Raw genomic sequence first — 72,089 nt, 5'->3', positions numbered from 1 at the left:
ATCAAGGCCCGGTCCAAGCCCACATGTTAGGAGCCTAATATAATATTATATTAAGTTAAAATAATAATTATTCAGCCATTATCCAGCTGCAAAACCCGAAACCAGCCAAGAACCTTAAAACCCTAAAGGGTTGCGATCGGACTTAGCCGCCGGCGGAAAAAGAAGAAAAAAAAGAGAGAAAGCAAGGCGGCCAGGGTCTTGGACGGCTGGAGGAAGAAGAAGGAACCTTTGGGCAGCTGCTAGGGGCTTCAATACATCACAAATCTCAGCCATATTACTTAGTAACACATCTTTAAACTTTAATTATTGTCAAGAACCTTAACTTTGTTGATTTGGTCTTTTGTTTTACATTGTTTTGCAATTGTTTGATAGATTGACTTGTTATTGATTGAGTTTGGATCTTGAATGAGTTTTATCATGTTTATATTGATGTTTATGATGTTTACTTTGATTGTTTGTGGCTGTCCAAAAGTGATGTGTAGCTAATCTTGTTTTTTCTACCTAGGATAGATGATTGTTGCATAGTTTTAACTTGTTTAATGGATTGTTAATGTTCAAGACTTAAACTGTTGATGTAAAGTTTAACCAAACCATAAATTATATTGTGTGTGATGGCTGTGTTTTATTTGTTATTACTTATAATCCTCTTGCATTAGTTAATTGAATCGGTTTTGATTAATTGATTGCTTGTTAATCTCGTTACTTGGTGTTTTGGGTTTATTTGCGGGAAGTACAACCGTAGGGATAAGTGGGTAATATATCATCTAAAATCAGTTAAAATACACCTTCTTTGAGACCGAGAGGTGATAAGAAGTAATATTGTCTCATTGCTTTTACTTGTTAGAATTAAGACCGCGCGAGAGCGGGTTTTTGTCTTGTCAAGTTTGAGTGTTTATGTGCAATTAGTTGGTTTAATTTGGGTTAAGTTAAATTGTTCCTCTATCCTTGGTTGCGTAGTATTCGTTTCCATTAGGCTAGTGTGTCGGTGAGACCGAGAGGAGAGTCGATATTTGAACACGTTAATAATTGTTTTTCCGGTTTGTTCTTTAAAAATCAACTAAAATAAGTTAAAGTTTGTTAGAGAGACTGAGAGGTAATTTGACTTTCTTAAACAAGTTTTGGTTGTGTCATCTTTTATAACCGGTGTCTTGAATATTTTCAATCCGTTGTCTTGTTATTTCTGTCAACATGATTCATTCCTAGGTAGACGTTTTTACATATTGAATTTAAATCAAAGTTTTCTAAAAGTGTTTTGTCAAACGTTTTCGTTTAGTTAAATTAATTTAAGTAGTTAAATAAAATCTTAAAAATTAAATAAATATTATTTTGGTAAGTCTTGGTTAGAGTTTTCTTAATCATAAACGTTTTCACGTGTCTTTGAGTTCGACATCCGGACTTCCTTGATGCTATACTATTTATGATCGGTACACTTGCCGGTTTTGTGTGGTTTCTATAGGATTTTCGTTTTTATAAATTTAAATCTTATTTGTGATTCGTTCTTTATTTATATTATACATTTTCACACATCAAAACCCTTCTAGTTTCGAGCAGAAATTAGGGGTGATTGTTAATAATTTCATCAAAATAGGTTAGTTACGTGTAACTGACTAGGTAGGACCTATTTAGGCATGTGTGATTCATTAGTAATATGCAAATTGGAATTTAATAATCTCAACTAACTGTTATTGGCCGAAAACAATCCTAACTTTGTTCATTGCCACTGGTGGTCCCAAATTTAAAAATTTGGCTCTCAATAGTCTTCCGTTAAAATGGTTTATTTATAGTGATGTGAGTGAATGACAGAGCAATACAGTGATATTTTTTCGTATATTTGAAAAAATATTGTTCACGTCCTTTAATTTATTAATATATTTTGAAAGTGCTTATGAGCAGATGAAAAATAAATGGTAAAGGTATAAAAAATCTTTTTAAATGAAAATGAGAGCGATTTTGTGATTTTTAGTGTAATTTTGGATTTAAAGATATGGAAAGAGATGAGAATGTTATATTTAGAGCATTCCTAGCCCTTCCACCATATTCATCTATATAATTATACTAAAAAACATTATATTTGTCTCTCCTATTCAATGAAATAATATCTTTTTATACTTTTATAATTACAGTTTTCTCTTTATTCTACCACAACCAATTCAAGAAATATTAAAAAATAAATTGGGACAAACAACTTTTCCTCAAACTTAAAAAAAAATCATTAACTTTTTTTTCTCTTTCACTCACAACCACTCTGAACAGTATTATATAATTTATAAAACATCTTACAAACTTTCAAGGGATGAGTATGGAATGCTAAGGGATTATTGTAAAACTTTTGAGTTAGATTTCTCATTATAATAATATGAGAGTTCATTATAAATTATGTGTTTTCTTTGTGTTTCTAATTACGAATTCGTTTTTCATATCGACTTTGACAACTTTCCAGACTTTGATATTTTGTACCAAGTTTTGCAAAACTGTTTTTAAAATTTACCATATATATTAGCTATTGTTTATGATTATTTGTAAAAGGTAATAAAATGGCATGAACTCTTGGTTCATCGATCTGTCCTTAGCTAGTGTACTATCTCTTTGAACATTTGCTAAAACTTATTGTACTATACAACTATTCACACTTATATATGCGTCATAGGTGTTACGCAATCACAATGGACTTAATTAATTCTACATGTTTTAAATTCCTTATTAAGAGGTCACACAATTGTGACGTTGGGCAAGAGAGTAACACAAATACACAATGTATAAACACCCTAATTATGAAGGGTATACTTATGATAATGATAAATGTATAAGGGTTAACGATGAGTTTCACAAATCTTGCGTGTTCTTGTCATTTATACATTAACTCTCATAAAAACTCTTTAATCACTGACAACACTCTTCTTAAATACCCTAATACCATTATTTTTTAAACAATTATAAAGAGAATAGATGATATGCAAATATTGAGGGTCTACTTGCATACGTACCCTACTCGATTACCAATACCTTAGTATTCTCCACCCACCATGTTGAAAAAGTTTAAAACTAAAATGAGAATAACTTGGTATACAAAATGGAGTTGCATAGTCTATAAGCATTGAACGAAAAGGTCTCGACTTGTCGAATCATGTAGCAAACGTCAAAAGCAGTGTGTCCTGGTTTTCGGATCAACATTCCAACCATTAGAACTACACTTTCATCATTGAATATTTATCCTAAATTTTAGCATTTCTCAGCGTGTTGTTCTTTTTGTCTAGTAAATAACTAATAACCTTAATTTACGTGTTTAATTATGTTATTAGCTTATCTAAACAATAATAAATAAAACAGAAAACGATGAATAAAAACCCTAAACGAGGTAACAGTGCAAAAAGGAAAATGAATAGACAAATGAAAGGACAACACACTTCTCATTTCATTTAAAATCAAATACTCGATGATCAATGTTGCCTCTTTTCCTTCTTAAAACTCATGATCCTATTAGGCTGAGGGGTGTGGGGGGCTCTAATGGGGGCGCGAGTGAGGGCTCCAGCCAATAATATTGTGACGTGTGGCAGAGAGAGAAACTGGATAAGGGGGGTGTTGGAGCCCCCGTTGGAGCCCCTGGCCCTGGTGTGAAGGGGCTCCAGCAGGGGCTCCAGCGGATTTTTTTTTTATTTTTTTATAAATATATTCAAAAAACGTATTATTAAAAAAACTCATAAATTATTAAAAAAAACACACATTAAAAAAAATACATTAATATCTAAAAATAAAATAAAAATAAAAGTACTAAAAAAAACATTATTCTTATTCTTCGGCTTGGTCTTCTTCGATCAACCTCTTTCGGATACGTTCCTTTTGCTTTTCCATTAGCATTTGATCGACCGGATTTAGGTTACTGAAGTCTCTAGTAAGGAAGTCCAAATCTCTCATTCGACTTTTTTCCTTTTAGTCATTAGAGACCACCTCCATGGTTTTGTTGAATTTATTGAGGGATTCAACAAGATTGGCGATGTTTACGGCTTCCCCCTCAGCCGGTTTTTTCCCCTTGGCGTCCCGTCCCAATGGCCGCCTCCTCGGCGGTGAAGACGTTTCCTCCCCCGCAATGTTTAGGTCGAATCCAACGCGGCAATCCGACCCGGCGGAAGTGCTATACGCTCCAGACGAACTAGTTTTAGTCCGTTTCGGCCCTACTTCCGCATCAAGGTCCGGCGCCACCAGCTCAACCCACTTGGAACACCTTTTCAACCTCTCCCACAACTTTACATCGTCCCACGTCTTCACCGTCCCATACCTCCGCAAACACTCCTGCTTCCACTCTTCGACAGTGAAATTGTAAACCGCCAAATCATCACTGCCACTTGGTCTCATACGACCGCTGTTCCTGTTGAAAAGATTAGTAAACAAGCCGACAAATTTTCTGATTTCGGACCACCGACCCGAAATCATATCGGCGTTCCGCTCTGTACTCCCAACGAGGCTATAGAACGTCTCCCTAACCTTTGTCCAAAAAATCTTGCTCTTTTGGTAGTCGGCTGCAAAATGAATAAATAAATTCGTAAGTCATTTAACTTTTTTATTTAACTTTTTTATTAAAAATCATTTTTAAAAACGTTAAAACAATCACCGCAACGCCGATCCTCAGAAATGACTATCCAAGCCCGACACAAGGCTTCCTTCTCATCCGATGACCACGGAGTGGTTTTCCGTTTCGTCCTCGGAGTCGAAGCCGGTCCCGACCCGTCCGTTGCAACTTGTTTTTTCCGGTGGACGCGTCTTCTTTGTCCCGTAGCTTCACCGTGTGATTCTTGTGTCTCCGGAACAACAAAGTTAGGAGACGGTTGTATGTTGGATGGTTGAAAGCCGGATGATTGTTGCGGCTCCGAATAAAACATCGGTTGGTCCGGTGACGACCATAAATCGTCGTCAATATAATCTGAATCTAGGTTTGGGTACCAATTTCCAGCCATGTTTTTAAAAAAAAGTTTGGAAGATGGGTTGATTTTGGGTTTTTTTTTTGAAGTTGTGATAATTGTTTTAGATGAAATGGGTTATATATAAGAAGAAAAAACTTTTTTTTTATTAAATAAGAGCCCAACGGCTCATTTTTAAGCTCCAACGGCTCTTTCACGTTTTCCCATGCCCCTTTACGCCATATTCGTCCCGCGAAGGTGCTTGCGCCTGCTTTGTTTTTCGTGCTCGCTCGCGCCCCTCTCGCGCCCCGGGGGTGTGGTGCTAGCGCTTGGGGGCGCGAGCGGAGGGGCTCTAGCGCCCCCGTTGAAGCCCCACACCCCTCAGCCTTATATGACCCTACAAGAATATAAGCCAATTATCTTCCAACAATGGTTTAGAGCCCACATAATATGCTTCTGTTCCTGTTTTTGGTTACTCTAGGCTGGAACCACTAGTTGAAATGGAACGAGCTAGCTAGTACCGTTTTGAATCACCTAGCATGATGGGAATGGTATGAAATATGGTTTAAACTATTTACCATAACGGTTTGTATATTCTATGAGTTCAAACAAACAAATCTACATGTGTATGTATAGAGAAAGAACCGAATATACAAAAACCCTACCGAGCTTAACTCTAATATAATATCGATTACTTTAACGGGTAGGAATTGATCAAAAACACCATCACAGGAATTAGGTTAAATCAGATCACAAGAACGAAACCAGACATGAAAAGGGCTAAAACGTATTTTATGATATACAAAAACGCATAAACTTCAAGTTAACATAGGATAATGTAAATGAGTTCGTGTTTAAGGTTGGGGGTGCTTCTCTAGAGTACCTTGGAGTATCCTAGAACTCCACTAATCCTGCAATGTCATATCATTTTTACCCATCAACTACTCTAAATTACCAATAAACCTCATCTTTAGTGGCGCCACTCATCCTATAAATACCATAAACCATTTTAATCTCTCTCTCTCTCTCTCTCTCTCTCTCATATCTTGTTTCATCAGTTAATAGTAGCCAGTCATGGATGTTTCAACCCCTACCTGAGCTGGTAGGGGTTGTTGTAGCCGTTAGGCAAGACTATCTCTAATGGACCCTTGAATGTCAATCCTTAACGACCCTTGGATGCCCTTACCATTGAAGAGTATCTATCCATATAAGCCTTTAGGTGGTGCCCTTGCATGAAGGTGTGGGTTTGCCTCGGTTTATGCAATGAGGTGGGCTCAATTAAAAAAATAAATGTTTTATTTACATATCGTATGTAATGGCTAGGTAAATAGATGAAAATTAAATATGTGAATAATATTTGCATGGTTAGAGATGAATTGGGGGTTCTTAAGAGTTAGTAAGGATATTATGTGGCAAATAGCATGCCATTTAAGGACGCCTTATGGGGAGCGTAGCATTGGAGATAGTATAAGGGGTTGTTTGTTTACATCTGCATAAACTATTTAGATGTAAACATCTGATTCATTCAGACTTCTTCTGACTGTTTGGTTCCAAACAGAAAAACATCTGAATGGTTAAAATTATGTCTGAATCATTCAGACTTATTGTTGTTGCTGAATGAGACAGATGCTCATTCAAATCTGACTCATTCAGATCTGAATGAACCAAACAGCCATTAAACAAAAACCGGATGAGGGTACCCGAAGATGCCATATAAACACAACATGAAATACTTGTACTAATTGACGAATTAGTGAAACCAAGGAAGACCTAACTAGAAAAAGATAAAAGAGATTCTACTATTTTGACATACAATCATGTTCATGTGCGTCCAAATAATGATTCCTTTTTTATTTCGCAGAAAACAAAGGGACAGGCCTGTTGAGTGACCTCTTCATTCATACATATAGCCACATGCAATATTATGAATTCTATGTACATATCACAGCTAGTTTGACTGGATGCAGGAAAACAGCTGGTGTTGTACTAGCTATTACTATATCACAACTTCCATCTATTTATTAAAAACTAATTCGAATGCCAAAAATATAAGCCAAGGCAAAAACATAAACCTTAATTATGTAGACTCAATCACGGACATGAACTTAGACATCAAATTAATCACACTTACAAGTGGGAACGCGATCTTCCATGATGATGATGAAGTCATATTAATTCCCGTTATAATATTGCATTAATCTAAATTCTGATGGATGACTTAATTAGAAAGAATAGCGAATGGTGTTCTTAGTTTCTAACTCTTATTATCAATACTAATCATCAATATGATCCGTTGGAAATTAAACTCTTGTATTCTCTATTAATGTATCTAAAGTAATTATTTGGGACAAGTTATATTACATTGAAAAGGTTACTCAGATGATCCATAAGACCACAATAACGTGTTATTGCCAACGTTTATACATGTACAACATGAAAAACAACTATAAGAGATGATATATAATATATGAATAATTTTGAAGGTTTACAAATATATTTTCATGTCATCCTAATTCCCAGTGCTATACACCACCACCGTACAAGCCATACACAGTAAAAGAATCTTGATTTAACTAATCTAGCTCACAAACCCTAAAATTTAACAGTATGTAGTTTGTACATATATATCTATCTGGCTGCACCAAAATCTGCATCTAGATTTACTGAAATCCTCAAATCCCATCTGCTAGCTAGTATGTGTAAGATCTAAGAGTACAAATGATGTGAGTGATGATATGACCTGATAACCCGAGTAATGGAATTATGAGTATGCTAAAGACATGAACAGAAAACAATTTTAGTGAAATAAGGCATAAGTTTTAATTATAGAGGAGGCCCTACAAACTGCCAACATCAAATTATGACTGTATCAACACCCAGAAATATTGAATAGTGAAATATGCTTTGGTGTCAAGAATGGTTTCCTTAACCACAGTAACGAAAGCTTATATATTTGTTAATAGAAAATACACATTTAGTTAAGATGTCTATATTTAATTAGTCTTAGTGGATTAGATTGGGTTGTAGTGAGCCATGATATCGTTTGTCCAAAAGAAAAAAAGTAAGTTTTTAATAGTAGTTCATGAGACCTCGAATTCCCACGTTCCAGCTTGCATTATGCCAACAAGTCCCACCCCCGACTCTAGCTGAGAAGTTGAGTCGCCCTTCTTTTTTTTAAGTCTAAATGTATTGTTGTTATAATGGATTAATGGGTCATGTATATATGTATAAGGAGTCATATTGGGGCTTAGTATGTCATATTAGATACTGTTAACATGTTAGATTATGTTGTATAACTCATGTTAAGCTATAATGACTTTCACCCATCTAAATGGTTTTATTATGGTTTTAACTAAGTTTCATGATGTGAGCGCTACCCTTCAACCTATACTGGATTCACTCTTGTTTCATATCCCAATGATTTGACTCAATTTGACGTTCTCTTTGAAGTCGTTTGTAAGACCCATATCTAGTTTAATCTTTTGTGTTTGTAACACGTATTTCGTGTATGTTATGTTTAGTTTATCTTTTGTATGTTTGGGCCAAGACCACATGTATGTGGAGCCCATTGGACCTTTTTATATGAAATGTATGTGCATGAGAATACACACTATATAATATGTTGTGTGTGTATCTCATACACAAAATAACCCTTTTAGAAATCATATCCTTAACTTTCAAACTCTCTCTTATCTCTCAACCTTCACGGCAATAAACACACACTCAAGATCCGAGTTCCTAACTAGTTGTTTCCGCAAACTAGTATAGAGGTTGATTCAAGATAACTAGTAATAGTTTTTGTGTTGTTAGATCCAGTCAAGGGACCTACATCGTTTTATATAAAACTTTATAAATTAAAATAGTTCAATAATGTTAAATTTACTATGACCGGTTATGTAAGTGATTAAAGTTGATGGGAAGTTAAACATAGATAAAATACTTTTAATTACTTTTCTACAAGTTAAATTTGAGGATACTTCTAGCTATTTTTCTGCAAGTTCTTGAAATTGGTTAATTGTTATACCTTCTTTTTTAAACACTCCGTTTATTAAGCTTTGGGACTCTTGAAAGATAAAATTTCTACAAAAAGAGGCAGTTTGGATTTTGGAATATGGTGGCAACTCACAAGTCACCAATGCCACATTGTTTTACTTTCTTGTTTCTTAGCTAGGAAACATTGAGATATATATGTGGAAAATATCTTTAATATCATTTTCCACTTTCATGTGTCGACACTTATTACTAATGGAGGCAACCCATCCTTCATTACCATAATTCATAATTCAAAAATCCAATCATTTTATCGAATTACCGATCTTTCATCCTTTGCGTTGTCACCAATGTTTTCACAGTCGGACTGGTAATCAAACAGACCATGACACCGATCCATTGTAGGATGGTCGAAGCCAAATTACAAATCACATCAAATTAATAAATTTTAAAAATATATTTAAATATTTATTACATTATATATAAATATATATTAAATTTAAAATTTTAAAATATAAAAGAACACATATTTTATTTGAAAAGTTAAAATAAAATAATGAAATGCCATTTTTATAAAAAAAGAGGTTAGAGCCATTTCTACAACGGCTATGTTCTTGCGCTCAACAACACCGATGTATCATGGTGTGCACAAGGTTATCGATTCTTGATAGATCCATTGTCTTCCTACATAAAACCGATAGGATGCAGAACTCCCCATCATGATCATTTGTTAAGGTTACATGACTTTTGTGTGATTCTTTCTCAATCATGGCCTTCAATACTTTAAACTTATTAAAGGTATCGGTTTTTGTATAAAATACACCCAACCCATTCATATAATCATCAACAATAAATAAAAATCACTTGTATGACTAGACCATTTCAGGCACTTCCGCACTTACTCATGATCAGTCACAGTGAATTTTCAGTTGTTTTAATTTTTTGTTCTTGCTAAACGTTGAATACCATTCGAATTATAGCTTTCGACAATTTTGTCGTTGAAGTTTTTTAATTCGTAAAAGTTATTGGGTGGTAATATTGTACCGTAAGAAAACACTATACATTATGACTACAAGCTTTGATAGTTTTGGAAACCCATAATCATGTGACAAAAAAAGAAACACCTTTCCTTACTTCTATAAAAGGTGTGACAACTCTCAGACCTTAAAACAACTTATAAGGCCTTATATACAATTTGATAACTAGACATCTAGTTTTCACATCTACTTTAAACGGATGTAGAAAACAGCTGGTCAGCAACTACTAGTGCTATATAATCTAGCACAACGTAGTACAAACCCCTCATAAATTCTTGGCTCAACAATCCAATAAGTCTCTTACCCATAACTTCTCTCCACACTTACATTAGTTTGCTACAAGAAACAAACCATAAACACAAGCCTTATGAAGATGTTTAAATCTTTAGGGTTTTGAAAGAAATTAAGTAGAGAAAGGAGCTCCCTCGGTCCATTCCGAGACAACCTTAACGGCTAATTGCTCAACTGCTGAGTCATTGGTTCAACAACGCATTCTAATTGGTAGGATGAATGTGCTCTTGATCCAATGAAGCAGGAGTTGGAAGCTTAGCCGTTGGTGTCACGCTTGGACTGAAGGGAGCTCCCTACTTTGCTTTGTCATTTTATTTTATTGCTATTTTAATAAATAATAGTTCAAGATTTACTTTACAATGTTTAATAAACTTGTAAAATGTGTCCTTTTGCTGGTCGCATTACTGATTCTTCCAATGTTACTAATTAATTATTTCATTTTATATTTTATGTTTGATAGAGTAGTTAGTTAAAGGACGATGGTAAAGCTTATTAATCTAAAGCTTGGGCTCGACTTGTGAGTAGATGAGGACTCGGAAGACACAGTAAAAGTGGAAACAGTGGTGGTGGGGGTGGTAAATTAAGCTTAGCTAGCAGTGTATAGTTTCGGTAAGACCGGTAAGTTGTAGACTTTTAGTTCATTCTTTAATTATTCTTTTAGTTTTGTGACTCTTGTCTTCAACCGAGTTATAAAGAAAAACAAATATAACCTAATGTAACTGAAAAAATATGTTAGTAATTAAAACAAAGTAAATTGTTATTATTTGTCCAAGTTATATGTAAGCTTAAACCCTAAATTTGTTTTTGCATTGTTGCTAATGATATTTGAAATAATTATAAGCCTGTAAATCAATCATATATACACACTGACCAATGGGGTGAGTGGTCTATTGGCAAAGCCAAAGCCTTTAAACACTTGAGTTTGGGAGGGGAGATTCTCGGTTCAAGTCTCACACACGACAAGGATTAAAGGAAATTCACCGTTCAAAAAAAAATCATACACACACTGAATGAATCTCCTGTAGATTTAGGGGGTGTTTTGGATTCTTTAATTTGCCTCCTTATGACTTATGGTGAACTCATAAGTTTCACTTATAGGTTCCAAAGTTGTAACTTATCCAACTTCTCTACTCACATCATAAGCACACCCAAAAAGTTAAAAAGTCATTAGGATTTCAAAATAAGGATCCCAAACACCCCCTTAGTGACCTTAACATTTGTTTTTCTTTGTGAATGTTGTATAATTGGAATAATTTTGTTGAAGTAAGCAACCATATTATGGAGAAGAAGATCAAAAGGATTCGGAGTCAAATGAATATGCTACAAACTCTTATGTTAGCCAATTGTTGTGGCCTTGTGTTCAAAGTTGATGAGTCTAAAATTCTTGAGATTGTTTCAAGATATGGGATCTGCCATGGAATTGAAAAACAAGAATTTATGCAAGAATTTTGGGATCTGCCATGGATTGAGTCCATGAAGATTAAAGATATTTACTATTTAGAATCTTTACATTTTTCAAAGACTGTATGTTTTCATAACATAAACCTGCCTACCAAAAAACACATGTACACTTTATGATTTCTTGTTCTTTTAAAGAGAATTGCTCACTTTTAAAAAGTTACCATTTATTAAGTTTGATATTTCTCTTTTGGTAATGTGTGCATAATCGGTCATGTGTGAAATTGTGATGCGTCGGGCTAGTAGGCTACCAAGTACTTGTTATTATAATGTATTGTCCACATATTAAAACCATGTAGAAAAGGATAGGAGAGAAAGAGACGATGAGTGTGGGCGGCCCAAAACTTTCTTGGTATGAGTCAAGACATTAAGCCCAATATGCGGTCACGTCATCAAAAATAGTGGGTTCGATACTAAAACCCAAAACACTATAATTTCCAATAATTTTGTCCCAAAACCATTTTTGTTATGAGATCATAAATATTATTTTACTTATACTTAAATCCTTCTAAAAGAGTTAAACCCAATATCTATGAAACCTGCTAATAAAACACCCACTTTTAAAATTCAGACACCCTTCGTATATATGACTCATATATCTTACGCGAGTTGTTTAGACTTCCGTGCTCTAACATCAACCAGTTTTTCGGAAAAGGTGTTTGAACAGATTCTTAAACTAGTCGTACGACTTATACGAGATGATGCTGATATTTATACGAGTAGTATAGCCTATACTACTTGTTTACTACCATACACCCTCTAGACGACTAGTACGTATAGCCTATACGAGTCGTTTTGGATACATACTAGCTTTTCAGATAGTGTTTGACTAGACTCAAGACTTATACGAGTAGTATAATCTATAATGACTCGTTTGTTTGTACACCGACATTGTACCGGCTCTGAAAGAGCACGTGTATGACTAGTTTTATATGAGTGGCATAAATTATACGACTCGTACAAACAGAGTAATAATTTCATACGTACCAAGATTCTCACGGGTTCACGTGATGAAAATTATTTGACACGTTATAATATTCTATAAGTTATTTGACACGATATAATATTCTCTAAGTTATTTGACACGAAACAAGATTCCACCGTTAATTATATGACATGACATAATCAGGGGCGAAGTTTACTTAGGGCCTAGGGTGGCCCCGCCCCCTGTTTTATTACGCAATAATGTAAATTTACATATTTTCGTTCGAAATTTTTTATACATAGTGTAAATTTAGCTGTTTTCGACTAAAAATTTGAGCCTAACCCCCTCGCTTGTGAAATTATGTATACATTTTGAGTTCCCGTGGTCCTTAATCCAAGCTTCGCCACTGATAGACATAATATTCTAACAAATAATATATATATATATATATATATATATATATATATATATATATATATATATATATATATGGGATATTGGTTTTTAATACTCCCAACTTTCACCTGTTGGTCGATATCACTCCCAACTTTCGTTTTGTTACCCACCACTCCCAACTTTAACCATATTTGTTTTTGTCACTCCCTCACTAACTGAAGACTAACGACGTTAGTGACGATACTGACGTGGCTTTTTTTAATGACATGGCATGCCTACTTGGAAATTACTCTTCCTTTCAAATTGTTATGCATATACCCTAATCGAACACCTCGAGTAGCATCTATAGGGTGTAAACCCTAAATCACACAATAGCTTAAATACCTCCCCAAATCCCCCAAATCAAGCAATGAATCCTCTAATTCTTCTTTACCATATAACTATCATCATCAATTTACGACGCCATAAGCTCTAACGGTCTCCTAATCGATCCGACTTAGCCTCCGGCAACCCCCCCCCAATGAGTGAAGATGGTGGCGGTGAATGGCAGTAGGTTTTTTGCGGTGGTCAGGATGGAGAAATGGTTTTAAGTGGTGGCAGTTAGTTACTAGAGATTATGGTGGTTCCGATTGTTCAAGTTTTCAATTACTTTGACGAGAACGAAGATGGAAAGATATCAGTTGTGGAACTGTGGAGCAGGCTGCAGTTGTCCGACAAGGAGGCGTAGATGGTGTGAGTCTGCCGAATGCAAACGAAGATGGAGCGTTAGGGTTGGGTGATTTTGAGAAGATGATGAAGACGATGACATGAGACTTGATGTTAATGGTGATGGGTGAAGAACAAATTCAGATCCAGGTGAGTGATTCCACTCTATGTTATAATTATTTGATCTGAATTTGATTAGTTGTAGTTGTTGGTGGAGATGGGCGGTGGACAGTGGTGGAGATGGCTGGTGGGTGATGGTGATTATGTGTGAAAAAGAAAGATGAGCTGGTAGGTGGGACCCACGAGTTTTTTAAAAACTGCCACATAAGCATGCCACGTCATAAAAAAGCCACATCAGCAAAAAAAAAAAAACTAACGTCGTTAGTATTCCGTTAGTGAGGGAGTGACAAAAACAAATATGGTTAAAGTTGGGAGTGATGAGTACCAAAGTGAAAGTTGAAAGTGTTTTCAACCAATGGGAAAAACTTGGGAGTATTAAAAACCAATACTCCTATATATATATATATATAGAGAGAGAGAGAGAGAGAGAAAGAGAGAGAGAGACGATTGTGGATTTCGGTCTACAGCTGTTGCTCTAGGTCGTCCTGAAGACGACTGGATGCATATACAATATGAACCTATACAAGAAATGATGAGTAATTGGAATGTGTACATTCATGTATTCGGTGATGTTCGTTGTAATATAGTATTTAATCCCTACATTGGTCAAGTTATAGAATGGCTCCACGAGAACGATAGATGGATATGTCGTCAACAACTTTTATGATCGCTAATAGGTATGGAGTGATCGTCCACGCATTGTCAGCAGATGAACGTAACAGTTCTACAATTTTCCCATTGTTATATCGTCCTCAGAAAATCCTAGATCATGTTGCCATTTCCATTCTACATGTATTTGTGGTTGTTAAGTTTGAAGGGATAAACCCGATGTCGTCCGTTAATTATTACTGAAAACATTCCAGACATTAAATGGTATAAGGTTATGAAGACTTGTATCGGCTGCACGTAAAAATGTTTACACATGAGCAAACAGAACGCCAAACTGATTATGTGGACTTAGGATGTTGTGTGTTGTATTTTAATAACGTTGTATATCAACTTTTTTCAATATGTTGTATTTAATTTGATTAAAATTATATGTCAAATATAAATATTAAACATAAAAACCTACAATGACAACAACAATGACATTGAAAATTAGGTTGCAAATCATTACATCAGAATCTGGTTAAAATTGGTTTGCCTACCATTACATCATACATAAAACCATTACCTATAAAAATAACCGCGTCACTAATTGTTATTTTGTATGTATGTGGTATGTTATGTTATGTGGAATTGTTACTATATTGTTATATGGTATTGTTACTATACTGGCTTGTGGTTTATACGCGCAGTTATAAATTTAAAAATAAGTTTATCTTGCCGATTTGGAAGCTGGTTTAGAAAAAAAAATTCTTTAATATCTTCTTTGTCCCTTTGGTGCGCGATCTGGAAAAAATAAGGGTTTAGAAGATGGAGTATGTAAGATTGATATAAAGATGTTGGCATATATGAAGCATGTATTTATAGCCCTTATTTCTAACGACTATATTTCTCCACACACCAACTAAACCAGTCCTAGAACCTTATACGATAACTATAGGTGGTGTTTGTGTGTCTGGATGGTGGGTCATGTTGTCAGTATAGCATAACTGAACACCTTGTTGACACCACCCCAATTTCCTCATTATAAATTATTACATCTATTAACTTTTGGTTTCACTACATTTCACCCATCTTCATTTCTCTTCTTCTTAACTTATTTTCTTTCCTAATTATATCCTATGTCATCACCTAACGATGGATATAACTACCCAGGAGATATTTATCCAAAATCCTGGCGTATAAGATGTGTAAGCCGAGGCGATGAAGATTATGATCACGTAGTTAGTATGACCCATGAATTGTACGCTGATAGACCATGGTACTTTAATTTGAAGATCTACCACTATGGTCATTTTATAGCTTTGTCAAGAAGGATATACGTCATCGGTGCCATAAATTATGTGGACTTCCTACAAATTCATAACTTCAAAGTCTTTGATATGAATTTAATAATGCCAAACTTTGAGAATCAAAACACCAACAATGTGTGGTTCTATTTAAAACATCGACGGGTGATCTGGATACATGATTACTTCCATTGAGTCATGCAGAAGACATTGCCCGTTTAACATCATACATTTGTTCACGGGGTCCATGAGATTAGCTTGAACGTGGTGCAAGAAGAATTAGCAGTGGCTATCAGAACAGATCGAATGACGACTTATAGAAGGCCGGTTCTCGAGACGCTCCCGTTGTTCGATTAGAATACGTTAAAACCATGTATTTGTCATCTTTAATTATGTTAACTAATTTAATGATATAATGTTTATTTTTATTTATGTTTATTTATATTAGTGTTTGTGTTTTCTAGCGTATTGTAAATTTAAAAAGAAAAATAAGATACAGACTTAAAATATAAAAGTTTATTTTTTTTATAACTAGTATCGTTTTTTCATAAAAAAATAATTTAAAAATAAACAATTAATATCTAGTTCGGTAAAAGGAAGCTATAAATGAACTTAGAATGTTGTAGGGTATTCCAGATGTTCAATGGGCCGAAAAATAATTGATTTCTTAGTTAGTTATAAGAAAAATATGATAATATATATATATATATATATATAAAAGTTGTAGCATAAGTGTTTTTATAGTGAGAATTTCTAGTGTTTAATAGTTTAAGTCCTATAGCCAATACTACTTGTATTTGCGTTTGAAAAAAAAAAGTAATTTTATCTATTACAAATTAATGCTAATAATGTCGGCAGAAAATTTTTTTAAAATTCATCTCGTATAGCCCATATAACTCGTATGGGACGTACTCGTATATGAAAGTTCAAATCGTGTCGTATAACCCATACAACTAGTATAGGCATCCACTTGTATTGGCCTTCTCATATTAACTGGACAACAAATACTGACAAAAAGCTGTCACATATAAGAGTAATATGAGCTATACGACTAGTATATGTGGGTCAGGGTGTCTAAACAGAAAAATGGGTGTCTGAACAGAGAAGCATTAGACCATGTGTAGGTGGCAACCTTTTGTGGCTCCGTTGTGTGGAAAGTCGATTCATACATTTTTCTTTCGATGATCAAGCATGCAAAGCAACTGACAATGCGCACGCAAAACTTTCCACACTTATACGTTTTGTGACACATGCCGGTTCAGTCAGCATTGGAGAATTTTGTAAAAAGTGACGTAGTGGTAAAAAAAACTCATAACTCTCATGCAATCATTATACCATCTCTCTCTCTCTCTCTCTCTCTCTCTCTCTCTCACACACACACACACACAAAACGCATCCCCTTGTACATAATTTTGAAACCCATAACTTTAAGGGGGACACTATAATGAAGAGTTATGGTCCATATCTTTACCCATAACTCTCCCACTACACATGACTCTCCCACTACACATGACCTTAGCATCAAGGTTAATATTGAAAATTCTAATTAAAGATAACCATGTATTATGCTAAGATGAAAGAATGACCACTCATCTAGCAATTTTCATCAATATAGTCGAGTAAAAATGCAACCAAGATTTAGTAATTATTTATCTCATGAGGTTTTCTGGCTACCGCTCAACTTTTTTGGCTAAGTACAACGTTTGTGCAAACACTTTTTTTTCTTTGTTGTATGTATTGAATACCCCTACACAAATATTATGATAACCTTAAAGGACATATTTTTCTGGCTCCGTTAAAACACGTGAATTTTTAGAGTCATCATGGTTTTCCATTCAAACAACACAATAAATGTGTCTTCTAGGCATCAAGAACTTAAATTAATATATATACATATATTAAAGTTATCCACACCTCATAAACGTGATACCTAAAATCAATCCAATAATGATAAACGGGGTCAAATGTCACATGCCACAAATGCCACACTCACACTATTATGGATATGCTCCAACAACTTTGTAACTATAACACAAACATGTCTTCCAATATAAAAAAATGTATTTGCAATTTGTAAATGTAGAAGTGATTATGGCACATGGGCCACCCACCGGCGCCGGAATCTTAAAGATAATGTAACATATTGAAGAAAAATGGTTCCCAAATGGATAAAAGCACCCATGATGATACGAAGTGAATTAATACCTTTAGACTTCATAAAAAAAAAACATTTTTTTTTTGTTATCTTATATAGTAGTAAAGAAACGTTTAGGGAGGTGGGGACGCCTGCGGGTACCCAAGATACGGGTAATGTATGGTGGTGAAATCGGGTACCCAAAACGGGTACTGCTACATGATGGCAACTAGCTGTTGGTTTTGTGATTTTAATTAAATAAAACATATGTCCTTATTGCCTTATAAATACATAATTTATCTCACTATTATTTTTCAAACGCACTCTCAACAACCATCTACTCTATTCAAACATATGTTCACGATTTTTATTTTCTAAACGATGAAAATGCAGATCACCGATTTCGATTTGATCTAGTGGCTCACCTTCAAACTTTTGATCTGTTGTACCTTGACATAAACGAGGATGAGTAGTTTTTTTTATTTATGTTATCCCAATGTTTATTATTTGAATCATGTAAATTTTTTAATTTAAATAAATGTTTAGTTATTATTGTGTGTTAAATTGTTTATTTTTTGTGTTTCTAAAATTAAAATAAAAAAAATTGAGAGGGTACTTGGTTTAAAAGGGTTTGAGATCCTTGATAATGGAAAAGAGTACATATTATGTAAACAGTTAGTCCTTTTATTTTATCTTATACATTATTACATTCGTCTCATTAAAAATGTCATGGTTTAAAAAACACAAAGTTCAATGCACTACAAGAAAAAAGGTCTTCCATGATATGCGCACAATGACACGCGTTGATTTATGACGCGCAATTGTGCAAGTCATTAAAAAATGTCATATTTTTTGAATATTAGAAGACTCATGACACTCAATTTTGAACGTCATAAACAAGTGTCATAAATTCCAAAAATAAGTTTGTGTGTCGTATATGCGTGTCATTTTCACTCTAAATTAAAAATTCAAACCCCTAACCCATTTGACCTAAATACCAAAAACCATGGCTCTTCTCTCAAAACATCACAACCTGTTTCTCTTAGAACACCACCACCGGCCACAAACTCCATCAACACCACGAACGCCATCCCCACCACCAGCCACGAACACCATCACCACCACGACATCTTCTCCATCTCCAACAATTTCGTTTCTAATTCTTCAAGCCTCTCGTGTTCGTTGAGTTTTGATCGCGATGGGGAGTTTTTTGCAACAACGGGTGTTAATAAAAAGATTAAAGTTTTCGAATATCAATCGGTTTTGAACTCCAATCGAGACATCCACTTTCCGCTTATTGAAATACCAACAAGGTCAAAGATAAGTAGTGTTTGTTGGAATAGTTACATCAAAAGCCAGTGTGTTTGGAGTAATTTTGAAGGTGTCGTGCAGGTATTTGTGAATAAATGGGTTGATTTTGGTAGTTTTATTTCAAACGGGTCAAATTAAAAAGTTAGCAAAATGTTGGGTAGTTTTTATCTCAAACGGGTATAATGGGTTGATTTGGGTAGATTTTATCCTAAACAGGTCAAATTAAGAAGCTAGCAAAATGGGTTGATTTGGGCAGTTTGCACCTCAAACGGGTCAAATAAAAAAAAAAGCAAGAAGGGAATTGGTCAGCAGGTAATCAGTGAACACCATCACCACCACGACATCTTTTCTCAACGGGGCACCACCACGACATCTTTTCTCAACGGGGCACCACCACTGTTGCACCTCCTCGACAGACTTTTGCAGCAAGCACCCTCAAATTTCAGCAACCAATTCTAAAACTTTTGGTTAGTATGAACTGATTTACACTTAATATTAACTAATTTGTATGTGTGTAGGTAGATTTGTGTTTAATATGAACTGATATGTATGTGTGTAGGTTGATTTGTGCTTTATATGAACGGATTTGTACGTGTGTTGGCAGATTCCGTTGGTTAAGCTAATTTGGTTTGATTACTCTTGAGTTATGCATTGACTTCGACTTGGGCAACAATGGTAACATGTTGAGCTCATCTGATGGTATACATTTCCTGCCATTCAATACAATAACACTATTAGCAATAATCCCATTTATAATGTTATTTAATATGTCATTATTTTATACCATTGTATGCTCCTTCAAATCATGGAAGCTGCCATAAATGAATCAGTAGGATATCTTCATACATAGATAGCTGCAGAATTCGTAATAGGTTTTCCTAATTTTTTTTCTTTCTAATGCAATATATAAGTGGATACAATTAACACATGATATTACCTATCAGTCCTATTCTTTTCCATCTTTTAAAGTCTTTAGTCTTAGATTCATTTAACCAATAACACAAAAAATAAAAAAAAACCCAAATTATACCATTTGTTGATTTCTCTTAATTGTTAAATTCATATAACTAATGGTTTGCGCATTTGGTTCCTTCATGAATGACTTTTTATAATTTGTTTTGTGTATAAGGTATATCATATATCTATATGTTCTTATCAAATACATAATACTTGAATCTAGAAAGGAGAAATATGCCAAGCTTTGTTACTTCATTTTCTAGATTCCTACAGTTTAATTTGACTACCATGTGATAATGACTTTGACTTAAATTTATTCTTTTATCAATTAAACTTGCTGCAAAAAACTTTGGTTTGACCAAGGTTGTGAATCCAAAAGAGCATGAGAAAACATTGCGGCAGGCATTGGCGACGTTTCCATAATGAAGGCTTCTTTGGAGTGTTGTCACAATTCACAAGGTAAGTTGTGCTATAAGTTCTTGTTTGTATACATTTTTTCATATATTTCTTTCTAATTCAAATTCCTGATATATTATGAAATTTGATAAGAACTCGTTACTTTTGATTTGTGAGTTTTACAGGATAGCGAATTCATATGAACTTGTGATTTGATATGAACTTTAGGTCTTTAGTAGATTTAAACTTCATGAAGGCGGTCAGTGATGAAGGACTTGAAACACCCGTCAATAACAATTTAAGTGTAACATGTTTGACTTTAAGTTAGGTTTATAGTGGTTTGTATTGACCCATTTCGTTTTGTCCTCACCACATTTTTAAAATTTTTTTGTTTAATGATCTTCTCAGATTAAGGGAGGCATAGATGAATGCGGGGAGGCGGGTATTGATGGAATTTGAGAAAAATGGTCAATTTATGTGCCACGGTTTATGTTCCGTTGGTGTATTTTGTATTGATAATTAACCAATATTTTTGTTAACTTGGGAATCTTTGTAATATTGACGTAGAAACTCTATTTATTAAATGAAATGGATAATTTAGTTATATTTGTATTTTATGTTGTTTTGCCATGAAAATTTAATTATTGTCATTAATGTATAAATTAGTAGTAATTATGCAAGAAGAAATAAAAATATATTATTTTAAAAAAATATGTTGATGACGCGCATAAATGCATGTCATATATTATGGTCATAAACGTGTGTCACAAATGCATGTCATTAGTGTGTGTCATTAAATATGACATGCCAGATGCGTGTCATGTTCAATTTATGACGGGGCTTCAATTACTGCCCCCTTTAATGACACGCAATGCGTGTCATTGAAGGCTTTTTTTCTAATAGTGATGTAGATTGAATGATTATTTTTTTATCAAATGACAATAATGTCCTTAAAATTGGTCAATCAATATTGTGTATTAATGGTAGTTGTTTGTGTTTAAGGATAAACTTGAAAACTGGCTAATAAATTTTGAAAGTAAACATTTATAACATGACAAATAAAAAAAATATAAACTTTTAATGTGACAGAGAGAATATATATTAAATAAATCAATATATCTACTATTATAATAAATAAAAATAATTGTTGAACCACATTAACCCTAATTGGCCTAATATTTTGCCAAGTGGCACCCTATTTTTGAAAATTTAGGTCATAAATATTTATAATTAAATTAAAATAAGGAAATTAAAACCTTCCATATAGACAACTAAATGTATTCATTGATTTTTGAAATATTTCTTCTATGAAAAAAAAATTTCATTATTAATTAATAATTAGTGATTTCCTTTAAGTTGTGTATCACTAATTACGTAGACAACTAATAATCTAATATATTATGCAGTAGCTATTAGTTACCGTAAATTTGTTTATTTCCATTAGTGATTGGTGATTTCCGTCAGTAACAACGAAAACTAAATTTCTTTGGTCTCCTTCATTCCTTAGCACTAAACACCTTTATTTGATAGTGTTCGTACTCACAAACACACATGAGGCGACTTTCATAGCTCTGCTCCTCCTCAATCAATTTACCTTATATATACAACAAGTCCTACATCCAATTATGTATTTTAGATTACGCATCATATATTAATATTGTAATCTTCGCACTTTTAAGCATATGTGAATTACATGTATATCAACTAGGTGTCTTCTTGGTTGACTTTAAACCCATTAAACCGTCCAAACTTACCATCTTGAAATGAACTTCGCCTTTAAATCAATTACTTATGTTTATATAATGTTATACATATATTATATACTTTGGGTTACAAACATCATATTACACGTTTTCATATAAAATTTACATGTACCTATTGGATTATAACTTTTTTATATCTCCCCTAAAAAACATGCAGGAACTATTTCATTATCTAAATAAATATATAAAATAAAATTTAATTAGGCTTTAAATTAGAATATTAAAATGAAGTTGTTTTATAGGAAACGACAGTTCGTCACTGATACAATAAACATAAAGGTGGTACCCCATTAAAAGTTGTGTAAAATTATGACCAACGATTTGGTTTATGATTTTTATAATTATGGGTCGTATAAACCAAACCGGACTGTAGGAGGTGATTGGTCAATTTCAATTTTCTTCATGTTGTTTACGCTTTAAATTCATCGTTAATGTTTTTATTATACTTCTACCATTCATATGATTCCTTTTTATAAATGTATTTGTTTTGTCAAATGATAAGGCAATGTCTAAAAGATCAAAAACTCATCTTATAAATTCGGAGAACGATGTTTCTAACAGGAGTTATACAACAAAGTATCATTCGTTTACATGCGTATAATTAAATTTTAGGGGATACGTATTTATTTTATATTACAACTAACATATACAGACCCGTTGTCATATATTTCAAATGGTATTCCATTATTATTTAATTTAACTTGAATTTAATTTGAAATATAAAAAAATTAATTTACTAAACACATTTGTTTTAGTTCCATCTAAATAGTTGTCTTTCGTACAATTTTAATATGAACGCCTATTCCGGTGCCGTCGAAAAAAGAAAACAATGAAAACTCGTCCTTAATATAATAAACAAAAATATAGTTATGCCACTTGACACCTAATATGACCATCTTTGTGTCACTTGGCACTAGGGATGAGCAAAATCGGGACCGGTACCGATTTGGTACCGTCAGTACCGAATCGGTACCAAAGTTTTAGGTTTCGGGATCGGTACGGTACCGGTACCGGTATTTCCCGATTTTTTACCTTCGGTACCGGTATAATCCCTGTACCGTCCCGGTACAGGTACCGAACCGAATATTTCGGTACCGGTACCGGTACCAAGAATTAGGGATTTTCGGGATCAGGACCGGTCGGTACCGGTATTTCCCGATTTTTTACCTCCGGTACCGGTATAATCCCGGTACCGGGACGGTACTGGTACCGAACCGAATATTTCGGTACCGGTACCGGTACCAAGAATTAGAGATTTTCGGGATCTGGATATTCGGGATCGGGACCGGTCGGTACCGGTCCGGTACCATGCTCATCCCTACTTGGCACTTCAAGGTTCAAAATAAAACTATATTCCATCTCATATTGCTCCAATGAGAAATCAAGAAGAAAACAAACATTTATAAAAGACAAGGTAGTGCATCCGACTTATTATTATTATTATTATTATTATTATTATCACTAGGCGGTGGATGAACTATTGTGTACATCTACTCAGTTTTAAAATTATTAATGTTATCTCGGTTGTTGTTTTCGGTTTGAAAGCTGGTTTGGGAACAACCAACCATTTTTTTATTTTTTTAGTTGGACATTATGGTCCAGTTTTTAAACATTCTTTTTATTTCAAATGGGTTAAAATATTAAATAAGTTGAATTTTATTTGTAACAAAAATAAAAAAAAAATATTTGGATATTTATGAATTTCCGAAATGTATATATATTTTTTCATATTGTTTAATATGTACCGTATAATACATATTTATATAAACAATTTAACACATTTTTTGTATTTCTTATAATGTCGTCAGTTGAATAAATTTATTAATTTATTCCAACCCGTGTTGCACATGAGTACATAACCTAGTATATATTAAAGAAACACTTATGTGATCAACAAGAGTATTAAGTATCACATCATGCAGTCCTTTTATTACAAAGTTGACTTGACAAATAAATAAATCAATTACAGAAGATAAAACAACACTCTTATACGTATACAGGCGGGTTAGAATTAACATGTGCGAGGCCTCCGAACACATAAAAAAAAGCATGTAGTTTTCCCAGTTATAATTACACGTGAAGTAAAATAATTATATGATCAATCGCTACGCATAAACTTAAATAATTACAAATAAATATAAATAGTAACTTGTTAAAATAATTCATTACGCAATTTATATCAATATCAATAACAATGCAAACTACATTTGATCATTCTTACGGTTTGTACGTTAATAATATTTAAACATATTCGTACGCCCGAATAACTATGTCACTTGTTTTAACATCCCGAAACCAAGGTTACCAACCACCCGATAACCGTCACACCCGCCACCAACCCACCAAATGCCAGAACCACCGCCAGTCCCAGCGCCACACTCGGCCTACTCTCCATCAAAAACCTCTGGAAAACCGCAACAACTTCATAAACATCCGCATAATATCCACCACTATAAGTGTATGTCTTCTCCCACTCCATCCAATCATCCGGCAACCGATAATATTCGTCATCTTCACACTTCATCTTCCGAATCCTTTCTCTCATAACAATCATATTCTCGTCCACTATTTTCCCATTAAAACCATCTTTATTGTGGTACACAAATGTTACATGGCTTTTGTTTTTATTTTTATGATGGTTGATGATAACACTTCTCGGGTTACGAATTCTCCCGAAGAATGTAACTCCGGGATGTGTTAAGTGTAAGAAGGTTGATGTATGCATTTGTTTTGTAATAATATTTGAATGCATGTTAGATTGCTAGCCTTCAAATGATGGTATTTAAATAAGGTAATAAATAGCGGACGGTGCATAATTAGTAATTACTAGTTGGGTCTTGGTGTGGGTCTTTGGTCGGAGAAATTGACTTTCATTTTATGATGATTTTTATTATTAATTACTACATGTTGGTATTAATCTAATATGGTTATGCCAAGGAAAAAGGTCCAATACAATAATGTCTTAACATACATTACGTATATGAATCTATTTTTTCACGAATCGATTCATGAAATCACATCTAAAGAACTCGGAATCATCAATACATATCCAATCAATCATTGGTTCACCGAAAAAAACAATTTTGGATGGTTAATCGATCAATTTTTCAATTTTTTCACAAAGACCGTTTTTGAGCGTTTTAGGTTTTTGCCTTTGAGCGTCTCGCGTACCTACTGTATGTTAAGGCATTAACGTACAGTAACTGCAACCTATACATGTATGTAAACCAGTCCAGTTAAATGAGTTAATATAGCTTGTTTATTTTGATGAGCTTGTTTAAATGTTGAACTCAAGTTCGGTTTGTAAAAAGCATGAGTCAGCTCGTAGCTCTTCAACCAGCTCGTATATTTTAAATATTATTATCATTATTATTATTGTTATTATTATTATTATTATTATTATTATTATTATCTTACACATATATAAATTATTTTTAAAGTACACACATATAATACAAAATTTATAATTTATTTATACAAAAGTTTTAAGTTATAATTAATTTCATTTTTAGTTAATATATTAAAATCTATGTTTCTATTTAAATTAGTCAAATGAGCAAACCAATGAGCCAATTGACAAGTAAGCTTACTTTCGCTTGGGCTCGGCTTGGTCTTTGAGTACATTGAAAGAAACAGATTTTGAACAAGCTTTTTTGAGTGAGTTTCGAGCCACTATAATTCTGAATAAACTACATTATTAAGTGTAATAAGATGGTTATTTTGCTTGAATAATTGCATATTATGCTAATTGAATAAATACATGTAAAAAAGATAATTAGTTGGTTGTTTCTTGTAGTATGTATATCTATATGCTTATTTGTTCTCATATGCTTTTAAAATTACAAGATACAACGTGATCCTTACAAATTACCAAACCGGCCCGACCCCATTTCTAAAGATAATTTCAACTTTTCGTTCTTTGCTAAAGACGTATTGAAAGCAGTGACGAAGCTTGGACACGAATGTCGGAGGCGGACTCAAAATGTATTATAAAAATCATAAACGACGGGGGCCGGGGTCAAACTTTTGGCCGAAAACAGGTAAAATTACACTACATATAAAAATTTTTAGGCAAAAAACAACTAAATTTACACTAACGCGTGAAAAAACAGGGGGGGCCCTGGCCCTTGATATCCTTCGCCCCTGATTGAAAGTAAAGGAGGATCCGGATTTATGTTGTCGGCTAAAGCAGGAAAGGATGAGCCGGTTTGGTTTAAGCGGTCATTTGACTGGCCACACTGATTTGGGTTCATATGTTTTCGAATCTTGGAGTTCGGTTGACTTGCATGGTTCAAAAGGGTGTCGGGCCAATGAGCTTTAGCCCAACACTTGGAGGGAAAGTGAAGATTCGGAATGGAAGCCGCAAGGTTTTAAGTTCGATCTGATCTCAACCCGGTTTTACTGTAGTGTAATGGCGAATATTGGACTAAGACACTGGAGGCGGAACTCAAAATGTATTAAAAATCTCATAAATCATTAACCAGGAGAGGGGGGGGGCTCAAATTTTTGAACGAAAACGTCTAAATTTACACTACGTATAACATATTTCAGGTGAAAACTAATTCGCAAAAGAACAGAGGGGTTCGGGCCCACCCCAGCCCTCACTATACTTCGCCACTGCTGTAGTGGGCCTTTGGGCGACGGGTTTTTCCCGAACAAAATATACTGGGCTTAGGCTACCTAGCGCTCTATGCGATAGCAGGGGTATAGGCCGCCTTTTGTCATTGGGTTACCCCGGATAGTCAGGTTTTATTCGATGGTCATTCAAAATGAAAAAGTCAGAAAAACCTCAGCCATAAAGGATTCTTCCATGCATCTTATTCGTTACAATTGCTTCATGAAATCCAAACTCACCTCACTATAAGCATGCAAGGCTAATTTACCCATGATCACAATCGATCGAATCTAACATTTGTTTTACAAATGTATTTAAGTTGACATTTTTTTAACGTGTACTAGATGTGGATATGTTTTTATTATTTGAACTATTTGGTGTCTTTAAGAAGTTTATGTGTATAAACCAAGTGTACGATTAGAGTCAATTAGGATGTGTCTATGTAGCTTACTGGTATGATTAATTGCTACTACACATGGTGCTATCAAATTCAAACCTAAATATGTTCGCTTGCTCAAAACGAGATGAGAAAGTTATCAAGCCCGAGATCAAGCCATGTATGAGAGTATTGTTTACGCTTGTCAAGTTTGATTTAAGGTTTGCCTTTTTATTAATTAATTGCATATTGCACGTACAACCGAGTTTAATCTAAGCTTAGGCTTGTTTAACTTTAATGTAGTGTACATGAGCTCGAGTCAAACTTATTCAAACCCTCAACCCTAGGTCTGTAAGCGGACCTAACTGGACCGGACGAGGCCTTGATCGTGTTCATTCGTGAAGCTTTTGCCTGGCAAACGAACGGTTCACGAACACTCTACCGAACGAAAATCCTTTTTTTTTTGTTCGTTCATTAAGGAATCGATTTTGTCCATATCCGTCCGTTAGTATCATAAACTGACTCTAATGAACAACCGAACACTAACGGAGAAACAAACACTAAACGTTAATGAACAAACAAAAATAAACATATCAAAATACTTAACATAAACACTAATTGTTTTACACAACATCATCATCATCATCATCGTACTCAGTATATCCCACCAATAGCAATGCTATGGTAGGGTCTGAGGAGGGTAAGATGTAGACAGCCTTACCTCTATCCCATAGGGATAGAGAGGCTGCTTCCGGTGAGACCCCCGGCTCGATAGTAGTTTTGAATCAAGCCTTGGACATAAGACACATAACCCTCAATCATCGGGACACCGGCTGATTGGTGCATGTGCCCTTGTCTTTCGGCTATCAACGCCACCACATGATGCCTGATTAACCTTCCGCCACTTTTAACGTTATTTTCACGTGATTAGTAAAATAACGTCAAAATTAGTGCAATTTTACTTTTGCCCACCCAAGGGTTCACACATATATACATTATATGTGCGCACCGCAAGCAGGGCGTTTAATTGTTTTACACAACATAATATCCAAAAATATTTAACACTTAACAAAGTAACTATTTACATAGCCATATCAGAATAATGTTTTTGAGTTCAACATACACTTAACACTATTAAACGGACGTTACCAGATTTCACGAACGCGACCTTCCAACAAACTACAAACAGTAAAAAACTTTCTAACAACTTTTGGCGCCAAAATTAGAAACCTTCATTTCAATCCCATTCAATAACCATTAATTCCAACAAACTCCAAACCCTAACCAGCTTCACAAGCTTAATTACTCATCAATGGCGACTAAACTAATCATCATCATCATCATCCTCCTCCTCACGGCAACAATACTCCACCTCACCACCGCAGTGCCACCGGAAACACTCACCAACGCCGCCGACACGCTGGCAAACTCCGGCTACGTGGCGATGTCGTTAACAATCAACCTCGTCTCCGACGTCCTGCTTTCACACCACAACTCCGCCACTGTATTCACGCCTCCGGACTCGTCGTTCGCTGACTACGGACAGCCGTCGTTGTCAATCCTTCAATTGCACTTCTCTCCGATGGCGTTTTCGCTTCAGAGCATCAGGTCTCTGCCGTATGGCACCAAAATTCCTACCGTTGACTCAGGTACGGTCCGAGCCGTAACCGTTCGATTAGATTTCGATATATGACGTCATATTTGCTGGATCTTCGGTTTATTTTATAGTAATTTTTGTATAATAATAATAATAAAGTAGTTATAGGTCAGATCTCGACAAATGACGTCATAATCGTAGGTTTATTTTATGATCATTTTGTATAATAATTTAAATTAATATTAAACTAGTAATAATAATAATAATAATAAGAAGAAGAAGGTAGTTATTTGTTTCTTATAGGTCAGATCTCAAAAAAATGACGTCATAATCGTCGGAACTTCGGTTTATTTTATAATCATTTTTGTATAATAATAATAATAATAATAATAATAAAGTAGTTATTCGTCTCTTATAGGTCAGATCTCTCGATAAATGAAGTCATAATCGTCGGATCTTCGGTTTCTTTTATATAATAATAATAATAATAAATAAGTTATTCGTCTCAATATATGACGTCATAGTCGTCGGATCTCTGGTTTATTTCATAATAATAATAATAATAATAATAATAATAATAATAATAAAGTTATTGACCGTTGATTCAGGTACATTCCTAACCGTCACAACACAATCACCGTCCGATCAAATCTCCATCAACGACGTCAAAATCGTCGGATCTCCAGTCTTCGACGACGGATCACTAATCGTATTCGGTATCGAAGACTTCTTCGACCCGAACTTCACCATTCCGGATCCTCCAGTTCCAGTATCCACTTTAGATCACTGTACGACGTCGTTTCGAGATAATAATAATAATAATAACAACAATAACAATAATAACAGTTTCCCATTTCATGATAGTGCTAATGTCTTAATATCCAGAGGATATTCCGTTATCGCCTCGTTTCTTAACCTCCAACTGTTAGGCTTAGGGTTTATGAACCAACCAAGACTAACTGTTTTCGCACCGAGTGATGAAATAATGATAGAATATTCCGGTAGGTTTCCTGATTACCAGTCATTATTTTACCGGCACGTGTTGCCGTGTAAGATCTCGTGGCGAGATTTGATTAATGTGGAGGATGGGACCGGATTCGATACGTATTTGGAGGGGTTTGAGGTGAGGATATTTCGGTCCGGTGGGACGTATAAGGTGAATGAGGTGGCGATTACGTTTCCGGATATGTATTATAGTGAGTGGATTGTGGTGCATGGGATTAGAGAGGCGCTTTCGCTTCCGAAGATGGCTGATGAGGTTAGTGATGGTGATGATCCGTTTGATGATGATTCGCCTGCGAAACCGGAAGGTAGAGAGCTTAGTGGTACGGATTTGGATTCGGATCGTTCGGAGTTTTGATTGCATGTACGATACGTACATTACCTATTGATGATGCATATAATAAGTTTGTTCCGTAAATTGTGAATTGAGTTTATATCAATGATCTAATGATAGAAATGGAGTTGATATGATATGATGTTTAATAGATAGTTAATTACAAAATCTGTTTTATCTTACGAGAGCTCGAGCACGAGCTCGTTTTCAAGCTCAGGCTCAGATAAGCGATCTTCCCGTAGAAGGCTCGAGCTCGAGGTCTTTTTTAAGCTCAGCCTTGGATAAGCGATCTTCCTATACAAGGCTCGAGCTCAAGATCAGTAACTAAACAAACTTTGTTTGAGGCTCGGGGTTGGCTGGAGATCGAAAAGGCTAGACTCATTTCGAGCCTTTTGTCAATCCAATCCCGAGTTGCTCGCGAGTGACTCAGCTTGTTGCGCGATATTCAATTAGTTAGGGGGTGTTTGGCATAATTTTTTTAACATAGCTTTTAGCCTTTTTGCTTTTTTTAATAAATAAGCTTAACTTGATATTTGGCTTAGCCCTTTAAACTTATGCTTATTAGCTTATATAAACTAATTTGAATAAGCTTATTTGAATAGCTTATATAGACTAATTTGAATAAGCTTATTTAAAGATGGTTTTTTAGCTTATTTATGTAAGAGTATAATCATAAACCAAAAAATAAAAGATATGCCAAACACTCTTAGGTATTCTAGAAACTATATTATTTTCAAAGGCATACATTAGAATTGGTGACCAGATGGGCTTCTATACATTAGTCAGGTTTGGGCATTGTGGCCAGTGTTTCAAAAACCGGTTTAAACCGGCTGGTTAAACCGGATTTCGTACAGTAGGCCGGTATTTTGAGTACGGTATTTTTGATCGGTTTGCTAGAATATCGTCCCGGCGGTTTTTGTCTAAAATACCGGTTTTTACCGATAAATCGTTTTAAGCCCGAGAAATTTTTTATATTTGCGGCCCATATTTTTTCAAAATTACTTTTAACCCAACAATTAACATTCAAACGTGTATACCTCATGACTATTTTTTTTTAAATTGAGTGCTTTTGCATTATTTTTTTAATATGAATTAGCTTTTGGATTAATTTTTATTACAGGAATTATTTAGTTTTGGGTTATTTTTGGATTGAAGTTTTATTTATAAAAAATTACAAGGTAAACTATTCAAACGGTTGAACCTTCCGATATAACCCGGTTCAGCCGGTTATACCATTTTTTTTCTCAATCCGGTACAGATAAAATACCGGTTTTTAAAACATTGATTATGGCCCAATCTAAAGTAAAGAGGAGTGTTAGACTGTTAGGGCAGCCAAAGCAGTTACTATCGACAGTATCTTTAAATGGGCTTCTTGGTCGATGCCCAATGATTTGACAAGCCCAATTTCTTAGATGGTTAATCATCTTTCATTCTTACTCTTAGTCGGTAGAGGTGGAAATCATAACCTATTAACCAAATCGAAACCGGAACCTACCCAAAATCGCCTATAAATCGGTTTAGTAGAAATTTGCTTGTAACAGATATTAACCGTAGGTTAGGATACGGATAGAGATTTTCACATGGGAGCCCGTTAACCGAAACTGGTTAAATTTAAGGAATCACATAAAATAAAGACAAGACATAATAATTTTTTTTTAAAATGACATAAAGATAAGTGATTAAATAATTATTTATATATTCTTAAATATTTTTAAAATATATCGGATTACCGCTAAAACGGGTCGCCACGAGTAGATTGTAAGGTTAAACAAGTTGTGCATGACGAGTTAACAACTAATAAACTACTCGTATTGGGAATGTAAACCGGAAAAACTAGTTGTTGACCAAGATCTACTCGTCACGACTAATTGAGCTTTCAACCTATTTAACATTTCCAGTTATTCTTTTGTTAAACTAACTGGTTCGATGTATTTGATAAACAAACAACGCCGTGGTTAGTTTGGTAAATACCCGTGTCTCGATCTCCAACTTGCTATATATAGATTTGTTTGCATTGAGTGTATGGCTTTATATAGCTTGGCTCCTTCTCAATCAATGTGATCTTTTGTATTAGTTGTTTTAGAGTGGGCTTGGATTATTATAATCATAAAATGAAGAAATCAACTTAACTGTAGTTGGAGTGCATGCCACGATCTCCAGCTCAGAACATATTGTTAATTGCAAGTTACCATTTTATAAATATCCATAGGCTTTGTGGTTAGCTTCGTAATGACATGCATAGTAAATTAGTAATAGAAGTTTAGAGTAGACTTACATTAAAAAAATATGAACAAGCGAGCTTACATAATGAACACATTACCGTTTCTATAATTCTGGCTATCTTGTGCTCAGCTACAATAATAAAATACTTAATATGACAAAATTGTATTAGGATCTAGCTAATGACAGATTAGCATTGTCACAAACATGAACTCATGTCTCCATTAATATCCATTCGATCATATTTTGACGTTTACCAATCGAACAATTTATTGGTTATAAACTTAATATACTTTGATAACACCAGCAACTTGGTAATTTGTAGTAGTATACTATTTAGAAATAGTGAAATGATACAATCTTCATAAAGAGTCGGCCAAGATATGTGTACATGGATAGAGTGGTTATAAAATCCTCTATTAATTATGTAAGTTTGTGTTCTTGCTAGATGCTGCGTTATATTCGGATCACACACGTTCATCGCTAGCTTGGCGCCTTCTTATATTAATTCATCTTTTTATGCGGCTAGTTGTTTAGAGTAGACTTTGATTATATATATAATGAAAAGTCAATTTAAATCTAGTTCGCATATCGATACCTCCAGCTCAGAACATTGGGAATCATTGCACCTTAAGGTGTATTCGGTTGCAACCACTAGCGACCAGTGGCGGACCCAGGAATTTTGGCCAATGGGGTCCCGTTTTTTTCGGTGTTTAGATTTTTCGGGTCAGTTGTTGTTCGGGTCGGCCGTCGTTTGGTTCGGGTCGAGGCGATGAACATAAATAAAACAATATGATGAAATACGATCGGTCCTCATTAGAAAACACACAAAATTATCAACAAAATACAATGTAGATAACTTCAAAATCAATGTGAAATTATTAACAAAAAGTCCATGTTACATTCTACAAATCACAAACATAAATAGTCAAAGAATGGGCTTTGATATACTTCTTTTTGAATCAAAATCATCCCTTAGGATATGGATGTTAGTGCCTATTATATTCACAGCTTTACGTTTTGTTCGCGTAACCACTTCGAGATTTGTTTTGTCGATCTAAAACTGTGTAAAGCCATACAACTATAGCAGCTTCATAGACCCATATATACGTAGACATTTCAATTGATAAATGCTATATGGAAGACTGCTTATGACCAACCTTCAATATCTGCCACTTCTAATCTTTCTAAACTCCAAAACTCCTTTAGCAAATAGCAAGTTAATAATACAATGACAAAAAAACGAGCTCTAAATGAAAAAAAAGGGTAAACTCCAAAGCTCCTATGATGGATCCAACAAAAGGTATAAACTCCACCTGTTCTACTTATGGTCTTCTATCTCTGTGTCCGAATGTTGGCTATTTTAAAGCCCTAACTAGTAACTAATATTGAGTAGGATTTAAAAAAGGATGAAAAAATCATAGAAAATGGAGGGTTGGAAGACTTGAATTAGTGACCTTTGGGATACAAAACCAAGAATTTACCACCACACCACATTAGTATTGATAGCATGGGTTCCAACTCTTAATTTTTATGGGGTCCATAAACAATTTAATATACCGCCTCTAGAAAATTTCTAAAAAACATTGGTGTCCCGGGACCCCGTTCTACACTACGTGGGTCTGCCCCTGCTAGCGACTCCAATATTTCTTTTGAAACTGTTGGGGTTCTTGTCAAGTCCGGTAAGGAGATTATGGAAGAATTATCGATCCATTGGGAATGAAAAGAGTATTCAGTTTGGGTGTCGGAGATTATGAAAGATTGGTCGCCGGATTTTATCACCGGAAGTATTGGAACACCTAAACGCGGTCATGACTCTGAAGTAAAGGAGACATTGCCGTCCGGGAGCCTGATATGGGGTTAGCAAACGCGAGTAACGAGGAAGAAGATGGAGAGTTTGTCCCTGAAGTTAGCCGGTCGTGTATGGGAAATGACTCATGCTTGGGAAATATGAACAGTGATATTAATGGCTCATTATCACAAGGCACCTAAGAACTTAATGCAAGGGTGGCTCATGAACTCTTCAATGGGATTTAATAGTGGTGGGACCCAATTGAATAAATCAAGAGGTGCAAGTGGATCTCGGCCCAAATCAAAATCAAACTCTCTTGGGCCTCTCTCTAGCCCAAGACAACCAGCCTCTAAGAGACCCAGGTATGACGGTAATCTTCAAGAGAATAATAACCATACGGGTTTTGACTTTCCTCTTCCATCTTATCCTGAGCACCTTCGAGATAACACCATCCAATATTCTCCTCATGTGAGTGATGATTCTAATATTCTTTCTGAAAATAATGGAGTTGGAGCAGAATGTCAATAATCAATCCGGGGAAAACCTTTCTGATCATGGCCCAGTGCATGTCGAAGCAGGGGCAAATAACGAGGCACACGACTTAGCTACTGAAATTAATGCAACTATTATGGTAGGGAGTCTTGTTGGTATGCATGTGGAAAACTACTCAAATCAATTAGCAAGTCTAGTTAAGGGATCGGGCAATGACTTGATGAATCAATGAATTTTCTCACAATAAATATTAGGGGAGTGGGCAACGCTCACAAATCAATGTGGATTAAAAATATAAAGAAAGAACACGGGGTCGATTTCATTGCAATACAGGAAACCATGTTTTCAGATGGTACAAGAATAAAGTTCTCAAAATTTTGGGGGGACTCACCTATTGAGGTTGATTGGGTAAACTCGGAGGGCAGATCAGAGGGGATTGCATGTCTATGGCCCTGGAATTTTCAAGAATAGACACAATTAAAGACAATTATTTCCTTTTAATGTGTGGTACAATTAAAGGGGTGAGTGAGCGGGTTCATGTGGTAAATGTATATGCTCCACAGAGCGCCTCGGCAAAAAGGGTTTTATGGGAACAACTCAAAGATTTAAAAGTATCACGTGAGGGTGTTTGGATCTTTCTCGGTGACTTTAATCAAGTAAGATCGGCGGAAGAAAGAAGAAACTGCATTTTTGATCCTACACAGGTTAATGATTTCAACTCTTTCATTTACAAAGCAAACCTCTCCGAGTATATCATGAACGGTTTTAAATTCACAAGATGGCTCGATGGGGATAACAAGCTAAGCAAATTGGACCGGATGCTAGTATGTGATAAGTTCTGGGGGCTTTGGCCAACCGCCACTCTCCGTGCTCTCCCGAAAAATCTCTCAGATCACTGTCCTCTACTTCTGAGCACCACGTCTTCGAATTACGGTCACATTATTTTTAAACTTTTTAATGCTTGGCTTCACAAACCTGGTCTAGACAACGTTGTTCGTTCCTCTGTCAGTTCTTTTACTTTTGTAGGTGCTCCGGATATAGCTTTGGCTGGAAAACTAAGATGCATTAAAAAAGCAATTAAAGAATGGAACAAGACAACTAAACAAGTGGAGGATGCAAATGTTACCACCTCCATTGCTGCCCTAGAAAGACTGGATCTGCTTAGTGAAACCCATGACTTGTCTGACGCTGAAGCAACTGCTTAGTGAAACCCATGACTTGTCTGACGCTGAAGCAACTGAATACACCGAGCACAAAAACATAGTGGCTACGATCAATGACAACCGAATGAAAGAACTCCAACAAAAATCATGGGTCAAATGGGCCGTGGAAGGGGATGAAAACTCAGCTTTTTTCCATGGATTTATAAATAGTCGAGTGGCAAAAGGCAGGTTGAATGGTCTCATGATTGATGGGGCTTGGTGTGCTGAACCGTCTCGGGTGAAGAACGAGGTTAAGGATTTTTTCGAGCTTAAATTTAATGAGCCGGTTCAATCACGACCAACTTTCACATGTCATCACGTTAGAAAACTATCGGGAGAGCAAGGCTCTTTCCTTATATCTCTGTTCTCTCTTGTCGAAGTTAAAAATGCGGTGTGGGATTGTGGTGGGGACAAAGCCCCGGGGCCTGATGGTTTCACCTTCACTTTCATAAAGCACTATTGGGATCTACTTGGAAATGATTTTTTCAAGATCATGTTACGCTTTCATGATACCGGGAAAATTTCTAAAGGTTGTAGCTCTTCTTTCATTACCTTAATCCCTAAAGTAAACGATCCGGAAAGCTTAAACGACTTCCGTCCTATTAATCTTATTGGGTGTATCAGCAAAGTTATTTCCAAGGTCCTCGCCAATAGACTGAAAAAAGTTATAGGCACTGTTATATCAGAAGAGCAATCGGCGTATCTATCTGATCGGAACATCCTGGATGGACCATTAATTGCAAATGAAATTATCTCCTGGGAAACGCTCCAAATCTTGTGCCTTCTTCTTCAAAATAGACTTCGAAAAAGCTTTTGACACCATAAATTGGAACTTTATTAATATGGTTTTCCAACAAATGAACTTCCCTACCTTATGGAGATGTTGGATTCAAGGAATATTCGCCTCAACGCGTTCCTCGGTTTTGGTTAACGGGTCCCCCACTCTTGAGTTCCAATGCTATAGGGGGTAAGGCAAGGCGACCCGTTATCACCATTTATCTTCATACTGGCCATGGAAGCTCTTTCAAGCTTCTTGATTAGTGCAACTTCGGCGGGAATTTTTAACGGGATTTCACTTCCAAACGGAGGTCCGAAAGTGTCGCATCTTGTATATGCAGATGATGTAATGTTTTTGGGCACATGGGAGGAGGCAGGTCTAATTAATATTAGACGACTTATGAATTGTTTTTTCCTCGTGTCGGGCCTTATAATAAACCTAAATAAGTCATGCCTTTATGGTGTGAAGACATCTCTGTAGGAAAATAAAAGCATGGCCGATCTATTTAGATGCAAGCATGGCTCTCTTCCGTTTGTGTATTTAGGTCTAAAGGTTGGGGGTAATATGAATCGGTATAATAATTGGGCCCCGGTTATCGATACTTTTGAAGCACGGATTTCTCTGTGGAAGTCTACCAGTTTATCCATTGGGGGTAGAACCACTCTAATTAAATCGGTTCTAAACTCTTTACCAATTTACTACTTTTCTCTCTATCAAGAACCTGGGAATGTCATTAAAAAAACTTGAAGGCATGAGACGTAAATTTTTATGGCGAGACACGAACGGAAGGAGGAGGATACATTGGGTTCGTTGGGATATTATCACTCAACCGGTGGATGATGGGGGGCTCGGACTGGGATCTCTCCAAGATATTAATTCAAGTTTACTTGCAAAATGGGTGTGGAGGTACAAAACGGAACCGAACAGGCTTTGGAGAGCGGTTGTAAGGAGCATTCATTTTAATCCGAAACATGGCAACTTCATCCCATCAAAAAAAGGTCTCTCTAGTGTCTGGAGCAACATTTGCAAAAAAGAAGTGTCCATGAGTAACAAGAACATCAAAATCAGCCTGCTTACTAAAAGTGTTGTGGGTAACGGGTCCAATACTCAGTTTTGGATTGATGTGTGGGCCTCTATAGTACCGTTTAAAATTCTTTTTCCAGCTCTCTTCCTGTTGGAAAAGTTTAAAGGCTGCATTGTACGAGATAAATTTAGTGCTTCTGACGCAAGTGTCTCTAACATTCCTAAATGGTGTTGGTACCGTCAACCATCTTCTCCGCAGGAAATTGAGGAACTTGCGGAGCTCAGTAATCTCATTTCTCAAACGGCCCTGACAGGTTTAACCGATAAATGGCAGTGGGTGTCAGGTAACTCGGGTGATTTTTCAGTCAAGGAAGTCAAGAAATTAATTCATGACTCTATGCAACAACCTCAGGGTCATACAATCAAATACACATGGAATAAATGGGTGCCACGTAAGGTAAACATTTTCGGGTGGCGAATGAATCTTGATCGTCTTCCAACAAGAACGGCACTTGAGAGGAGAAATATCAGTGTGTCCTCCTTGTGTTGCCCACTATGTGGCGACCGGGATGAGAACGTGGAACACATCTTCACATCTTGTTATGTTAACACTTTGGTGTGGCAAATGGTCTCTAGTTGGCTCTCGATTCCTCCTATATATGCTTTCTCTGTTCATGATCTTTTGCAGATACATCATAATAACTCCGGCTCGGTTATGAAGAAGAAAATGGTGTAGGCAATCATTCTTATATCTTGCTGGAATATATGGAGGATGCGGAATAACGTGGTATTCTCTAGTTATCGGGTAGACATCGGGAAACTTTTGGCGGAAATCAAAACATCAAGTTTTCTATGGATCAGGAATAGGGGGGAAGATGCATGCACTCGACTGGGAACATTGGTGTACTTTCAATATTTTGTAATTTATGTTAGTTTACAAAGGGGTCCCCGGGTACGGTTTGGGACTGCATCAAAAACACAACGGAGTGAAAACCGGTGGCGCGGCCTCCGTGTGTGGGGGTTTTTCTTGCACCTTCTTAAGGTAATTGGTGCAAGTTTTTCATCCCTTTTGCAGTCCTAGCAGTCACGTCTTCGGGTTGAATCTAGTATTGTTATGATGTTGTTGATTCTAGATTTTGGGTGTACCATTGTATATACTCTGACCATTTGCTTCTTGCGTATGGTTTTTTTTATAAAACTCATCTGTTCAAAAAAAAATTAACTAAGAGTAAACCCGCGCGATGCTGCGGCGATGATAATATGTTTAAACGATTTTTAGTGGTTACAAGACATGCAAAGATATGATCATAAAGATAACAAATAGCAAACCAATATTAACAAATGATTAAATAAAACATGTTCTTTTTTGAACATATAATCAACTGTACCTTTTTTTTGTACCAATTGAGTGAGGCTTTAGCTATTATGTTGACATCTATAAATAAATATAAGAATAAATTGAACTAAAAACCTTTAAAATGAGATAGCATATAGTACAATAATACTATATGGGTATCTCACTTAAGAATATAGTAGACAACAAAACTCAGGAACATAGTTTCATAACCTTCATTGTGTGTGTAAATGAAACATCAACCAGTGACGGATCAATAATTTTTCTTCCATAGGATTCACTGTTCGCGCGCGACCTCTCTACTTACACCGTAGATCCAGATCAGCCTCTGAAATCAACTTACCCAAGACTCGTGTTTGCAATCGTCGTAAACGACCAAAGATTAATGTCTACCGAGAGCCAAAATTGATATTTTTTTAAATGGCTTAATTCATTTTGCATATAACTGTTTTGATGCAAACTAAAAACAAAAATTTATTGCAGATGACTTGAACTCGATATGCTCATAACATGGTTTGACCATGTGTTAGTTTTTTTAAATGGCCCGAACTCATTTTACTTAGCACCCGTTTTGACCTGAACAAAGTTTTAAACTTTTTTTTATAATAACCTAAACCCATTTGGCTTACAACTCGTGATTGTAAGGTTGAAATTTCTTAAAAATTTATATATTCAAATATACAAAAGAAAAACAAAGAAAAAGAAAATATAGATTAATATACGGGTAACTTAATGTCCACCCTGAGCCAAAATTGATATTTTTTTCAATGACCCAAATTCATTTTGCATATAACTATTTTGACACAAATCAAAACCAATTTTTTTTTAAATTACTTGAATTCGACTGGCTCATAACATGCTTTAACTATAACCAAAATTGTTAGTTTTTCTTAAATGGACAGGACTCCTTTTACTTAGCACCCGTCTTGACCTGAACAAAGTTTTAAACTTTCTTTTTTAAACCTAAACCCATTTGGCTTACAACTCGTGATTGTAAGGTTGAAATTTGTTAAAATTTATATATTCAAATATACAAAAGAAAAACAAAGAAAAAAGAAAATATAGATTAATATACGGGTAACTTAATGTCCACCTAGAGCCAAATTGATATTTTTTAAATGTCCCAAATTCATTTTGCATATAACTATTTTGACGTTATATAATGTATATATGTGTGAACACTCGAGTGGGTAAAAGTGAAATTGCACTAATTTTGACGTTATTTTACTAATCTCGTGAAAATAACGTTAAAAGTAGCAGAAGGTTAATCAGGCATTATGTGGTGGCGTTGATAGCCGAAAGACGAGGGTACATGCACCAATCGGTCGGCGTCCCGATGGTTGAGTGTTATGTGTCTTATATCCAAGGCTTGATACAAAACTACTATCGAGCCGGGGGTCTCACCGGAAGCAGCCTCTATATCCCTATGGGGTAGAGGTAAGGCTGTCTACATCTTACCCTCCTCAGATCCTACCATAGCTTTGCTATTTGTGGGATATACTGAGTACGATGATGATGATGATGATATAACTATTTTGACGCAAAACCAAAACAAATTTTTTTTGAATGACTTGAATTCGATAGGCTCATAACAAGGTTTAACCATAACCAAAATTGTTAGTTTTTTAAATGGCCGAACTCATTTTACTTAGCACCTGTTTTGACCTGAACAAAATGTTAAAACTTTTTTTATAATGACCTAAACCCATTTGGCTTACAACCTGTGATAACTCAACCCGTAAATCGCACCAAAATCTATACTTCTTTTAAAGTGACACGAAATGCACGTCTATATTTAGTAAATCTGATTTCGAAACTTCCACAAAAATAAACACTTCGTGATTGTAAGGTTGAAATTTATTAAAATTTATATATTCTAATATATAAAAGAAAAACAAAGAAAAAAGAAAATATAGATGAATATGTAGGTGAACACAAGGGAGTGGAAGGGTAATTATAAATTAAACTTGCAAAAGTTGAACACAATTGAAAGGTTAAATTTGTAATTATATTTTAGGTTTATAAGTACATATATGAGTTGTACTCTTATGCTTAATTGACTTGTACATTATCATAAACATCTCAAAATAAAATAAAATTTACATTGAAACGTCGACAAATTAAGTACGTTGCAATGGTAAAGTCAGGTGTTTTTAAAACATAATATATTAAAAGTTATAGAAAAAATAAAAATTTTAAATGAATATGTCAAATAAATGGGTTAAGTTAAGGGGTTTATTTGTAACTACTTCATAAATTAACAAAGTTTTGTTGAAGTTAAAGGATCATAATTGCAATTATTTTCTAAACTAAATATTCTTAACCGTTCAAGATGTATAAAATACTATAGTACCCCTACATTTTCAAATTTGTATGCATTAAGGATAGTAATTTATGCAATGGTATTTGTACCTCTTAAAATTTAAGAGGCCATTCACTCATGCATTATATATTGTATAGATATAAATTATAATTGTTTAAAATCAGGGAGATTTACGAGAATTTAAATACATGGCCAAGCCAAAATAAAAGGATGTGTATGCCCTAAATAGTAGCGAAATATGTAAGCTATATAAAACTACAATTAACGTCAATGTTTTTTAACTTTAAAATCTTGTTTGGGTTCAATAATTTATATAAATTATGGATAAAAAAAGATCTATACTAAATATATTTAATATTATTAAGATCCATACCTATTTTACATGCCTCGGTCGGTCGGCTCGCACTACCCTACGGCCAGCCTTGTTTAGAGTATATTTGCAGTCAAATATGAGCAAGTCAACTTTAAATGTCAAACCACAACCAAAATTAAACGTTAGGTGTTCATTCGCTAGAAAGTTTTATTTTTAACTTAAAGGACTATGTGAAATAAATCATAGGAAAAAAAAACACAACTTGCTCATTCTTTTTTTCTTTCCCATAAAATATTTCTTTAGTCTTATTAATGTTCTTCAAGTTTTCTATGATAAATTGAGTGATATTTAAGATGAAGAATGAGTCCAATGCGCACATAACCTATCATTTCCCTCTCTCCCATCATACGGCCCACCATTTCTCTTACATGGTAGTTTTTAGCACATTTTTTCCCAAAATTTTATTCACCTCGCCTTCAAATCAACATCTCTCTTGTCCAACTAACTTTTTTTCTCTTCCAAGTAGGGTTGTTTACAAGCCGAGTCATGGAAAGCAAGGATTCGACTTGTTTAAAACCGAGCTTGCTCGGCTCGGTTAAGAAACCGAGCTGAATATTAGAGCTCGGCTTGGTTTTAAACCGAGCTAGCTTGGCTCGGTTCAGTTTGGCTCAATTTTTTTTCTAAATAAATATTTTTTTTACGTAGTACCAAATTGGTTCATAACTAGTTCAACCGAATATAAAATATATAATGTGTTCAACCAAATACAAAATAAGTTATAAATAATACATAATCGTATAAAGTCGATTACAGAATACGATCATAAGTATCTGAACCGACCGCGATAACAATAATGCAATATACAAGCATTCAACCTATTTGTGAAGAAAATAACTTGTCACGATTTCGAAAGGATATATTCCTCCTCTTAAGAGCATTCTCAACTAGTTCTTTAAAAGTATGTGAGGGAGATTTGTAAATTATATGGTACGGTTATAAGTGGTTGTGAGTTGATAAGAGAGAAAATGTTATATGAGAACGTTAAATTTGGGGTTTCACTGTTCATACCATATAACTTTTTAATATTTTCTAAAAGTGGTTGTAAATAGAGAAGAGATCAATTATAATCTATTTATTCTAATAAATGACTACACATTTTTGCCACTTGTCACTCTTATGGCTCTCTTCATCTTTTTTTCAACTTTTCAATATTGATCCTTATATTTTAAATCATTTCAATATATGAATTGAAGTTTATTTTTTTTGAATGTAAATCCTATTCGATTTATTCATTAACATTAATGGTGAAAGATAATAAAATAAGGAAATATAAAAATTGAAGTTGCAGACCTATTAGAATAAAATTTTAAAATCATAGGTAATTCAAATCAAGGTAAAATATATAACTTTTTTAAACTGAGATTTGAGCAGCAATGCATAATTTTTTATATAAGATTGATTTTAAATTTGGATTTAAATTTTCTCATATGTATTTGAACTCCGGAAAATGTGTATTTTCTTAATTTTCTCCAACCATTTTATATAAATATTGCAAACATGAAGAATACATTATATATATATATATATATATATATATATATATATATATATATATATATATATATATATATATCTCGGAGTTTAGCATTAAATCATTGAAGTTGAATATTATAATTATAATCCATATGAATAACGATTTACTATATGAACTATCTATCATTTATTTATATGACTTTTTGTGTGATATAAAAGGTTAGCAACAAGAATATCACTATTTAGTTTTCAACATTTTCTTTCATAACTCAAGACAAAAATGCTCCAGAATATTAATATTTACAAATAATTTATCATGATTAACCAATTTTAGATTTTAAGAATGATTATATCATCAAAGTTCAGGTGTTTTTTTTTTGGGATAATCATTTTTTTTTTGTTGATAAACATGAGTAAATGATCTCAAATGACATCATATATATTAATTGATCAAAAAGTATGTTATTTTATGTGTATGAATATTTTTTATTAGTTTCATGGATGTATATTATAATTTATCAAGGGTCGCGGTATGTACTTGAATAACCTTATTTGTCACACAGACATCTATACATGACTATATCAAGAGTTATAAGCAGACATATATAAAGATTTTGATTTTTGATAAACGATGTATATCAACCAATATAATCACAAATGTAGTGTACAAGGAAAGTTTTACTCCCTCCGTCCAATTAAAAGTGTCAATGTTTCTTTTTTTGTTTGTCTTATAATATCCACTTTCAAAATTTATCAGTCAATTTTCGAATTACCCTTAAACACACACAATAACATTAATAACCACTATTGATGGACCCAATTTTCAAGGGCATTATTGTCATTTGGTAAGCAAAAAAAGTAATCATTCAATATACCTTAAACTTTGTGTTTTTCAAACCATGACCCTTCTAATGGGATGAGAGGAGTATTTTTTTGTAACATATTTATGTAATCTTAGTTATGTAATTTCTGTAATTTTCATATAAACTGTATTAACAATATATGATTATTTTGTTGACTATATAATTCACTTAATGGTTAAAGTTTAAAATTTTCATTAATTACCCGTGTAATACACGGGCCTCAATCTAGTGATAAATATATAAAAATGTAGTGATTTTTAGTGTAAATATATGATATATACGGGTATATGGTAGGAAATAGGTTGTGGATGCTCTAAACGTTTTTATAATGTATTATAGGTATATAAAAATAAAATATATTAAAAGTAAAATAATCCAAGCTAAATTGAGCCAAACCGAGCCAGTTTGGCTTGTTATGAACTGGACTGAGCTAAGCTCACTTTCTAACGAAGCCTAGCCAGCTCAGCTCAATTTCAAATCGAGCCATCTTGAGCGAGCTTTTTTCAAGCTGAAACCGAGCAAGCTTCAAGCTACGAGCTTTTTGAAAACGCTACTTTCAAAATTCTCTTATTCCGAGACGGTCTAATATACTAATAACTTGCTTATTTATAAATAACTAATGTACAATTCACACCAACAACTTGATCATATTAAAATTTGGGTGAAATTTGTTTTTATTGATTCTCTCACCTTCTTCGATTGAAATCAAAATTATTATATTATAAGAATATATTTTTTTTTATATGAGCAATAAAATAAAATAGATTCAAATTCTTTTATACATTCTAGAAAATTATCCAACGGTTAAGATTGACGATCGAGAAATTTTGAACTTTATCACCATGGAACGGTGGTGGGTGGGTAGTAGGTAGTAGAGGTGAGCAGTTTAACCGTCATAACCGTTAAATTGAACCATAACTGATATAACTAAGCAGATTAGATTTTAACCGATAACCGACATAACCGTTGGATCGGTTTAATGAATTTTTAAAAACCGCCAAATATCGGTTTTGGTTAAAGATAATTCCAAAATCGCTATAAGCGAACCGACCTGTTTATTTAACCAACATTATGTTTGGGATTAACTTCCTTTGGATTATATCATTTTGATGTTTTCGATTCAACGTTTATTATCAAGTTAAGTTAAATTTCATTGTTGAATTATATATTGTCATTATTTATTTTGAATATTTGGTATTAATATTATGGATTATATACTTTGTTTGATTATGTCATATCATTTTTTTTGTAAAAAATGGTACCAAAATTTTTGGCCCAGTTACATTGTTTTGGTTACAGCTAATCGACCCATAACCGACTCACTATAACCTACAAAACCGATTAACCAAAACCGCTATAATGGGTTGATTATGGTTAAGGTTATCTATTAACCGACATGTCGGTTATAGTTATGGGTTTGGCTTATAACTGTCCCAAACCAACCCATGCAATGGATTATATACTTTGTTAGATTATGCCATGACGTTTTTTTTTTTGTAATAAATGGTACCAAACTTTAGGCCAAGTTACATTGTTTTGGTTACGGCTAACCAACTCATAACCGACTTACTATAACCTACAAAATCGATTAACCAAAACCGCTATAGCGGGTTGGTTATGGTTAAGGTTATCCATTAACCGGCATATCAGTTATGATTATGGGTTTGACACAAAACCGTCTTAAATTGACCCATGTACACCTTTAGTAGGTAGTGCCTCGGCTACTCATGGTACACCTCCGCAACCCCCTATTTCGCTCTCAGGGAATCGATTCCAGGTTTTAGAACCCGTGGACACATCAAAAAAATATACTAGTTCAGCCACCATATTCCCATTTATTGCAACATTTTTTTCTTTTTAATAATTTTTAAATAAATAAACCATCTTTTTCATTTTTTTACTCACTCTCTGCAAACATAAGCACAAAAGTTGAAGAATTTCGGGTATTTCTTGGATGTAAAGTACTCCAAAAGTAGTGGGTAACACGGAGAACAATCTCAAATCCACCAAAAACTAATATGAAAACTCGAAAAGTTTAATCCGAAAACCATAAAAGTTGAGCCGAAAGCTCTGATACCACTTGTAGGTCCATTGGAATGGATCTAATAACACGGAGAACAGTCTCAAATCCACCAAAAACTAATATGAAAACTCGAAAGGTTTAATCCGAAAACCACAAAAGTTAAGCCGAAAGCTCTGATACCACTTGTAGGTCCCTTGGAATGGATCTAACAACTTTACTTGGATCAATCCGTGTTGTTAGCTAGCGGAAATCATTAACAACACTCTGATCTCGATCGTAGTTTGTAAGAAAAAAAAGAAGGATAGTGTTTGGTGAGAAAAAGTTTGTCTTTATTTCCAAGAGAGAGAGAGAGAGAGAGAGTTTTATTTCCAAGTGGGTTTTGTGAGAGTTGGTTGGTTGCGGAGAAATGGGTTAAGTGACTCTTTATATAGAGTCCCCATTTCTCCAACTTTTACATTTCGTCCTTACAAAATAAACATATTGAGATACGTATTATCTCTACTAAAAGCAAATATAAATATATAAACAATCATAATCCTAATATAGAATATTAGCCCTACATAAATATTATAAACAAAAAATGAAACCCATCTCTGTAAAACAGGGGATAAAATCTAGTGTGTGTATATATATATGTATATTTATTAAAAAAACTATATTTTTAATATAAAAACAACACCAACACATTTCTAATAAAAAAATCACAATTTCTGTTGTATCATATTACTCTTTTTACGAGTTATCGAATTTATATTTTAATTAAGGCTTAATTGTTTGATCGCGTTCAATTAAAAAAAACTTTAATGATTCTCGAAGACGTTCCTGATACACAACTAATAAATTGAATTAGAACCATTAAATTCTAATCGAATTTGAAGTTTATCTGAGTATGATTCATTTAGGACATGTTTGGGATTGAGTTTGAAAACACTTTATTGTCTTATTAGATTTTTCAAAAAGTCAATAAGCTAAATGGTGTTTGGCAATTACAAAAAAACCTTTTTATTTTTTCTTTTGAAAGGGTTAACAAGCAGTTTTCCAAATGCCTCAAATCCTGGCTTTTTAAAATGGCTTTTTAAAAAACCATAAACACTTTTCAAACTCAATCCCAAACATCCAACCCTAAAAAGTAAAAGAGAAACAATTTCCATCATCCTTTTATCAACTGTAAGCTAAACCACCATTACCATTTAAAAAAAACCAGATCAGACACCAGTAACGGAATCGGTCGCTCTTACAAACATTTAAAAATTTAGGCTTAGGATCCTCCTACACCACATATGATCCTCACACACCATTTTTTATCCTATACGGCTCGTATAGGGCTGTACGGTCGTATAACACCTGAATTGTGTCAGTTTGTGTCTGATGATGCCGGCCATCATTTATAGTGCCTCGTATAGGCCTATATGGGTCGTATGGGCCTATACGGTTGTGTATATATATATATAAAATGTTTTTTTGATATATTATCTAACTTGAGTCATAATTTTTAGCAATTTTAAGCGTTCTTATTTTCGACCCTTTCATGTGTTGTATAGCACCACTGGAAATCTGTCTATACGAATACGGCTCGTATAGTCGTTTTCCGGCAGCGATTAACAGTGGTCAAAAGGCAGTCTGAATTTTTCTACAAATGTTTTCTATACGGTCGTATAGCCGACCCTATAGGTTTTATGGTTTGTCAGAGAGCAATATGAACCATTTAACGCCTATACGGCTCGTATAGGTCTTTACTGTCGTATGAGCTGCAAAAAGTTGTTTTTTTTGTCCCCTTTGGCAGTCATTCGTATCCTATACGGCCGTATTGGCCTATACGAGCCGTATAGACATGTGAGAGTGGTGTATGTGAATCAGATCCTAAAATTAATAAAAAAATATATAAAAAGGCGAGAACATAAACATACAAATACAAACATCATGTTAAAATCAAATCTTGAAAAATGCAGCATGAAACACTCCCAATGGTCATGTTCACATTCATTTAAACAAGAGTTTAACCAACACACTCGTTGAACACCACAATGTGGTTAGAGTGCTATTACCATTTCTTGATTACTGCTCCACTGGTGTTTAAGACTATCCACTGTCCCAACAAACCATTTAAAAAAAAACAATTTTCTCTCTTCTATCTATACAGCCCAACTCAATCTAATATTTTACTCACTATCATAACCGAACCTAAACCAACATTTTATTATAAAAAAATGCTTCATTTTTTATAAAATTTATGTCAAAATGTTCAATATTTTTTATAAATAAAACCGTGACGATACACACTATTTAAAAACGGTCAAAAATTGTAACTTTCATGAAAAAATAGTTATTTATAAAGGTTTGGTTGCAAACTTAGGTTGCTGGAACAACCTATGTTGCAAAAAAATTTCCAAATTTTTAATTAAAACTAGTAAAATTATCCCGCGCTTCGCGGCGGATTTGTATAAGCTCGGTTAAAAAAGTAGATAAAAACATGTTGAAGGTATGTTTAGAAATCACGTAAATTTACGTACGTTGTTGTATGGTAAGATTTCGAAATCGAATTAGTTAACTAGTTTTTTTGAACGACCAACTAAGTAACGTCGGGTACTCCGTACGCGCCCCCCATTGGCTAAAGGTAGCCCGAGCCGGCCACTAGTCCGGACGGACGGAGCCTCTAGCGGTCCACCTATTGAGGGATTAACCAGATAAAACCGGACCCCCACGTCCGCCATATGGCACGACAGCGAGCAGCCGGTAAAACCGGGTGAGATCAGGACTCGAACCCTAGCAAGCCAGGGTCATCCCTCATATCTCCCATATAAATTGGTGATAATGAGGTTTGAACCCCCTACCTCTCACTTGTAAAGTGAGTGCTCTACCATTGAGTCACATCCAATTATATAATTAGTTAACTATTTTAATTAACAAAAATATCAAGTTTATTTAACTAAATATAGTATTGAACTCACCATTCTAAAAATTATTTTGTTAAATGATACATATATATTAATGTCAAATTCTGATATATCATCGTTATGGCTTGCACGGTAAAAAATATATTATCCTAAACTAAAGGAATTAATGCAAACCTGATAAAAAAATAATAAACTATGTAGCATTCGAAACTACATAGAATAAATGTGGAAACGATAAACTTCTACCATAAAATTCAAACATAATCAAAAGGAACAAAAAGTATATCAACCAAAACTATAAGAAGTAAATATACCGATATTAAACTTCTATCGTGGCAAAATAGATTTGCTATTATATATAGTATAATGCTATTTTATTAGTTCAAATAACATAATTGAATGTATAACAACAAATTTTATTTGTGGTGTCAGTGGCAAGTGAAATTACAATTTTAGGGCCATACATGTTTAGTTTGTTTTGCATAATAATAATCGGATGATAACACATGATAGTAGGGATGAGATCGGTACCGTACTAGTATCGACCGGTCTCGGTCTCGAAAATTCCAGTCCAAAAAATCGCAATTTTTTTCTACCAGTACCGAAATTTTCGGTTCGGTACCGGTAATGAGACGGCACCGGTGTTGAAGGTAAAAAAATCGGGAAATACCGGTACCAATACCGAAACTCAAAACTTTAATACCGATTCAGTATCGACGGTACCAAATTGGTACCGGGTTGTGTACGGTACCGGTCCAAATTTGCTCATACCTGGATAGCAGGGACTAAACTTGTTAACAGAGATATTTACATGGGCAAGTACAAAACTGTTACTGTAGCAAGACCTTATGCTTTAATATATACCTTATGCTTTAAAAGTTTGCCTGCCATTTCAGTTTCTGTTTTCCGATCTCCAACTTATACTCCTCCTCACGCCGATCCCCTTTTCAGATATCGTCTACGGAACATTGCTGCTTCTTTTCACATACGGTTCGTCTTTTCAACTTATTCTAACTAACCAGAATTGCTAACCACATTATTTTTAAGAAATTTTATTTGAATAATATACTTGTATATTCTACCTTCTCATTCATTTTTTAACTCACTGATTTTGTTCTCTTAAAAACAGAAACATGGCATCAACTATAATCACCAAGTTTGGTCACTTACAAATCCCACTTGAAGACGTAGTGAACGCCACCAACAACTTTCATCAAGATAACATCATCGGGCATGGTGGACTTGGAACAGCATACAAAGGACAACTCTTACAGTCCGGGAAGCTGATCAAGGTTTCCGCGCTGAAGTTAGATCGTAGGCAAGCAGGGGAAGGAGGCGTCGAGTTCTGGACCGAAATATCAATGCTTTCTGATCTTAGTCATACAAATATAGCCTCTATTGTTGGATTTTGCTATGAGAAAGACGAGAAGGTCATCGTTACTACTTACGCGGCCTAAGGTAGTCTCGAAAGGCATTTGAACAACCCGAACCTCACATGGACACAAAGATTGAAGATATGTATAGGCGTGGCTCGTGCGTTGAGCTACCTCCATCATGATGAGGGGCGTGGTTATGGTGTTATACATCTTAACATCAACAGCTCCTCAATTCTATTAGACGAGAACTGGGAACCCAAGTTATCCGGTTTTAAAGTTTCTGTCAAACAATCCATTAACCGAATGCACCAGGTCATCCTTTCAGAACCTATTGGGGCAATAGGGTATCCAGACCCAGAAATTGAAAAGAGCAAAGGTGTAACACACAAGTCGGATATCTACTCATTCGGTGTGGTTTTATTCGAATTATTGTGCGGGAGGAGGGCATATATTAAGAACGAGGCGGATAGGTTTCTAGCTCGATTGGCCAAATATCATTATGAAAACGAAACCCTGCTGAAAATAATCCATCCTGATCTGAGGAATCAAATGTCCCCGTATTCACTTAGGATATACTCAAAAGCGGCATATTCTTGCATACACAAAGAGCGTGCAAGCCGTCCAAATATTCTCATTCTTGTCGATAAACTTGAGAAAGCATTGAAGCAAGCGTTAAAGTTTAAGCCGGATTTTGTAAGTGTTTTCTTATTTAACAAACATTTTGATAGTGTTGTACAACCCCTTTGGTTGTTTACTTTTACTATTATAGAAAGGGGAAAATTCCCATAGTAAGCGTTTATGAAAACATTTTTTAGGTTTTAGGTATCATTTGCAAGGAATTCCCAAAATAGGTATTATGATCTAGTCGTGACGAGTTGTTGGTATAACCAATTAAAATTTGACAAGTGTCTTTCAACTAACCGTAACGAGACGATTTACTAACCATTTACTCGTCACGACTAAATAAGTTTTATGCCTCATAATCAACGCCCACGAGTAATTCATAAGTTCTTTAGTCGCGACGAGTAGATTGTAAGGTTAAACTAGTCGCTGCGAGTTAACTACTAATAAATTACTCGTGTGGGGAATGTAAACCAGGTAAACTAGTCGTCGCGACTAAATGACTTATGAATTACTCATGGGCGTTGATTACGAGACATGAAACTTATTTAGTCATGACGAGAAAATGATTAGTGAACCTACTCGTTACGGTTAGTTTAAGGGCATGTGGCAAGTTTTAACTGGTTTTACAAACTACTCGTGTGTAATCATAAACTACTTGTCACGACTAGTTTATAATACATATTTTAGGAATTTCTTGCAAATGACACCTAAAACCTGAAAAACATTTTCATAAACGCTTATTTTGGGGTTTTTCTCTAAAAAAAGCAATAAGAAAAAAAAATTAAAACTATGATATCTTAAAACATTGTACGTACACTTGTTATTAGATAATGATTGTTATATATTGTGTTTTTCTAATTACTACTATTCATATTTTAGTTCTCTAAAGATTTTCTTTTCTTACTACTATTCAATTGCACCCATCGACCAATCTTTGCCTTATCCCTCTCTTACATGTTCCCATTAGTCTTGAAAGAGTACAGGCTGACCTAATTGTTTAATCATCTCTCATCGGCTGCATCATCATGGGATTAGGGACCTTCACTAGTTTACCGTTGGCTTTAGCTCCCGCATTGAGTTCTAGCGCTTACATACATGGCTTTGGCAAGTCTTGTATAAAAGCGCACTCGTTGGTGTTTTAATTTAAGGCGTGCTTGGTAACAAAATAGAAGCCCGACTTTCTTGGTTTGTTTTGTTTTCAAAGAGGTGGTTAAAAAAATGCATAATCAAATGCTAGTTTAAATTTATTTTATATTTCTTTGACGTAATTCCAGTTTCCTGATCTAACTATTTCTTATTTTATTCTTGAAATTTCGTTTTGTTTGAATAAATTTCGTTTTGTTTCTAAAGATTATCCTTTTAATAGAAAGATATTTCTATATGAGATGTGTGAGGTTTTTAAATTGAGATGTTTAAACTTCGAAAATAAATATATTTTTTAGTCAAATGCATTGAAAAAATGATCACCAAATTTACGGTGGAGACAATGAACCCAATTATATGGTTGAACCGATTAGCATTTAGCATAATCTATATCTATCATTACACTTACACTTTTAAAATATTCCCGGTGACAAATGAAACCCAGTAAAAATGGAAAACACAAACTCCCACCATGTGTACGTGGGGAAGGGGAGGGAAGACATTAATTGGTGGGAATGTGGAACCCATTAACATAAGATATTATTTTTCTTTTTATGTTCAGCTTTTCTTTTTGGTTATTTCAGTCCACTAAGATTCCTAAAAGTGATTACAAATATACTAAACACCAAAAATTGTTATGATACTTCTAACAAGTATCTATAATTCATATTTTGTAATCTCTTTTCCTCTTGTTACATTTTGCAGGGAAAGAACCTGGAACACTTGAAGATTCAGCTTCATGATATAAAGTTAGCCACCGGTAATTTTTCAGACAAATACATACATGGATCTAACAATTACTATACTTGGTACACCGTAGAAATCGGTCATTTTGATAACGAAAGCACTTTCTCTGTAGAAGGGAAGAGTAAAAGTGAACTACCCAAGAGACACAACACTGTAGTTATGAAACGGTTCCTTCCAGTAGATGACGAGCAAGAAGAAAACTTATTTTTTATAGAACTAGAAATGCTTACTAGTGTTAAGCATCACAATATAATCAATCTATTAGGATTCTGTGTTGAAGGTTCTGATATGATGCTTGTCACAGAGAAATTTTCAAATGGAGAACTTAGTTATTGTTTGAGAAAAATCCAAGAAATAAGTATTTTAACTTGGGAAAAACGTTTGAAAATCTGTATTGGTATTGCACATGCATTGACTTACCTTCACTTTGAGATGGAAGATAATAAAGTGATGATACACGGTAATATAAATCTAGCCAAAATTGTGTTCAACGAGAATTTGGAGGCAAAGATTGAAGACTTTGAATTGGCGGTATTCCTGCCTCCAAATCAAAAAGACGAATTTGTATACAGAAAAACATATATTGAATCATGGTACCACGTAGATCCAGAATATGAGAATACCGGTAAGTTAAAAAGAGAGATAGATGTGTATAGCTTTGGAGTAGTTATGTTTGAAATTGTATGTGGAAGGTATGCTGAAGACCAAATCTACCTTAAGGAAAGTGATAATGGTCTTGTTGATGTGGCAAGACGAAACTTCTGCGCGGGAACACTAGAGGACATGATAGATACTACACTAAAAGAAAAAAATGGTATAATGAGTTGCTTTCCAAATAGAAGAACCAACAAGGATTCTTTGCAAACATTTTTAAAAATTGCAAACCAGTGTGTGATAGAGACTCAAGACAAACGTCCAACAATGAAAGTTGTTCTCAAGGAACTTGAAAAAGCATTATTCTTCCAAGTAAGTCACATGTGTATATATATATAAATTTAATTTAATTCAACCATTAAATGCATATATTACTTTAGTGCATAAGGATTACATATAAATTGCTACATTTTTAATAGCTAAATTATATATTACATGGAATTGATCTTGAAAGACTTGACACATAGACATCAATGTCGATCCAAACTGAAACGGTTGCCCTAGCTTGGTTGAAGCTTATGGGGGACCTTGCCGATTGCTGTTTCATTTCGATTAAAAATGTGTGTAATCCATTATAACGTTGTAATATTTTTATCATCTGTTAATTTACGTAATCTTAATTTTATGCTTCACTAACAAATTTGACCTACAATCTATTATTAATTTGGTGGTTTTTAAGGCATTATCTTTGAACATCAGTTTCGTAAACATCTTATCATCTATAATTATATTATCAGTTTCTTCTTTGTTTTATAGTTTTTTCTCTTTTTCAAATAAATATAGATATTAGTTTTTACAGGTTGAGGGAGTACAACAGTTAGATAAAGATCAAGTTGTCAAGGAACTTGATGCACCAACTCATGAACTTCTTGTAAGACCTTCTGTTTTTTTTCCCTCAATTATTTTTGTCACTAAAATTTATTTTTTAAGGAATTGCAATCTACAAATTGAATTTGTTTTTCATCACCGAATTTATAGTTTTTGTCTCCAAATTTGTAGTCTTTCATCACCAAATTGTAGTTTTTAGCATTAACTTTTTTTTTCTTTATTTTATTTTAAAGGTTGAGCAAATACAACAACCAGAAAATGATCAAGTTGTCAAGGAACTCGAAATACCATCTCAGGAAATTCATGTATGACCTTCTTTCTGTTTCTTTTTTTTTTCACTTGATTATTCTTTCTGGTAATTTTTTCTTAAAAAAGTGAAATCTATAAATTGAATTGGAATTTGACGAAACTTCAATATATATAGTAAATTGTTATTTATATTTTTAAATTGAAACAATAATCTAAAAATGATTAATAAATCGATTATAAGTTTCACACTAATAACATCAGAGTATAACTATGAATTGTCTGCGATATCTAAACACTTAAATAACTGACTACTCCATAATATAAGAGTTGATATATACATTATACAAGTTATTCATGACCTTTTGTTTAAATTATTGATAAAAATAAAACTATGGTATTACATAAAATATTGAAATTTGTTATCAAGGGTTAATTTGATCAATTTATACAATTCAATTTAAGTTGTAAATAAAGAATTCAAACCCATGGATTGGAAGTGGCAAACAGTGAAAATACTAGATAACGTGGGCATATGATGGCAAACGACTACATTGTTTTTTCTTCTTGCCTGGGTTGTTGCATGATTAATAAGGTCGTTTTAGTAAGGTTTAGAGGACGTGACAGTTTTTTAATATTATGGTTTGGGTATAATGTGGGCCTAAGAACGTAAACAAGGGATGAGTGACCCGATTATGGTCCGAGTATCCTTTAATTACCCGTTATTATTATTATTATTATATAATAAAAGACAACTTCGCAATGGTTCAATTAGGCCACTTGGCGGCACTTTAGTGGCCGGCGAAATTCTTTTGTTTTGGGTTCGGTATCGTAACGAGTATAAAGTAAACCGACCAAATGACAGTTTATTTTCTCTTTTTTGTTTTAGTTCACCGTAACGAACGTGACGGAAACCGGGCTATAAAAGCATTTACGTCCTACCCATCAAATTATGTGATTGCGATTTTTATAATGTAGGGATTGGTTTAGGGTGTTGTGACTCATGTGAGTGATAGAGAGAAATGCAGTGATTTTTCTGTATATTTGAAAAGTTAGTGTTCGCACCCTATAATTTTTTATTATATTTTGAAAGTAGTTCCGAATAAAAGAAAAAGAAATGGTAATGATAAAGATATATAAAAATATTATTTAATTGAAGAATTAATTTCATATATGCCCTTACAAACAACATAAATATCATATACCCAAACAAAACTTGAAATATCATATATGCTCTTACAAAGTAACTAAAATATCATATATGTCCTTATAAAACAGTTAAAATATCATATATACCCCTATTCATTAATAATAATTTAATAAATAACGATTTTATCGTTATTTTTCAAAAAAATTAACTTTCATATATACTCATTTTTAAGAATATACCATTCTACCCCTTGCAATTACATAATGTGTTTACACCCTATATTATTATTTTAATTTTAATTGACTTTTCTCACCGTTAACGACAACCAAAATGTCTCTCGTCATTTCTTCAAAATTGCAAACTATTAGTAGACTTATCACATCGAATGGTGTACATTTTAAACCTTTTATCGCATCTAATCAAATTAGAGTAATATGGTCATTTTTAAATTTTTTTTAATGAACTAGGTATGTATAATATATTAATAACTTTGCAATGACATATATGATATTTTTAGTTTTGCATGGGTATATATGATATTTTCATCATTTATAAGGGTATATATGAAATTGACCCTTAGTTGAAAGATGGGTGGGTGTGGATGGATTATGGCTAAAGTCGGTGTTGATTTTGTAATTATGATGACTATTGTGTATTTAGGGCTTTTGTTTTATTGGAGTTACAGATGGAGGCAACATGTGTTGAGTGGTAGTAGTGGTGGTGGGTGGAGGCGATGGCAATTGGTGAGTGGTGGTGGTTGTTTGGTTTTTTGATAGTAGGAGTGGTGGTTTTTTTTGATGAAACAATACGTTCAAAGAAAAAAAAAGAAAGAGAGGTGTTTGTGTATGTATGTGAGAGAGAGAGAGATATTTTATTTTTGTTAAATTTAAATGTGTTTTAGGTTTAATTATTAAATAATGTGTAAATTTACAAACCATGTGCCTGGATTTAACGAGAAATCTTAACAGGGTTAGGGTTAAAGGACAAAACTTGATAGACTTTTTAAACATGTTTTATGTTATTAAGTTTGTTAAAGAACGACCATTGAAAAAATGATCAAACATAAATGACATCTTTTGCTATTATGTCATTCCAAAACCTAACCCCCTTATCAGGCTATCACCAGAAGTCCAAAATCAAGTCGGTCATGCTTAGGGATTGGAAATGCCCTCTGCCATTGCCGCACCACGGCTCCGATGCCGTCTAGATCTGGGTCGTAATAGGTATGACTTCTACCACCATCGCCGACTAGCCCGTCAGCTAGATCTAGGTTGTAATCTTTGGTATTGGTGGTTGGTGACCCCAATTTTTCTTCTCTCGGTGAGTGACAATGGTTTAGTGGTGCTTGTTGTAGGTGCGGTTGTGCGTGTGTAAGAGATGGTAACAGACTTGGTGGTGGTGATAGGCATTGATGGTGGTGGCACACAGTGGATTGGCGGAGGTTGGATGGTGGCTAGCGGTGATGGTGTGGGGGTGGGTGGTTATGGTGAGGGTGTTGGTGGTGTATACTTTGGAGAAGAAAAAAATTAATAGTGAAAGTTCATCAAGAGAGAGAAAGAGTGTGTGTTGGTTTAATATTTTATAATTCTTTAAATTTATTTATTAAAATGTTTTATAAATAAATGGATAAATTGACTAATCAATGCACATGACCAAATTTAACAAGAAAAACTAGCGAAGGAGTTAATGTTAAAGGATAAACAGTGTAATATTTTAAAATAAACCGTAAAGTACAAATCAGGTTATTTTTTAAGATAAATGACAAACAATGAATTTTGGTACGAACATAAATAACAATCTCTGTAATTTTGTGTTAATTTTACTAAGCTAATACAGAGGTTTATATTCCTTTCATACTAACATATAATCTAGCTAATAATAACTATCCTTAATAATTTAATTTGGTTTAATAGATTGTAAACTTTCAAGTATTTGGGCCTAATTTAGAACTAGGTAAATTATAAATGGTTGTGGGCTTGGGAAATGGCCTTGAACCGTAAGAAGAAAAAATAAAAGAAAAGGAAAGGGTATTATAATCAAACAAAGGGTATTTAGAGCATTCACATCTTATCCTCCAAAATTACGTGAGGGGAGTTTACAAGTTATACGGTGGTGTTTTGAGTGGTTGTGATCATAAATTATATGGTGGAGAGAGAAAATGTAGTGATTTTTTGTAAATTTGAGGAAACAAAGTTTTTCCACATTTATTTTTTAATATTTGTTAAATTGGTTGTGAATATATGAGAAAGAAAACTGTAATGATAAATGTATAAAAAATATTATTTCATTAAGCATGAAAGAGAAATATAGTGTTTTTTAGTTTAATTATAGATATGAGGATCAGTGATAGGTTGAGAATGCTCTTAGGTCGTCCAATCAATGTCGTCTCTGGTTCTCCTCATAAATATGAACCACACAACTTCAATTTCAGTTTCCTTGTGACATTTTAATTAATTTGTAGCAATAGCAGCAGGAGCAGCAGCTAATTATAATTAAGAAGTTGGAACAAATGAAGATTCCTCTGGCTAATATTAAACTAGTGACGGATGATTTTTCTGAGGCATACAGAATTCGGAATTTTGAGGATGAGTGTACTATGTACAAAGCAATACTAAATTATTCATCCGTTGAAGGGAATGTGGTCATAAAACGCTACCCTTCTGGAAGTAAATTGTACGGAGAAAGAGAGTTTTTTAGAGAAATTGAAGTGCTCAGCAGTGTTAAGCATCCCAACATAGTCACCATACTTGGATTTTGCTTTGAAGCTTCTGAGATGATCCTTGTCTTTGACAATCTTTCCAATGGAAGCCTTGGTGGGTGTTTGGGGAAGGTCAACGACATGTGTGTTTTAAATTGGGAAAAACGTTTGAAAATCTGCACTGATGTTGCATGCGCGTTAAAGTACATTCACTATGAGATGGAAAACCAAAAGATGATAATAAACCGTGATATATGCAGCGACAACATCATGTTGGACAAGAACTGGAGGGCACAGATTGTTTATTTTGGAGACTCTGTGTTCCTGCCTTCAAATCAAAAAGATGAAACTCTCTCTATTAGTTGGATTGGCAGGATACCCCACACAGATCCAGAATATAAGAAGACTTATAAGTTGAAAAGAGAATCAGATGTTTATAGTTTTGGAGTAGTTTTGTTTGAAATTCTATGTGGGAGGAGAGCCGATGACCCAATTTACGTTAAAGAGAATGAAGTAGGGCTGGCCTCTGTGGCAAGACGATGCTATTGCTCGAGAACAATACAGGGCATTATTGATCCTATAATAAAGGAAGGAACAGGTGAAAACAATTTTGTTCTAAATAGCGGACCCAACAAGGATTCCTTGCACACATTTATTGAAATTGCATATCAGTGTGTGATAGAAACTCAAGACCAACGTCCAACAATGAAAGTGGTTGTCAACGAACTTGAGAAAGCCATATTCTTTCAAGTGAGTCATTGTTCTAACTTCACATTATAGATCTTAAGAAGTAGCCATTGTGATTTAATTAAAAAAAATTATGTAAACTGCTTTATAACACTAAATTATAATTAAAAAAGCACAAACAGTTAAAAAAACTTCTAGAATTTCTAAGTTTACTTTCATGTATGGTTGTTGGTTAACATTTTTAGACTGTAATTTAAGACTTTACTGGACTATTGATATGAAAGTGTCAAAAAAAGGAATATGATCAAAGTTCAATTTAGAACTTTTGAAAACTCAGCAGAAGGCATATTTAAGGATAAAAGGACATTTATCATGCTTGTTAAAATCATATTTGTTTGAAGTCTATGATATAATCAAATTTTAATTTCATCATCATTTTATAGTTTTCATAAAATATTTAGCCGTGGTAAGTTATTATAGTTTCTGTACAATTTCCATCACCATTTTAAACACCAGCAAAGCCACCTCATTACTTTTTTTTATTAACCAATTTGTATTCATTCATTAATCATTACTAACATGTCTTTTAACAATTAATCGTTTTCAACCATCAAAATTTATTTTAACAACCTATTGCTATCAACATATGTATTTTATTTGGTGTGTTTTGTCTGACAGAACAACAAGATGAACAACCCCAGAATTTCACTTGAAGCCATAAAAGTAGCCACACAAAACTTCCATAATGACAATTGCATTGGCGGAGGAGGATTTGGGAGAGTTTTTAAAGGAAAGCTTCAAGACGGTGATGAACTTAAAACCATAGTTGCAAAGCGACTGGATACAAGGTTTGGTCAAGGGGAGCAACAATTTTGGAATGAGCTCCAAATTCTCTTTGAGTATAAGCACGAGAATGTAATTGGTCTTATTGGCTATTGTGATGAAAAAGATGAAAAAGTCATTGTATATGAGTACGCACCCAAAGGAAGCCTAGATAGGTATTTGAAGGATGTTTCTCTTACATGGGTGAAACGACTTATTATATGCATTGACGTTGCAACTGCGTTATATTTCTTACATGGAGGAGTTGGAAAACAAGCAAAGGTGATAGACAGGGACATTAAAATTGCTAACATTCTACTAAACCATGAATGGAAAGCAAAACTTGGTGATTTTGGGCTTTCCTTAATAAGCCCAATAACTCATAAAACGGAGTATGTTATCGATTATGCATGTGGCACACCTGGATACGTGGATCCACTTTATGAAAAATCAAGATTCCTAACCATAGAATCTGATGTTTATTCATTTGGTGTGGTTTTATTTGAGATCTTGTGTGGAAGATCGACGTTTGAAATCAAAAAACATAAAGGCCACTATCTACCGGAGTTCATTAGAAACAAATTTGAAGAAGGTAAGCATGATGAAGTGGTGTTCGAGCAAATAAGGGAACAGATTGTGCCTGAATCATTGGCTACATTTCAAGAGATTGCATACCAATGCTTATATCATGAAAGAGAAAAACGGCCGACAACAAAAAGAGTTCTAACACAGCTTAAGAAGGCACTTGAAATTCAAGTAAGTTTTAAATGCTTTAATATAATCAAAAACTTCAGTTTGTGTTCACCATAAAAAGTTATTTATGCCATCAATCTATTAAGAACATGAAGAAACTTACAACATACATACATACATACTGTCACACCCCAATTAACCTACGGCGGAACATGCCGGGACGAGACATTGATTGTATCATAGCTCAGAAGACACTATGTAATTACACGTGTCAATATCTAAATTATTATTTCACATAAACCATACATTAAAGCACAATAATACATAGTTCTCAAAACAGTTACATATATCAATAATAAACTTAAATTAAATAGCATTCTTCACATCATCGAGCAACCTAAGGTATCACTACTTCAACAATCTTGAAGTCATCCAATAAAGCTACCTGCGCCATGCGTGAAAATACATATATTTGTCAACATAAAGTTGAGCAAGTAAACCACGGTTTTGAGTATATATAATAATAAAATGACAATTCCATGCGATAATCGTAAATCACTACAATTAGTGTAACAATAAATAAAAGTTGTCTTTTCAACCGAATCACATAGATAAGGGTTTACTCCGACGACGTATGATCATACTAATGAGGATGAGGATGAGGATGAGGATACCAACCAACATAAAGTAAACACATAGTCACATTTGCACATATCAACTAATCGAGCAAGCTCAATTACGCATATAGTGGAATCATAGTGAAAACAATAATTTAATTGTGAACGCATAACGCCCCCAAAATTGTAAAGCGGTAAAAAGGGGGATGCGAATTTACTTACCTTATAGAGTAGGATAAACGAGGACGAGATAATAGAAGAAAAAGGCTGGGATGGAAAACAATCAAGCTTCCCGATATTTGCCGACAATTACTCCTAGATGTTAATAACAAGGATTAAATATAATCATAGCGGAATACTAATATTTATGACGGGTTTTGAGATTCGATAAAATATTATTAGGTACACAAGGGTTATTGTTATATTTATAAATGTTATTGTTATCCTTTTTATTTTTATTATTATTATTATTACTAATATTATTATTCATGTTCAATATTTTACAAAGTGATATAAAAGTTGGAAAAGTTAATACGTACATGAATCTTTAAAATGAAAACAATTTGTATTATTAAACGAGTTATCATTACATATATATATATATATATATAAGATTTATGAAGAACAACAAGTCTAGAGGTTCGGTATATCCAAACTTCGTTTATTAAAAGTTATAAACATAAATTAATAAAAAAAATGTTTAAAGGGGTTTAAAAAAATAAATACAAAAACCGGGTCAAAGGAGGCATGAACCTGCGCCTGGACCGGTTCCAGGGTTTTAACACCACATGCACCAGCCATTGGGCTGGTGTGTTGATTTGTTAAATATATCAGTTCGTTTAAATGTAACCAGATACTCCCAGAACACATATTAACCATAAACCCTAGATCTTTAAATCGATTCAACCTTTTATGGTTTGTTAAAATTTGTTTAGGGTTAATGTTCCATGACAGATTGCGATTCTAGGCATACCTTTTAATTGGATTAGAACAGCTTGTAAGATAGCGAATTCGATCGAGCTATTTGCGGCCAAAAGAGGAGAGGTTTAAGTGACGGGATGCTAGTGTTAACTGAATTGGTTATGGGGGAAAGGATTGCGACGGTGCAAATTAATTGAGTTATTACGAGGGGATTATATAAAATCCCAAATTAGGGTTCGTTCGGCTTTAATATGGTAAACCGATCAAATTAAGAACGAATTAACGTGTGTTTACCTAAATTGGGTGTCGGTCAATAGATTATACGGCCGAATATGCTAATTGCCTAACTTAATTGATAATAGTGAGCGGGAATTTGAAAGTTTTAAAAGGTTTAGGGCCGCCGGGTCGGGTTGAGGGGTTTGGGTCGGGTTTGGGTCAACTGGTTGGACCAGTGGGTGGTTTGGGTTATAATGTATTATTTTAATATCATAATTTACAGATTAAGCCCCTGGAGTTTATAGATGGAAACGAGAATGGGTTATAGTTTGAGTTTGGGTGGAAAATGTCAAGTTTCGTAAGTTTGAATATTAAACCATTTAATAATAAAACAAAAACTTTTTTAAAAGAAAATATACTCAATAAATGCATCGGTTTTATTAAATGAGTGACCGGAACCCTTAAACGGGTTGGGTTTGATTACAAGGATATAAAAAAATGAAAACCCGAAATGTTACACATACATACATACATACATACATACATCAGAATATATATTTAATTTGACCGAATAAAGGTGGTGTGCAAATGCTTATGTACAGGTGTATTGAACTTATAGAGTTTAGTATTAATTGCATTTGTAAGTCACTGTATTCTCAATCCTTTTTACGTGATAAACAGAACATGGCATTAACAATCACCAAGTTTTCTCACTTACAAATCCCACTTGAAGTCGTAGTAGAGGCCACCAATAACTTTCATCATGATAACATCGTCGAACATGGTAGATTTAGTATCACATATAAAGGACGACTCTTGCAATCTGTAAGGTTGATGAATATTGCTGCACAGAAGTTTGATTGTAAGCACGTGGAAGCAGACCTTGAGTTTTTGAGGGAAATTTCAGTGCTTATTGATCTCAAGCATACAAATCTGATCTCTATTGTTGGGTTTTGTGACGTGGAAGACGAGAAGGTCATTGTAACCATGTATGAGGCCAACAGATGTCTCGGGCCGCATCTAAGCAACCCCAACCTCACATGGGCGCAAAGATTGAGAATATGTTTAGGGGTGGCTCGTGCATTGAGTTACCTTCATTATTCCAAGGGACGTGATTATGCTATTATACACTGTAACATCAATAGCGACACAATTTTATTAGACGATAACTGGGAAGCCAAGTTATCCAGTTTTGAAACTTCCATCAAACGGTCTGTATACAATAAGGACCAGGTCTGCCCTTGTGAACATATTGGCACAATGGGGTATACGGACCCAGCGATTGAAAAGACGGGAGGTGTGACCCACAAGTCGGATATTTACTCATTCGGAGTCGTTTTATTTGAATTGTTGTGCGGGAGGAAAGCATTTGTTCAAAATCAGGCTAAAAGTTTTCTAGCTCCATTAGCCAAATATCATTATGAAAACAAAACCTTGCAGGATATAATATTTCCTGATCTACAACGGAATCTGATGTCCCCGCAATCACTTCTCAGGTACTCAAACATAGCATATTCTTGCTTAAATCAGGATCGAGCACACCGCCCGAATATTGACTATATTGCTTATGAACTTGAGAGAGCACTGGAACTTCAGCTGCAACTTGAAAATATTGTAAGTTCTTTTTTTTTCTTCTTTTTTTTTTATTTTGCCGTTTATCATTCTTGCATTTCCTTTTGTTTCAATTACTCTATTTCTTTTTGTACATGGAACTAAGTCATACGTAGGGATGGTAAAAGAATTTAAACCGTACAAAAAAAAATCCAAAACATTTGGAATGGATAAGAGGGCCGGTATTTAGATATATATAACTTAATTTGAATTTTTGTGGATTTGGGAGGGATATGGTATTGTGTGATACCCGTATGATTTCCCAAACTCATTTACTTGGATAAAAAATTATTGAATTGCTAGAATTTAGCTGATTATTTGTTACTTTTAGTCCGTTTATGAGGTGAGTTTAAGATCTTATCACTAACAGGCATACCAACATGTAAGTTTTAACCACGTAAAACTACTAGAGGAATACATTATACCTGAGTGGTTTATAATGGAGTACGAAGTTGTTATTATTATGACCCAACCTATTAACGTTGGAGTGCTTGAGTTGACACGCTTTGGTCATACAATTTTTTATGTGTGTTTATCATTATGGGGTGAAGTTAAAATACAAACGAAGATAAAAATGAGAAGTGTGTTAAGGATTTTGAACAAAAATTCAAAAATAATAATTAGAAAATCATAACTCAAAATATAAATTAAAAAATTAAAACACCCAAATGTTTCCCCTGTCATTTCTGTTAAAAAAACTATGAAATATCGAGAAAAAAGACACTATTCGAAAATGAACAAACAACACAAAGATAAATAAAAAAAAGACACAACAGGTCGTAAAATTTAACATAGTGTCGAACAAAATATAACACAATATCAAGAAAAAAAACACAGTATCAAGAAAAAAAGACACAATCAGTGACGAAAATAAATATACGAAAATATATACAATGATGTTTTTTTCTCAACATTGTGTTTTGTTTTTTTGAGATTTTTTTATGTTTATTATTTATTTTTTTTTGGAGAACGAGGAAGATGGTGGAAACATTTTTGTGTTTTTTTTCATTTTCATATTTTTATTCAATTCGAATTATGATTTTTTTTATTAATTTTTCAATATCTTTTTAGGATTTTTTTTTTTGGCTAGAAATCTTTCTCATCATTTTTTGTTTTTGCCCCCCTTTGTATAATAACTTGACCCTATCATTATGCTAGTAATAATAAAAACTTAAACATTAACCTATTTTAAGACTTTTCTTTTTAGTTGCAACCTTTTGCGGCATGCTATTTTAACACTAAACGATTAACAGTTCGATTACATATTTACCATTAATCTTTTGTTTTTATAACACATTAATTATTATTAGATTAAATTACACTTTGTGTTAGGATTTATTTTAGTTTTGGTCTTTATAAATTGCACACTTAATGTAACCCATTGAATATTTGTTTCTAGCATTATATCGTTAAAATAATATATTTTTTTTGAAAACAGAAAAACAAAGAATAAAATAAAATATACAAGGGTTTGGTGTTCTTCAAAAATCCCATGGTGTATATGGACCCAGTTTATTTATGTAAGATATTGTAGTTTCTACCAGAGAAAACTCTTATTCTTAAAGAGCATCATCATATATATACAATCATTGGTTTATAAAAAACACAAAAATCCTTGAACAAGCCCTATGTATCAAAATTGGTTTTCGAGGAAACATGATCCAATTCTTGAGAATCTCTACAAATCAAACTTGGGGTTTGAGGGCACCCATTTCTTAAAATATTAACCACACAATTTCTTTGCAGGAAAAGAAGTTTGAGTACTTGAAGATCTCTGTGGCTGATATTAAATCAGCAACAAATGATTTTTCAAATACATACAGAATTGCATCTTGGTTTGATTATCGGTATGCTTTATATAGAGCAGAGCTTAAACACTTTGATAAAGATAATTCTTTATCCAAAAAGGGGAAGAACGGAGAACATTCAAAGGTAGTTATAAAACGATACCCTTCTGGAGATATGTACTTCAGAGAAGAAGCGTTTTGTAAAGAAATTGAAATGCTTAGCCGTGTAAAGCATCCCAACATAGTCACTTTACTTGGATTTTGTCTTGAAGGTTCTGAGATGATCCTTGTCACCGAAAATGTTTCTAATGGATACCTTGTTTATCATTTGGGAAACACTGACCAAATGCATATTTTTACTTGGGAAAAGCGTTTGAAAATCTGCATTGATGTTGCACATGCATTGAAGTACCTTCACTATGAGATGGAGGACCAAAAGGTGATAATAAACCGTGATATAACCAGCTATAGCATTGGGTTGGATGAGAATTTGGGGGCAAAGATTGTTCACTTTTGTTTATCTGTAATCCTGCCTCCAAATCAAAACGACGAAGCTCTCTATCTCAACTGGATTGGCAGACATGCCTACATAGATCCAGAATATAAGAAGACTAATAAATTAAAAAGAGAATCGGATGTTTATAGTTTTGGAGTAGTTTTGCTTGAAATTCTATGTGGGAGGACAGCCTTTGACCAGATTTACAAAAAGGAGAGTGCCAAAGGGCTGGCTCATGTGGCAAGACAAAGCTTCAGCAAAGGAACACTAGAGGACATGATAGATCCTCTAATAAAAGGAAAAACTAGTGAAAGCAGTTTTGTTTTAAATAGAGGGCCCAACAGGGATTCTTTGCGCACATTTATTCAAATTGCACATCAATGTGTGTCAGAATCTCTAAACCAACGCCCAACAATGAAAGTCGTGGTCAAGGAACTTGAGAAAGCATTATTCTTACAAGTAAGTTGTTCTAACTTCATCCTATCGATAAAAGTAATAACTGTGATGAATTACTGTAATGTCAAAACAAACTATTAGGTTTACATTGCTAATAACCCTTTCCACTTTCTAATATTGTATTGTGTATTCAACCTGTCAATATTAAATTTAAATCCTGCCTTATAGAGAGTATGGTTTTATGACTTTGTTGAATTGGTTTATGAAACTGACAAAAGGAACATGCATATTAAAATCATATTTTTCATTGTTTGAAGTCTATGATATCACCAACTTATCAATTTCAAGTTTGTATTTTAAAAAGTTATTGTTATATTTTAGCATTCACCAGGTTAAATATATCTTTTAACTCTTTTTTGATCTCCAATTTTTATTTTAACAAGTTATAGTTTAATATTTGTGTCTTATGGTCCACAGAAAAACAACAAAGACAACCAGAGAATTCCACTTGAAGACATAAAATTGGCCACACAAAACTTCCATCATGACAATTATATTGGCGAAGAAGGATTTGAGAAAGTCTATAAAGGAAACCTTCAAAATGGTGATGAGTTTAATACCGTTGCTGCAAAGCGATTAGATACAAGGCTTGGTCAAAAGGAAACACAATTCTTGAGTGAGCTCCAAATACTTTGGGAGTATAAACACGAGAATGTAATTGGCCTTGTTGGCTACTGTGATGAACAGAATGAAAAAGTCATTGTTTATGAATATGCATCCAAAAGAAGTCTTGATAGGTATCTGAACGATGCTACTCTGACATGGATGAAACGGCTTAGTATATGTATCGATGTCGCAAGCGCGATGGATTTCATTCATGGAAAACAAGCAAAGGTGATACACGGGGATATCAAAACAGCACACATTCTACTTAGGCATGATTGGAAAGCAAAACTTGCAGGTTTTGGGCTTTCTTTAATAAACCCAATAACCCATGAAATAGAGTATGGCATCGATTATGCATGTGGCACACCGGGATACGTGGACCCACTTTACAAAACATCAGGATTCCTAACCATAGAATCTGATATTTATTCATTTGGTGTGGTTTTATTTGAGATCTTGTGTGGAAGATCAACGTTTGAAATCCAAAAACATAAAGGCCACTATCTACCAGAGTTCATTAGAAACAAATTTGAAGAAGGTAAGCATGATGAAGTGGTGTTCGAGCAAATAAGGGAACAGATTGTGCCTGAATCATTGACTACATTTCAAGAGATTGCATATCAGTGCTTACATGTTGAAAGAGAAAAACGACCAACAGCAAAAGAAGTTTTAATGCAACTTAAGATGGCTTTGGAATTCCAGGTGAGTAATTAGTTTTACCAAAGTGGTTCCTTTGAATGCATTAATGTAAACCAAAACTTTTTACTTCTTCAGTGAGTAAAACTTTATGTATAAATCTTTTAAACAAATGATGAGTCAAAAGATGTCAAAACAAGAATGGGTCTCACGTTCTTTTTAAATTTTAACCTTTTGATAGAATTTATGCAATATTAGTAAGAGCAGATTCATCAAATTTAATTGAAATTCTGTATTTTTCTTTGTATAATTCCCATTTATACTTGTTTAAAAGGTTTTTTTATACCTAGGTACCTACAAAACCAAAGGTAAATGATCAATCAATAACGGACATAGAAGAAACAATTTCTGCCGACTATGTTGATCAGCCCAACCTGGATACGGATGAATCGCACAAAAACAACCTCTTGATATGTCTAAAAGCCAAAAGAAGGAGGTAGAGGATTATGTGCATGCATATAGGTCTCCGGCAAAAGAGGTCTTCATGACTTGGACAAGCCGACAAAGGGAATATTTTGTAGTTCTCTGTCAAGAGCTACAAATCAATCCGGAAGACATGGATGACGAAGAAGAGGTAGCCTCTTAAAAGGATGGTTTTGTTTAACTATGGTAGACGTAGTTTTTGTAACGAGTATTTCTTATGTTTAACCTTATGTTGTTTTTCAAATTGTTAGAGCTTGCCTTGTTTTTGTTTTGACTCATGCTTACGAAATGACCTTGGATTTTTGACTCTATTGCATCATGTATCTATGTATATATAGTCCTGTGCTTTCCTGATCATGATATGCTAAAAGGCATATAACCGCATGCAGATTTCGTCTAATTTTGTTTTGTTAAAACTTAAAACTAAAACAGATTTATACATACTTGAGTCACCTGCTTCATAGTTTAAGGTGGCAAAACTTAAAAGAATTAACTCACAAGTAGCCTCCACATATATCATCCTTTTGAAAAATGGATTATTCATATAAACAATTCCAATAATTTAAAAGTACATAACATCCATTCCTTGTATCGTTGTCTAACTCATGAGTAAAGTATGTTGTGTTGCAAGTGTTTTTGTGTTAAATGTTGTCAACTAGATTTCTAATGTTCATAGTAACAAAATCCTTAGGACAAAATCATATCATAGAGCCTCACTCTTTTAAAGGCAGTCAAATGAAGTGGTTTTGAAGTTTTGTGTATGAGCTACAACTATGAAAATTATAAACCTATGTTCAAAAGAATAAACTCATCTGGAAACACAATCAAAACACAAAACCATAATCATTGATAACATCATATAGAATCTAGGCCGGTTTCTAAGAGACGCATGAAATATAAAGTTATAGTTGACAAAATTCAAAACAGAAAAATGATAACCTAAACCGAAAACATCTACTCTACTTGAGCATATTCACTACTCTGCTTGTTGTGCTTCCTTGCATACCTCTGGTTCCTTAAAAACTTAGGATCAATCTATAAGCCAAAACGCAATCAAACATCATTAATAACTTTATTCTAATAAGAAAGACTAATTTCCTAACACCCAAAAAATGCTCACTGCTTTATTTAAAGCAACATATTAATCCCATTCAATAACAAGCCAACATTCATACCGGTGTTGGCTAAAAACCGAACCAAAAACCAAACATTCGGATTTAAAGTTTTTGTTTAGGTTTTTGTAGTTTTCAATTTGAATTCATTTTTATTGAATTCTTTTTTATTATTTGAACTTTAAACTTTTAGGAATGAAAACTTTGGGCACTAGCAAAAAAATATAGTCCATAACGTTAACTTTGGGCTTTAATATTTTTGTAAACTAAAAAATAACTAATATTATTACACCTATAACATTTGAAAGGCACTATATTACACCTATATATTTATTTTGAGCTTTAATACTTTGGGCTTTATTACATCTAAATTTGGGCTTTACTATTTTGGCCTTATTACACCTATATATGCATATAAGAAAATAATTAAATTGAATCATTTACTTTCTACGCGCACCAATGTTGTAGAACTAACTAGATGTTAGATATGGACTAGCGATTAATCAGTGTTAATATGATTGTAATTTGTATGTAATTTTATAAATAAAATTTTCATTTTTGAACGATTTTGATCACATAGCAATTACTCAGCAACTAATCTAGCGATTAATCGGTGATTAACCATAACCAAAACCATCAACCCTAATTCACAAATCCAACATAAAAAATAAAAAATTAAACAAAACAAAAAACAATTATACCCCTTTAGTGGAAGTGTGCATGTGCTTCTTTGGCTTCTTGATGCCGTTACATTGGGCCTTGTAAGACTGGTTATGTGTCGTGTGGTTCTTAGACTACGTACTTTTTTAATAAATTTTATGAACTTGCATGTATTTATTAAAATATAAAAAGTTGTGTGATATGTAAAAACTACGTATTGATGTATGCAAAATTCTTTGTATGAATGATGAAACGTTGCTATCTATTATAAGGACATGGTATAGACATATACTTTTATAAAAGATGGCATAAAAGTAAGGAATTCTAGAAAATAAAGATGTGACATAATAAAAAAAATTAAATAACATTAAGATAAGTGATTAAATAAATATTTTATATATTCTTAAACATTTTTAAAATATATTGGATTACCGCTAAACAAGTCGCCACGAGTAAATTGTAAGGTTAAACTCGTCGTGGCGAGTTAACTACTAATACACTACTCATATTGGGAATGTAAACCGGAAAAACTAGTCGTTGACCAAGATCTACTCGTAACGACTAATTGAGCTTTCTAACTAACATTTCAAGTTAGTCTTTTGTAAACTAACCGGTTCGATGTATTTGGTAAACAAATAACTCGTTGTGGTTAGTTTGGTAAACTATCTGTGTCTCGAAAAGTTTTAAGATCTACTCGTCGCAACTAAAGGACTTATGAGTTACTCGTGTGCATTGATCAAGAGGCATGCAACTTCTTTATTCGTGACGAGCAAATGATTAGTGAACGTGCTCGTTATGGTTAGTTTATGGCCACGTGGGAAGTGTTAATTGGTTCTACAAACTACTCGTGTGTTAACATAATATAATCGTCACAGCTAGTTTATAATACATATTTTTAGAATTTTTTGTAAATGATACCTAAAACTTCAATTTGTTTCCATAAATGCTTATTTTAGGAATTTCCCCATTCTAATAGCGCTTGTCTTGACCAAAACCCTCCGGTCTTCGGCCATAGACCTCACGCAATTCTTGATCTTCATGCTTGAAGTTGAACATATAATGTTATCGCTTTCATTCTACATAGGTGTTCATTTTAAAGGCTTATTTTGTTTTAATGTCAATATGCTTAAATATGTATACCATTATTGTCACATCGTATAATATCTATATATAAAAGATGACATGATAACTTATATGTAAATGAAGAGAAACAAAATAGATTTAAATCTTTTAAACAAGTTGCATACATTAGACCATTTGTTCATATTCTGTGATGCAATGCATTATAATTAATAATAACAATTATTACTATCATTATGATTACTCGCGTGTGGTATCGTTTAATGGGCAATTGGCATGTAAGAGCCTTTCAAAAAAAAAAATTGGCATGTAACAGTGTAATATTCGAAAATTTCAAAGTAATAAATGTTGAACTATTAGCAAAGTTAATATCTCTTAGAACCGATCAGAACGTTAATAATCAAATATTTCAGATATGAATACTAGTTTAGTAGCCAATATTAATGATAAGTGGGTTATTTTATGTTAAGGTTTTGAGTTAACTGATGTAAACACCAAACTTGATGGTTTAAAGTGAATTGAAGTATACGAAAAATTAGAAACACTCAAATAATATTAATTAGAATATATTAATAACACTAATTCATAATTAGATAAAAGGATAAAACTTTATTAAATATATGGAAAATAAGTGGGAAGCCAAACTATGATCCGATCCATGTTTACTTAGCTTCATGTATATTTAACCTTATTACTCTCCTAGTTTGATTGGGTTTCTATTATTTCGTTCAACAAA

At 33.9% G+C, this 72,089-nt stretch overlaps 3 protein-coding genes and 1 pseudogene across 4 annotated transcripts; 3 read left to right on the top strand and 1 right to left on the bottom strand.

The window, feature by feature from the left end:
• Positions 1 to 28,569: 28,569 nt before the first annotated feature.
• Positions 28,570 to 30,245, top strand: LOC143611874 (putative fasciclin-like arabinogalactan protein 20). The gene is made up of 2 exons (XM_077085993.1): positions 28,570 to 28,910; positions 29,467 to 30,245. The coding sequence occupies exons 1-2, from the start codon at positions 28,574 to 28,576 to the stop codon at positions 30,216 to 30,218; spliced, it is 1,089 nt and encodes a 362-aa protein (XP_076942108.1). The 5' UTR covers positions 28,570 to 28,573; the 3' UTR covers positions 30,219 to 30,245.
• Positions 30,246 to 35,144: 4,899 nt separating this feature from the next.
• On the top strand, positions 35,145 to 35,903 carry LOC143611877 (uncharacterized). The gene has a single exon (XM_077085995.1). It carries the CDS (start codon positions 35,145 to 35,147, stop codon positions 35,901 to 35,903), a length of 759 nt encoding a protein of 252 aa, XP_076942110.1.
• Positions 35,904 to 50,133: 14,230 nt separating this feature from the next.
• On the top strand, positions 50,134 to 68,775 carry LOC143611875 (uncharacterized). Its single transcript, XM_077085994.1, has 7 exons — positions 50,134 to 51,073; positions 52,853 to 53,860; positions 59,836 to 60,735; positions 63,108 to 64,040; positions 65,784 to 66,779; positions 67,194 to 68,084; positions 68,369 to 68,775. Exons 1-7 carry the CDS (start codon positions 50,684 to 50,686, stop codon positions 68,516 to 68,518), a joined length of 5,268 nt encoding a protein of 1,755 aa, XP_076942109.1. The 5' UTR covers positions 50,134 to 50,683; the 3' UTR covers positions 68,519 to 68,775.
• A 676-nt stretch (positions 68,776 to 69,451) lies between these two features.
• On the bottom strand, positions 69,452 to 71,286 carry LOC143611876 (large ribosomal subunit protein eL29y pseudogene; annotated as a pseudogene). Its single transcript, XR_013149846.1, has 3 exons — positions 71,269 to 71,286; positions 70,315 to 70,407; positions 69,452 to 69,536 (listed from the first exon to the last, which is right to left on the bottom strand). The product of XR_013149846.1 is annotated as a large ribosomal subunit protein eL29y pseudogene (transcript).
• Positions 71,287 to 72,089: the final 803 nt, after the last annotated feature.

This window comes from Bidens hawaiensis, unplaced genomic scaffold (assembly GCF_021521415.1).
Source record: "Bidens hawaiensis isolate Kalapana, Puna unplaced genomic scaffold, B.hawaiensis_p1.1 tig00032462_1, whole genome shotgun sequence".
Taxonomy (NCBI): domain Eukaryota; kingdom Viridiplantae; phylum Streptophyta; class Magnoliopsida; order Asterales; family Asteraceae; genus Bidens; species Bidens hawaiensis.
This window is presented reverse-complemented; position numbering and strand designations above follow the sequence as displayed.

Coding starts and splice junctions, on each gene's coding strand:
- LOC143611874 (XM_077085993.1), top strand. CDS start 28,574: ATGGCGACTAAACTAATCATCATCATCATCATCCTCCTCCTCACGGCA. Junction 28,911..29,466: donor AATTCCTACCGTTGACTCAG/GTACGGTCCGAG, acceptor CCGTTGATTCAG/GTACATTCCTAACCGTCACA.
- LOC143611877 (XM_077085995.1), top strand. CDS start 35,145: ATGGCCCTGGAATTTTCAAGAATAGACACAATTAAAGACAATTATTTC.
- LOC143611875 (XM_077085994.1), top strand. CDS start 50,684: ATGCACCAGGTCATCCTTTCAGAACCTATTGGGGCAATAGGGTATCCA. Junction 53,861..59,835: donor AAAAAGCATTATTCTTCCAA/GTAAGTCACATG, acceptor TTTGTCTGACAG/AACAACAAGATGAACAACCC. Junction 68,085..68,368: donor AGATGGCTTTGGAATTCCAG/GTGAGTAATTAG, acceptor TTTTATACCTAG/GTACCTACAAAACCAAAGGT.